Raw genomic sequence first — 72,089 nt, 5'->3', positions numbered from 1 at the left:
GTGAGGTGCCCTGGGGCAATCTTAGCGCCGGGTTTTAATTCGCTGGATGTTTCCAATGCTGGTAGAATCTCTTAACCTTAAAAATGCTGTTTTCTTCAAGGGCTTTGTCCCAGGAAGCTCTGGCTCAAATGGTTTGTCTGCCTTACCAGCTAACTAAATCAGGGACTCCAATGAGGCAGTCTAAGAAAGTATTAGAAGAATGAGTTTTTACACTGAAAATTAAGGTCAACCACAATTTAGTGGCCGTGAGAAATGATGTATGGTCTTAAGAGCCTAATTCTTCATTGCTTTGTACATTTTTGATCCATTTTTCACCCAAACACAAAGAATATAAGAAAGTATAAAATCTGACTTGTTTGCCTTGCGCTTGTGTCAACGATAATGTATTGAAAGCCCAGTGATTTATATTCTGTGTATATGTTTGGGATCTGCCATTCGACTTCTTTCTTTTCTGTTGTACTTTGCAGCTGAAATGTCTTGCTCCGAGCCACGAGGAGCTTTCTACTGTTCATTGCTTTGTGATTGCTGCTGGCTGTTGTTTTGGCTGTTCTTCACTCTTCTTTGTTACTGGAAGTCAAGTTGGATATGTAGACATCAAATCATTTTCCTGCCTTCAGGTAATCTAAGAGCTGCCCCTCTCTGGGTTTTATCCATACTCTTGTAACTGGAGTTGAGTCTGAAGCCTGAAAGGCAAGGATTTTCTCACTGTTTAGGCAATATCAATATCAAGAATTTTTCACTCTGTCTTTGGTGCATGGTATAATCTGAATGTCTGAAGAGCAAACCGCTCCATTCCCATTGCTGTGGTGAAGCTTTTATAAAGAGATATTGTAACATGAGCCTGTGAAGACTGAGAAAGCTGGCACCCTTTGTACTTCTAACATCCCTGCTCTGACATGAGATCCAGTATTAGTCTGTGAGCATCTGACTGCTGGAGGAAAATGTGCAGGCATCCTAAGAGAGTAGATACACCCATCTGAGTTTCAAAGAAATAGAAACTAAATGGGATTGAAACATGTCGAAGTCTTCAGATTCTGTCCTTTTTCAGAGGGCTCATTTCATACGCAGTCCCAAGCATTTCAGCCAACTTCAGCTGTGGAGAGTGTGCTTCTAGGAGCAGCCTCTCCATCCACCTCCCCACACAGCTGTGCTCTGTGCAGCTCCTGGGGCGGGCTGATTTTGAGTCCTCTCTTACCTGCTCTGCAGCGCCATTCAGTGCACTGGGTGGTACTGGGCCCAGGGGAGCTAACAGAGGCAGCAAACAGACTCAGCAGTTTGCGCAGCAGTGTTTGGGCTCTGACTAGAACTTGAGGATCTTGTTGGAAGTTGTGGGCTTCCTGAGGACCCCCGAGGAACTAGCAGGTTTCCTCAAGTATGGTCGTGACACGCCGCACAGCGCGTTCCCCAGCGGCTGTTGGAGTTGCTGTGCCAGAGGCTGGGACCCAGACCGACCCTCTGACAGCAGATGCGGCTCTGCAGGTCTGAGGCTGCAGGGAATGCTTGGGGCCTCTCCGGGAGGCCTGGGCTGGCAGCCAGCTCTCCTGCAGGAGGTGTCCTGCTGCTGATGAGCTGTGTCGTCAGGTAAGGGAGTTACGGGAGGAGGTCAGTAGGCTGCGCAGCATCTGAGAAGATGAGCAAGAGATAGACAGGGTATTCTCGGAGACTGTGCAGCTTCAGGAGCCCCAACCCCCCACAGCAGTGGAGTTGCCAGAGGGCTCTGGGCCGTGTGACACGGTACATCATGACACCGTGGAAGAAGGCTGGAAACTGGTCACTGCTTGTGGGAGGAGAAAGGCTCCTACTCCTCCCGAAGACTTGCAGCTGAAGAACAGGTTTAGTGCCCTCCAGGATGAGGAGGAGATGGGCATGGCTGCAAGGGAAGTACCTGGGACAACAGACCCTGTGCCCTGCCGGAACGCCCGGAAGAAGCGGCGGGTGATTGCTGTGGGGGACTCCCTGCTGCAGGGGACGGAGGCATCTATCTGCCGACCTGACCTCATGTCTAGAGAGGTTTGTGGCCTGCCGGGGGCTCGCGTGAGAGATGTCATGGAAAGACTGCCTAGGCTCGTCCATGCTTCGGACTATTACCCACTGCTGCTCTTCCATGTGGGCGCCAATGACACCAAGGGCAAACTGGAGACCATCAAGCAGGATTTCAGAGCTCTGGGGATGGCAGTCAAGGGTGTGGGAGCCCAGGTCATCTTCTCCTCAATCCTGCCAGTGAGGGGGGTGGATGAGAGGAGGAGGAGACGGACTTCCCAAGTTAACGACTGGCTGCGCCGCTGGTGTTGGCAACAGGGTTTTGGTTTCTACGACCATGGGACCCTGTTTGAAGATCGACAACTGATGGGGAGAGATGGGATCCGCCTCACTAAGCAGGGCATGCGGGTCTTTGCCAACAGGTTGACCAACCTGGTAAGGAGGGCTTTAAACTAGGAAAGACGGGGGAAGGGGAGAGTTATAGTGCCAGGGTAGCTGGCAAAAGACAGCTCAAGTTGGGATGCCTCCAGCAGGTGAATGCAGCCAGGGAAGCGCACATGGGATGTGGCTATGGAGGATCCTCTGGTATCCCTCCTGGGAAACCTGCATGCTCGATCACCTCCCTAAAATGCCTGTACACCAATGCACGCAGCATGGGGAGCAAACAGGAAGAGCTAGAGATGTGTGTGCAGTCACAGGGCCATGATCTCATTGCCATTACAGAGACATGGTGGGATAGCTCACATGACTGGAGTGCTGTCATGGATGGCTATGTGCTTTTTAGGAAAGACAGATCAGGAAAGCGAGGTGGTGGAGTTGCTCTTTATGTGAGAGAGCAACTGGAATGTACTGAGCTGTGCCTAGGGGTGGATGAAGAGCGAGTCGAGAGCTTCTGGGTAAGGATTAAAGGGCAGGCTAGCATGGGTGACACTGTTGTGGGTGTTTACTACAGGCCACCTGATCAGGAAGAGGAAGTCGATGAGGCCTTCTACAGACAGCTGGAAGTAGCCTCACGATCCCAGGCCCTGGTTCTCATGGGGGACTTCAACCACCCCGATATCTGCTGGAAAGACAACACAGCTAGGCACAAACAGTCCCGGAGGTTCCTGCAGAGCATTGGTGACAACTTCTTGACACAGGTGGTGGAGGAGCCAACAAGGAGAGGTGTGCTGCTGGACCTCGTACTAACAAACAAAGAAGGACTGGTGGAAGATGTGAAGGTCAGGGGAAGCCTTGGCTGCAGTGACCACGAGATGGTGGAGTTCAGGATCCTGCGAGGAGGAGGCAGGGCACTAAGTAGGATCGCAACCCTGGACTTCAGGAGAGCAAACTTTGTCCTCTTCAGGGACCTACTTGGAGGAATCCCATGGGTGAGGGCCCTAGAGGGAAGGGGTGTTCAAGAGAGCTGGTTAATATTCAAACATCACTTCCTCCAGGCTCAAGAGCGGTGCATCCCTATGAGTAGGAAGTCAAGCAAAGGAGGCAGGAGACCTGCATGGATGAGCAAGGAGCTCCTGGCAAAACTCAACCAGAAGAAGGAAGTCTACAGAAAGTGGAAAGGGGCACAGGCCACTTGGGAGGAATATAGGAACATTGTCAGAGTATGCAGGGATGTGATGAGGAAGGCTAAGGCCCGTTTGGAATTAAATCTGGCAAGAGATGTCAAGGACAGCAAGAAGGGCTTCTTCAAATACATCAGCAGCAAGAGGAAGACTAGGGAAAATGTGGGGCCCTTTGCTGAATGGGGTGGGTGCCCTGGTGACAAAGGATGCAGAGAAGGCAGAGTTACTGAATGCCGCCTTTGCTTCAGTCTTTACTGCTCAGGCCAGCCCTCAGGAACCCCAGACCCTGGAGGCAAGAGAGAAAGTCTGGAGAAAGGAAGACTTTCCCTTGGTGGAGGAGGATCGGATTAGAGATCATTTAAGCAAACTTGACACCCACAAATCCATGGGCCCCAATGGGATGCACCTACGAGTGCTGAGGGAGCTGGCGGATGTCATTGCGAAGCCACTCTCCATCATCTTTGAAAGGTCATGGAGAACAGGAGAAGTGCCTGAAGACTGGAAGAAAGCCAATGTCACCCCAGTCTTCAAAAAGGGCAAGAAGGAGGACCCAGGGAACTACAGGCCAGTCCGCCTCACCTGCATCCCTGGAAAGGTGATGGAGCAGCTCAACCTGGAGGCCATCTCCAAGCATGTGGAGGACAAGAAGGTGATCAGGAGTAGTCAGCATGGCTTCACCAAGGGGAAATCATGCCTAACCAATCTGATAGCCTTCTGTGATGGAATGACTGTCTGGGTAGATGAGGGGAGAGCAGTGGATGTTGTCTACCTTGACTTCAGCAAGGCTTTTGACACTGTCTCCCATAACATCCTCATAGACAAGCTCAGGAAGTGTGGGTTAGATGAGTGGACAGTGAGGTGGATTGAGAACTGGCTGAATGGCAGAGCTCAGAGAGTTGTGATCAGTGGCGCAGAGTCTAGTTGGAGGCCTGTAGCTAGCGGTGTCCCCCAGGGGTCAGTACTGGGTCCAGTCTTGTTCAACTTCTTCATCCATGACCTGGATGAAGGCACAGAGTGCACCCTCAGCAAGTTTGCCGACAATACAAAACTGGGAGGAGTGGCTGATACACCAGAGGGCTGTGCTGCCATTCAGAGGGACCTGGCCAGGCTGGAGAGGTGGGCAGAGAGGAACCTCATGAAGTCCAACAAAGGCAAGTGCAGAGTCCTGCACCTCGGGAGGAATAACCCCATGCAGCAGTACAGGTTGGGGGTTGACCTGCTGGAAAGCAGCTCTGCGGAGAAGGACCTGGGAGTGCTGGTGGACACCAAGTTAAGCATGAGGCAGCAATGTGCCCTTGTGGCCAAGAAGGCCAATGGTATCCTGGGGTGCATCAGGAAGAGTGCTGCCAGCAGGTCGAGGGAGGTGATCCTCCCCCTCTACTCAGCCCTGGGGAGGCCACGTCTGGAGTACTGCGTCCAGTTCTGGGCTCCCCAGTACAAGAGGGATGTGGCACTACTGGAGCAAGTCCAGCGAAGGGCTACAAAGATGATTAGGGGACTGGAGCATCTCTCTTATGAGGAAAGACAGAGAGCTGGGCCTGTTTAGCCTGAAGAAGAGAAGACTGAGAGGAGATCTTATCAATGTGTATAAGTATTTGAAGGGAGGGTGTCGAGAGGATGGGACCAGACTCTTTTCAGTGGCGCCTAGTGACAGGACGCGAGGCAATGGGCACAAACTGAAACACAGACACTTCCATCTGAACATGAGGAAAAACTTTTTCACTGTGAAGGTGACAGAGCACTGGCACAGGTTGCCCAGAGAGGTGGTGGAGTCTCCTTCTCTGGAGATATTCAAAACACGCCTGGATGCAATCCTGTGCAATGTGCTCTAGGTGACCCTGCTTGAGCAGGGGGGTTGGACTAGATGATCTCCAGAGGTCCCTTCCAACCTCAGCCATTCTGTGAGTCTGTGAAAATAAGTGCTGCAGGATGGTGCAGGTGTCATGAGGAAGGAGATAACGGCCAAGCCGGGAAGGGTGGCTCAGAGATGTATGCAGCAAGTATGCAGTGGGAGGAGATGCTCCCAGCTACTGCCATTCCCATATCTCTCCTTGCTGTTTGATAAGGAGGTGAGGGCCTAACCCTGTATTTATTATTATGAGGGCATTTCCACCTTCTTGACTGGAAGTTCTCACCTGAGAAAAAGGCTGAAAAATGAGCTCCTAACTTCAAAGGTTTTGCTAGGCTTTCCATCCCACACGTGTATTCTTCCATCATGCTTATTTGGGTCATCGTCTTCCTACTTGTTCAATCACAGATGCTCACAAGAGTGTTAGGTAGGTTATTCCCCGCCCCTTGTTATCATTTCATAAATGTCTAATTTCACCTCTTCTTGGTATTATAATGCAGGAAAATCCCTCCTTCTTTGTTGGTAGAAGCACAATAAAGCCTGTTTATCATCTTCAAGAGGAGTCACCAACTCTCAGTAATTTATAATACCAAAAACATTCTTGCAACTGGCAAAATTTGTGATAACACAGCACGAGAGAAGCTGTTCTGTAATTCTTTTGAGAAAATAGTGCAAAAGGAGATTTCTATAGTTGTGCTTACACTTTTTTAACTACACAATTCTCTTAGCTACATTAAAAAATCTTTTTCCCAAACTTGGGAGTAATCCTTTGGATATTACTAATAGGTTATTAATATTGTTGCTGTCACAAAGCTATCTGCACAGATGAGGATATTTTTTAATGAACTTGAAAAAACAGATGTTTTTTAAAAATGTGAGGGCATGAAATGTGGGAAATAGGAGTGGACCAAATTTATTGGTCTTTGAAGAGACTTTTAACATTATCAATTAAAGACAGTTGTCGGTCTCTTTTCAGGAGTGAAGTCTCTTCAGCAAATGAGTGTTTAATAATCCTCATTCTCTCATTTCTGTAAACATTTCAGTCTGATATTAAATATGACTTGTTCAGATGTCTCTCTGATACAAGGTGTGTGTGTGTCAGTGTTTGGACAGAGAATAATTGGATTCATATCTCTGTTATGCTTTCAAATTGCTGGGTCAGATTTGGGTCTCTGGCTATAAATTCTTCAGTTCTAGTCTAAGTCAAAGGAATGTGACAGATTTAATACCTTGAATAACTTATTAACTGCAACGATGCATAAACCAGTGGCGCTTTTAGAAATAGAAGTCTATACTGCTTCTGTTTCCCAAAGAAAAAGAATTAAAATATATATATATTTTTTGTTTCTTGAAGTTCTTGTAAACATTTTTCTTGATTAACTGCCTTAATCCATGAAGAACTTGAAACTGATGTGCCCATAAATAGGCTCTTCTGTTACTTTTTTATTGCAGTAATAATTTTTATTGGAATTAATTTTCCTCTCAAACTTAGTACTCAATTTATAAAGGAGGAATGTATACATACACACATGGCATTAAAGCATCACTAGTTATAAACAGAAAGTACCTGTTCCTACCATGAACTGTTTATGAAAGACTAATATAGAATTACGGGCTGTGTGCAAAGAAATCAAGAAGAATTGGGGGAGTAAGGAAATTTGCCAGCCTGTGCATGTGCTAAGCTGAAAAATAGATACAGTGACCCATTGACTTTATCAGACTGAAAATACTCGGGTTTGTTTCTCCTACAGACTGGTTAGTTATCGTGTGCTTGGTACTTTCCGTATCAGCCTGCTTTACTCCTGTTGTTGTAAGGACCCATGGTTTGGCCCTCTGAGGGAATCTATGGTTCCTACATATAATTTTGCCACTGGTATAACTATCCCCTCTCAGACTTTGGGTGCATTGCTTAGGGATATTTTTTTTCTAACCCTCGTAACTGGCATTGCTTATGAGCCCCAATTACCCTTTCGTCTTTAGTTAACAGATTATAGTTGTTAGTAATTATTAAGGACTTAGATGAAGGAAGTCAGCTATGCTTGATGACATATTTTGAGTTTCAGGTATTGTGTTAGGGAATTTTCACTTGAATGTTCCTGTTTAGAAATGCAAAGGCTCACTGGGCTACTCTGCACATCTGTATTTGCAGGGAGGTCTGTGGGGAGCGGTGATATTGTTTTATTACATACGCTGATGCAACCAGAAAAAAAATAGAGCCGCTTTCCTGTACATAAACCAGATCTGGGAATTCTGATACATGAAACAGTCATATCTCTACAGAGTTTGTATTTGTTTAATGTAAGCTAAAAAACAACTGCCATACATCTCTTTTCACATCATGATATCCTCAGAAGTTGGCTAGAACATTGTATATAGCATTACTGCCAGATATCTGTGTTCCTTTTGCAGCTGTTTGCATGAATAACTTCAGATACATGCCAATTTTATGATTTTTAAGCAAATTTTATATTTTTTTTAACCAGGATAGTGTTATCTCCTTGTCAAAATGGCGGAACTGGTCTCCTAAGTTACTGCAAGAGAAATGATGTAGAGTATGGACTTGAACCTGGGGCTCCTATGTCCCAGAATAACAGCATAGTTTCAGAATTGTGTCTCTCATTTTGACTGTAAAATTTATCCTAAATCTGAGAAAATTATGTTATTGTAAAAAGTTCACATCTCAATATCTGCCTTTAGAAAAAGCTGTTACTGAAATGTTGCCAATTAGCCCTAACCAGACTACAGAATATAGTATATATCATAGAGCAACTCTAGAAGAAGTAGATTTTAATGAGGGTTATATCCTTTCTACAACTGCAGTGTTTTGGGAAAACTTCCTACTAGATTAGAGCTGAGAGTATTTATAAAGCTGTCATGAAAGCCTATGAGAAGCAGTCCACTTTACCTGAAAAGGACACTCGTGCTTATTAAATAACATAATAATCACAAGACATGATGACAATGCATTGCCCTTTTAGGAGTGCTCTCGTGAGAATCTTCATCCTTCCCATTCAGAAGCCATGTGTAATAATATTAAATATTTTGCTTGAGGTAATCAATACCAGAAAGTCTAACAGCTCTTAGCCACTAGGCAGCTAAACACTAGTGATAAGGTCAAATGACTAGGAAATACTATTTTATATTTTTATGATCACGGTTACAGGTTTCTAACTTTTAAATCTTGTTTTATGCAATATTATACAAAGTAATTTAATATGTATATGACATCATCAGGGTGAAGTGTTTGGACTAAGATGAAAAATTATAGGAAATTTTGCAGTTGAGACTGCTATGCTATTTTTAATTCATCACCTTGTGTCTAGTTACAGCTGAGACCTTGGAGCAGTGGGGAACATTCTGTATCTGTAAATCACTACCAGTCATGCATGCACTTATGTCCTCACTCTTATTTTATTATGAGAATCACTTTCTGCTGTTTTAAGAAGCCTGGGTGTTTCTGACAGTTTATGAGTAGTTATTTTTATACCAAATGAAGTACTCTAATATGGCATTGCCATCAGAGATTTTTTTCTCTTTCACACATTCAGCACAGGACACCATTTATTAATGGAATTAATAGTGTCCTACCATGGACAGCCAGTACAACAGCTGGAAGTACGCAGGAAGGTGGAACTAACTGCAAAGGGGCAGTTAATTAGTAGTGTTAGAATATTTTGCACAACCAAAAACTCTAGCGGCTGTAGGATGCATGGACTGGAGTCCATAAGGAATGGAGGAAGTCTGTCAGTGAGTTGATTTGGCTGTAAAGCCGTGGTCCACAAAATGCAGGAGTGAGAATCATCAGCACGAAAGAAAAGAGAACATACACTTCAGAAAATGGCTACTAAGATCCTCCAATTGCTCCTTTATACTATGTACAAAGCTACTGGGGGGAATGTGATGTTTTGAAAGTTGTCTTGTTTTAAAATAGTGGGAAATTTTCCAATTATTTGGGAGGTATGGCCAACTGAATTGAAATTAATTCAGTAAGTATCGAGGTTCCAAATTTTGTCTTTTAGAAAAAAGTAGCAAAAACCAAACCATATCTTGGAAAATGTTGAAATGGGCTTTCGTTTCATACTTTTTTTGATGTATTGAAGGTAGTTTTCATGATGTCATCCAGATAGTTTAAATAAACTGTTTGTATGTAAGATTAACAAGCTGCAGTGGTAGCAGGGTCTATGTGGGATTATATTAGAATTAATTTGATCAATTACTTTTAGTTCCAGAGGTCTCTCGATGAGACAGAAGCCAGCATATGCAGCTTGGCAGATGAAGAATCAGTGCAGTCAACACATGCCGTGAAGGTAATGAACATTCTTTCAAACTTCATTTTTCATTCTGAGGGGAGAGGACAACTAAGCCCAGACACTGCCGCTCAGAGCAGCCAAAATGATAACTATAAATAATTGTAATAGAGAGCCCGATGTTTAAATGCAATTGAGAAGAATAAAATAAGTATTTTGCCATTAAAATAATGTTGTTAAACCTGGAATTTTTATTATGATTAGCCCGGGAGCACATGGAAATTCCTTTACTTTGAGGTGTAGATTCTGAATTAAAAGACTGCTGAGCCTTTTCTTTTGATAAACTGCCTGACGCTGTGATAAATAACATTTAGTCAAATCAGGGGAAATCTCTACAAAGACATTTTTCAGTTCCACAGGTGAACTGAAATTCAGGAGGGTCAGTCGTGCTGGCCAGGTCTCATAGAAGACGATGAGAGGCACAGCTGTAAAAGGCAGTAGTGGGATCAGTGCTGTCGGCCGCACGTATTCTTCTGTACAGAAAACTCCTGGTGACTCGTTAGGAGTTTTTAGCTGTGTTAGAGCTGTAAAATAGGATCATTTGAAACATTCAGCAACAACAGCATCAAACTGCCTGTAGTCTATTTTGTGAATCTATTTCATGCTAATTAGAGAAATTCGTTACTGGCTTGCAATTTGTTAGAATCCAAGAATGCCTAAAATGAGATCTGAGTTTTACGAAAACTGTGACAACAAATGTAAAAATGTAGTCTGTCAACCAACAGCAGTATACATATGCACTCTCTCTATTTTCTATCAACTGTTTTTTCTTTTCCTGGCTTTCACCGATAAATTCTCTATATGAGCAAGCCAGATTTGCTTAAGACAGGTCACCCACAGGGGAATACCAAACAGTTTGATTATTTTTAGTGATTATAATAATGTCACCCTTCTAAGACAAGACCATTACACATTTAAATGTCTAAATATAGATTTAGGGTGTTATCCTTTATCTATATGCGAAGTTGCTATAAATTTTCATTTAATTGTAGGTCCACAATTTCACATTAAGTCCAAATAATAAGGTAGCTTGTATGTCTTAAAAATGAGAAACTGCAGGATTGGTGTTTCACATTATGTAAGATTAAGACAGAAGCTAATACAGTTTAAAAATTCATCTTGGTTATAAATCTGATGTATGAATTGGAAAAGAGAATAATCTTTGTGACCACTTCAAGGCAAATTTTAAAATTTAAGGTTATTTTTAAGGTTAATATTATTAAGGTTAATAATCATCATAATAATGGTTATTATTACCATTTAAAGGCCAGGCAAAATTGAAGCAAATGATCCCTACTCAAAATATTGTTGGTCAGAATTGCTCAGAAATTTAATTTCTTTGCTCCAAAAAATCTGTGATGGCAGGGCTTGCAACTTGATAATTTTCGTACCACAGATATTTAAATTAATTGCAAGCCATGCAGTCCTGATTTTAAAATTTTGAGGGTCACAGTCCCAAAGTGTTTTAGTTCTACCTGCACAGAAGCAAATTTCAATCAGAACTAAATTGTGATGCCCAGAGTCCCTGTTTCTCACACTTTGTGCTACAGTCTGCTCATTTGTATGCAGCTATTAGCAAGTGATTTGCTCCACACTCCTACCTTGGCCTTTACTCAGTCATGTAGCCATTGCACTTCGTTGCTTTGGAGAGAGATCACCTAACTTTTCTCTGGGCAGAAATCCTGCAGTTCACCTGACACGTTGATTATCGTCCTTTGGGTTTTGACCTGCTCTGTTAGAGTAAAGATGGCCTTGTTAGGGGGTGTATGTCTTCTTCCTCCACATCTCCCACTGTTTTTTCAGTAGCTCAGATAAATGCTCTTTCGGCCTCGTCCTCTTGCTGCTCCTCAAAGAAGCAGCAAGCTGTATGTAGCTCAAGTACGTTCGGCAGCGGGTGGCCATCAGGTATACAGCAAAGCAGGTCATTAAGATTCGCAGTCCACAGGGAGAACCGGCAGCTTGGCGTTGTGTGATCAACACCAGCACTTCATTACAAGCTTCTCGGGTGTCATAGGTGTTGCTGCCTTTCAAGTGGCAGCAACCCACTGCAATCAGTTTTGATAACATTATTTCCCCACCAAAAATTTGGCTATTGCAGATGCCATCAGATGTGGACAATAGGCAGTTTTAAATGTTTTCAGTGTTCAGGTACTGCTTGGCACCATTCAGAGAGATAACCTTCACCGTGACTTTTCCTAGATAGGGAACTACATCCTCATCCTGTGTCTGCGGCATTACTGGCTGTCAGGACATGCTCCTTTAGGCTGTTTTATCTGGCTACGTAAGAATTCACATCTGAAGAAATGTTTATTGACTTCAGTGAGGTTTAGAGTGAGGTTTAGAGTTTGTAAGCCTGGGAACACTCAAGAAAATTAATTCAAATTAGCTGAAGGTGTGAATTTAAAGGTTTGATTGCTTGAACTGCATTATGTGCACATTCTCATTCAAAATTAAAGTGGCCTTAATTCGTTTTAACTAAATTTACTTCCAAAGTAAATTAATACATTCTAAATGAGAGTCAGCTACACAGAAATTTAATGTGGTTTAGCCAATCCATTTTAAAAATTAATTCAGATTGATTTTCCTGCATGTTCTAGACAAGCCCATCAGCTCTTAAATCAGCTCTGAAATTAGAATGTGAAATCCTATTTCATTTAGGTGTATAGTTTAAAACGTTACTCACTAGATCCTCTAAGTATTATTCTGCATCCCTGCAGCCTGTGCATTATGCCTAGAGATATTTTTATGTACCAAAATATTATTGTTTTCATTTGAAGGGTTTCTACATTACAATTCCTTGGTCATACGGGATTCCTACAAGAAAGCCACTCAATCTCTCTGGACCTTAGATCAACAATTATTGGGTGTTTATAATGTTTTCATGTCAGGCTTTGAGAGCTGTTGTGACTCTTTAGAAGGAAGGGGAATTAACACCTTCTTATTATATCGTAAAACAGTGCAGAACAGTACTCAGCATACTCAGCACCATTGCTATTTATACATAAAAGAAGGCAAACTGGATTGACTTAGATAAGTTATGCTAAAGTTAATACCGCAAAGTCAAAACCATACATCAAAAATGTCTCCATAAATTAAAAAAAAAAAAAAAAAAAGGCTGTGGACTACAGTGAGTAGCACCAAAAAGTCACATTAACTGATAGGCTGCTCTCAGGATGTCCCACTCTTACCTAAAATGGCTCTTGTAAAAGCAGAATGAAATGTAGCAAGAGATGACTGCAGATGAGCCTTGATACCAACCTTGCCTATTAATGCTGAGGTAGTTAATGATATTTTTCTTAGAGTGTGGCATCCTGTAGTGTATTTTATCTATTTATCAGACTCATAGCAGGAAAGGAATTATTATTTTTTAACAAAGCTGAAGCATGCTTTGTTCATCTGGAGAGAACTGTTAGTATATCTTGAGTTTACCATTAGTTCAGACAGCCCCATTGGTTGATTGACTGATAGACAGATAGAAGAACAATATAAAGTATATGTATATCCTGTAAAGATAAGTTAGTGGAAGACTTATGAAGTGCCTCAGTGAGTTAGTATAACAAATTTTACTGAAAGTCAATAAAGATTTGTGCTCCTAACTCCCATGGTGGTTTTGATGAGAAGGTAAAGGTATGTCTGCCTAGGAAAGTGTAATTGTCCCACATGCTAGTATACCCCTTCTGATTTAATCAAGGGTCCCTAGAGGGTTTGTTTGCTGATAGTCAGCGCACACTGAGACTGTGCTGCCGCATTGACTGTTACTGTTATCAGTACTTGCTCTAGGAGGCTGGCACGGATAAACTATCATGTGTTACAGTCCTACCTTCGTTTTGTTGTACAGGTGAACCTGAAGAAGACAAAGTCTCTTTGAAAAAGAGATTTCTATCTAATCAGGCCCCCCAAAAGTTTTTTGGGGGGCTGATTTAGGTTAATATGTAGGAATGTTAGGGGTAGGAAGGACTTCAGGATTTTTAAAGTTTAACTTAAAAACTGTGGCCGAGATTGTCTCTTCTTCTGGTCTTTTGTTCATATGAATACTTGATTTCACTTGCAACTGGAATAATTAAATACATAGATTAGGTTTACAAGTGTGCATTTACTTATGCATAAGATTTTGAGGATTTTAACATCTGATCTTAATGCCTGATCTTTTTCCTTTAGATCGGTTGGTATTTCAAAAGCCCAAGGGTAATAAATCCTCTGAAATCAAATATATAAACACCTAGCAAAGTGTCATGTGTTTAGATCTGAAGTAATCTAAATGTTTTCATTCAGCCCAGTGTAATCTAGGAGTCATACAAAAATTTAAGCTTTCAGTGTGTGCACATGCTGTATTCAGAAATCAAAGTCAATTGTTGTGGTTTCAGCACTGCATTTTCATACTTAATTGTGGCTGTTTATGGAAGAGATGTTCAATCTTTAAGGTATTTTCTACCAGCCCTTACAAAATGACAGATGTGCTCATCATTTGTAAGATAGGAATAGAAAAAATGACATTATCTATGAAAAAGAATGCATAGATGATATCTCTGTTATTCACATTCATATCATACTTTGCACCCTAACCCAAAGCAGGACCCTCGTGGCATATATGCCATTTCCGGAGTTCAATCTTATGTAAATATGATGAGAAGAATTTGATACACAATAATCTCCAATGAACAAACAAACAAAAAACTTTAATTAACTGTGCCGCAAATTGATTACCTTTTGTATTTGATAGAGGCTATTTAATATTCCTCTCTGAACATACAAAGACTTCTCTAGGACTGCTGAAGCAGAATAATGACAGGGAACATTGTACAAGTCGAGCACACTCACTGAGATCTTTAAACTGCACGACTGATTCCATGACATAGCAGGTTTGTTTAAAGTACTGCTAGTTCCTTGGTCTACTAAGGATATGGCTATATGAGCAGTTAGTGTGGTCTGCAGATGGTACAAATATATTTGCAAGCCTCATATTTAACATAGATCTGTATGCGTTTAAGCTGTAGTTAAGCCTCAGTAAAGCTGTCCAAAAAAAGGATAAAAATTAGAGCTCCAGTTGTGAAACCAAACCTGCAGTTCTCACTGCAAGAGTGCAAAGGGCTCGGGGCTGGCGGACCTCCGGCTCCCGGTACAGAGCTGCTGGGCTGCAGGCTCTTGTTGGCAGCTGATAGGTGGCAAAAAAGGCTTCCTATGCTCTCCCTGAACACTCTCTTACTGTGCTAGTGCTTCTACCCTGTTACAGTGCAAGGGTATGAATTTAAACCACGAATGCAGATGTATCAGATTAACAGATCCTGTGGGACTGAGCGCATTAGGTTGCAGCTGCACAGCTAGCGCTATCTTCAAGGGAATGGAGTGAATGGCATCTCCGCTGCTGTAATGCCGTGGAGTAAAATTACCTTACGTGACGTGTGAAACCTAACTACAGAACAAGTCATTAGTAATGACAAAATTAAGAAGGAAGAACCTGTTCCCATTAGAATCTTTGTAAAAAATAGATACTGAACTTTAAACTTTTTAGATTTTGCTACTTGACCTGTTACAACAAAGGAAATGGAGACTTGTAAAGCCCTCCTATCCCTGCCATCCACAAATAAAATGCAGGTCTGATTACCATTCTTATTCAAAGTGAGTTGATAAGCAGGATTAGGCTTGTCGAACCCCAGTTGTAATGCAAACAGTCACCTGCTCTATCTGTAACACCTAAAGCATTGCGTGTTTCAATTTCTGACTTGTGTTTTACAAATTTTTAATCATGTATATGTTTTGGGGAAACTCCGTGAAACAAGCAGTATTTTCCAGATCACTGTTCCCATAAGCATCTGTGAGGCATTTACATGCCATCACCCTGGAGAGCTCTTTAATAGCACCTGTAGATGGTCTTTCTCACAGCTTCCTGGCTTTTGGTCTCCCGCAGATTCTCCTGCTTCCTCATGGGTTTCCATCACACTTCTCTGCTGCAGCTGCTCTCAGCCGCTGACAGGAGCAGCCTGGGAAACCTCTACTCTTAACTTCAATAGCACATTTCATTTTGAAACTCCTAGGTGACAGGCAGGTAATTTTTCCTGATGTGTCTGCTTGCTCCTCAACATGCTCTTTCCTGCTGACTCTCCCTCCTCTAGGCCATGCGAATACATCCCACATTCTTCTCCAGTATGGCAAAAGTTTCAAAAGGACAAGGATATTTCTAGACTCTGTACAAAACCCACTCTCCCTAAGGACCTTTTATTAAAGGGTCCCTCTCCAGTCAGGTTTCATGACAGAGGGGTCTGGTTTCCTTCCTTTACTTAACAACAGAAATGTAAGTAAGTGTAGTGTGATAAATTCTTCTTACCGAGTAGGATTAACAGCATCTATAAAATTTCCTGACCGGGTTTTAAGTTAATATTACAAATCCTAAAGTTGGCAGCAAATTAGACTTAATTATTCCTTTATTATTTTTAAAGGTTAGAAGGAATCATTATAACAGTGTAGTACAGCAGTCTCTCGGAGAGTAGATTCTGTAACAAGCACATATCTTCTATTTGAGTTACAGCAATTCTTCCAGAAAGCTATCTGATAGTGCCTTGGGTCCCCAGTCATGTATAACAAGAGTCACAGGTCTTTTGGTGCTGGATGAGTACATACACTGAAAACCATCATCTACTACCCTTAGACATTTATACTTTAAGGCAAGAAACAATAGGTAATTGAAACATATGAATGGGAAAGTCTAATGAAATGGTACAGTAAAACTGGTGGATGTGATTTGACAGCAACATAAAAAAAATTTTTTTATGAAGGTCCTGGAGGCATCAAAAAATTCTCTGAATGGTGTCAAGGGCCAGTGTTGTAGTATATGTAATTCCTGGCTAGGAAATGGTAAAGGGTCAGTTCTGAGGAAGAGCAGACTTTTTTAAACCTGAGGCTTTATTTAAGCTAATGTAGCTGCAGCCACTAGCTTCCCTTTTGTCAGGAAACCTGATTTATTCTCTACATACCTTAAATCTTTCACACACACATATGGACACACATTCTTAAACACTGAGAACCAAAACGTCCCTGTATTGATACTGAGTATGATTCAAAACTCATTGAATGTATCCATATAAACAAGCACCGGGCTGTTAGAACATTATGAAATCATCATTAAATAAAAATTCCCAATCGTTTTCATTCATATATACACAGAAATTTTTAAATAAAATAGTTCAACTGAATCAAATTAGAATTTTATCTGACCATTGAAAGAGATGAGGGTAGTTTTAAAGATAGTCCTGTGCCAGATGTGTGTATTCTGGCCTCTCAGGCTTCAGTGTTGAAGTTGATATGAAAGAATACTTCAGTGATTTCTCCACAATAGTGGCAGAAATACAATTTTATTTTATTCTTCTTAAAAATACATAAATTGATTTTGTTCAAACATCCAGGAAAGATTGACCTTTCATTAGAGAAAAGCATATTCCAGCCTAAATGGTGAGAATTTGATAGTGTTACAGGGGAAAATACCCTTCCAAATGATGGCTGTTAGGGAGTTTATCCATCTCAGAAGAACTGATCCAAGCTGTTTGCAGGCTGAGGAATAAGGATTTGCATCCATTACATATAGCACAGGTTTTGAAGATTTCCTTTGCCATTTGCTTTTGAAAAGCCTAAAAAAAAGTAGTCTAGCTGTGCCAGTGTTTCAATGTAGCAAACAGTTTTGGCTACAGTCCAGAGAAGTCTAATTACAGCTCGCTGCAAGCAGACAAATGGATGTATCTGTGGTCTCAGTTTGCAGTGCAGGCACACACATGCACGTCGAAGTGCATGATGAATGACGATGAATCCATGATCCCCTTCTATATTCCCTTTTCAAAACATAGGGTTTGATATCTGTTCAAAGTACAAAAGAGGAGATAAACAAGCATCAGTCATTTTTAACAAGAGAAGTTCAGCAAAGGCAAGCAAATGCAAAATCTGTCTTCAGTTTATGCTACCTATAAAAGAAACAAATTCAAATGTTGAGCCTTCCAGGGAAAACAATGAGAAAAAAAAATCCTTAAATATTAAAAAAATAACCTTGACAGACTCATTTTGGAGTGGGGAGAAACCGATACAGGAGACAATCACCTTGCTGCCTGCTATACAAACAGAACCAGACAAAATAGCCTGTTAGTTCCTCAAACCAGCTCTCTGCGGGCTGGAGAGGGAACTCCTGTTGATATCAGAATGATCCTTGTGCATGTCGAGGGGGAAACAGCCTCTGTCCGGTTCCCTTCCCATTCGGAGACACATTCCAGATGTGGCTGGGTAAGGCTCGGTTTATTCTGCACTCAGTAGCAGTCAGTGCATCCAAACTGAAGTCTTTTGACAGGTAGGAGGATACCATGGCACAAAGCCATAGTGCCAGTGCTGAAGAGAGAGAGGAGAAGCCCTGCCAAAATATACTCCCTAAAAGCTAGCTGTTTACTGTAATCACACATCATTTATTGAATATGAAAGGCAGTCTGATATGAGCCGGGTGCAACGACCTTGCAATTTATTTCACTTTTCTTTGTCAGAGACAAGACACATCTGGGTCAAACTGAGGTTCTTATCCACTCTCTGACCAATATATGCTTTTTTCCCCACACATACACACTAGTGTTTTTTCTTTTTACGCAGACCAATTAGGAGAAATTCTTCTTCAGAAGTTAACAGCTCAGATATTGTGCAGGTGTTTACACTGACCCATCTCAATTGCTCCCTGCAAAATCTGTCCAGAACATAATCCAGTATCTCGGTGCTTTCCAGACACCACAGGGGCCCTGCCTTGGTGACCTTGCCTGCGCTGGTGCATAGCGGCAGGGGTGACCGCCAGGACTCCTCCCACAGCACTTGGAAATAGCACTTGTCCTTGCATGGCGCATCCTGGCACTTCACAGCATGGACAGCCAGAAAAATAATTTTGAGGTTTTGTCAAATGCCAGTTTGGGGAAATCTTATGGTATCACTGTGAGTTTCTCATTATTAGAATGAATAATCCATATTAAATTTATCTGTGCAATTGCAGATCTTAGGGAAGGTTACTTGACTGGTTCATGTTTTCATGGCAGGCAACATTACCGAGTTTAAGACATTTGTATAGAGTAAGATGGAACATGCATAAAAATACTAATCTTGTAAAGCAGCTCCCTGTTTTAGATTTTCCCCAGTGTCTGAGCTCTTCTCTTATCGGCAGGCTTCTTATGTTTAAATAATTAGTTTGTTTTGTTGATGTTATTGAATTTGAAGGCTTGAATGACTTAAATCAGAGAGCTTAAAAGGGATGCATTCACCTCCTCTCACTGCACCCAAATACCCTTTCAGTCTTCTCACAGCACTTGAAAAGTGCTTTACTCCCTAAAAACTTGTCTGGCTTCATTTACCTGTAGACAACCGGGATAAGTATATTATTGACACATAAACAGATAACAGGACATGGCCCACTGTTGGCGGTTGACCATTTAATGACATAACAAATGTGCTGCTTTCATGCCAAGTGCCATCAAAACAACCATATGCACTGCTTGATTCTAACCCATAGTGTAGGTTACATAGATAGGAGAATTGAGGGATCTATTCTTATGGAATCTATATGCTACAGGCAGTAAACATATTTACTGAAAAAGCTTACCTGCAGAAAGTAAGTAACTCTTAATATGCATGGCAGCCTTAACTTAGAATCAGAGAGCACTTTATATATATTCATTAGTCAGGCCCTGCAGTACTGTGGCAAGTATCCCTTAGTTACAGATATACTGTAAATCTTTTGCCTAGTTCTGCTAGTTAATATTCAGAGAGTGCTCATTATTATTCTCTTAGGAAAGCACCATATTATTTCATTTTGCCTGAACAGATCTTCCCCATTCGTTAGTGTACTCTTTTCTCTTTGTGTTTTACAGGGCATTAATATGGTTTACATTTGTTTGCTTTGTCTCTTGATCTGAGGCCGCAAAATTTGATAGTGCAGAATGCACTCCAATCCTTTGCCCTCATAAATGAAATGGAAGTACAATATTCAGCTCTGCAGTGCTTTTACAAACCAAGGAGTAAGTAAAGGATTTAGGATTCTCTCTCATAAAAGAAGTTTAGAGGAAGTAGTAACAGTCAAGGTTAAAGCCACATAATGCAAAGGCAGATAACATAACGAAGAAGTCATGTATGCTCCCAAACTTATTAACCTTTATTCCTAGGCACTTGGGATGCTGTTAAACAATAAAAAGCAGCAGCAGATTCTGTCACCTTATGATGGTCTTACAAGAACAAATGGACACAAGCTTCAATATCTGTAGCATCAACCAGGCACTTCTGAATTCCCTAGCAAGTTGGGATCCAAGTGATTTTAGAAAGGGTTCTCCCAGATTTCATATGACAGATGTAGCAGAATACAGTCTGCAGGTCCCCCCTGAGTCTCTTCTGTGTATCCTAACATTTAAAGCCATGCAGACAGATGTCATGTGCAGAGCTGGACAAATAATCCCGAACTGATGATAAATGTGGCTGAGGAAAATCAGCTCATGGAAGCCAAATCTTACGTTAGTTTTGGACTTTGTTGAATTTATTTATTTTTTTACACAATAATAACCTCACTAGTTGCTCTGGGAATTATAGTGTAAGGTTTTTCTTCATAGCCTTTGGGCCATTATTTAATGAATTCTTGGAGATCATCACTATTTGTATAACATAAAGTATATCAAGTTTATCTACTTTCCCATGATGTCCAGTGGGAGGGTGAGGCACTCATTCTCCTAACTGAAATTTTTAATTCTGACATCTAAGAACTAAATCCTGAGTCATGAGTACTGCTGGTGTAGATGTCCTGACTATACTCCATGTCAGCTCAGAATCACAGTGGTTCTTAGAGAAAAGCTCTTGTATTTCTAGCAGCTCTGTGATGGGCTAGCTCATTGCCTTCATCATTGAAGCCTTAGATGCCTGTATTTCTCCACTTCATCTCTCTCTTATCACTTACGTTAGTACATTTTTGGGGATGGATGTTGTGGAGACAACATAAAGCTGCTAAGAATCCTTTCCTAGCATCATTTGGCTAACAGCTCCAGAATAGATCCATCTCCCAGGATTAACGGGAGCCTCTGTGCTTGAAGATAATTCCTGTGAATTTTTAAAATCAGGAAAATAGAAAAGATTTTGGTTACTTTCAGTCTGTCTTCTTCAAATACCTCCACGCTTTCTTGCTTGTAACTACTGGAGTCCTCTGACTGCAGCTCACTTTTCTTGCCGACAGAAAACAAAGATTCCTCATGAGCCCTGAGACTCTTCGGAGATTTCCAGGACTTCTCACTGAAATGGATGGTTGTCACCCAGACAGTTGCTCAGGTCAGGTCAACATAAATCTTACCTTTATACAAGTAAACAGTATGTTGGAAGTTACTATACATGCACTAAGCTCTCTCTTCTTCCCTATATTCAAGGGAATTGTTTCTCTGCTGTCAGACATTCAGAAACACAAAATGCTTCTCAATTAGTTTAGTTCTTTTTTCTTGCAATTAGAGAGTATAAAATTAAACAAAAAGGCCAAAGCCTAATGATTCACATTATAAATGACTGACATTCCTCCATTGCACACATACATTTTCTTCTTTTTTTTGTTTTAGATCATGGTTTATAAACTGGATTTTTACAATCCAGTTGCTAGCCTTAGAGATTCATTCCAGACCAGCAGTAAAGAATGACAGGTCATTTGGAGCACAGGTTGTCATCGGCTCTTCCAGCTGGTCCCTAACATGACAGTGGCACTAACTGCAGAACAGAGCAGATGTAGCTGTAGTTACTGCAAGAGAGTGAGAGAGAGGAAAATCTCATAATGGAGGCTGGAAAGTGATTACAAAAAGATCAGCAAGATTTTACTCACATTACTTAAATAAAACTTTTGCATATCTAAACAGTTTTGGTAACATACAAGTAGCCTGTAGTATGATCATGGAGGTTAGAGAAATGGGATTCTATTCTCCGGCCAGTTTTCCATTTTATAGCCCAAATTATTTCCTGCTTTTTGATTTACATTGAGTGTGTGAGCACCTTCAAGAACCTTATGGCAGATTTTTAACTGGGAGGTTCTTTCAGACAGATCAGCTTCCCATAAGAAGTACCCAGATGGGAAGTAAGGTGCCACTTTTGGCTTGGCTTTCAGTCCTGCTGCTGAAGTTGGGTCTGTGCTGAAGGAACAGAGAAGGGAACCTCTTGTCCAGCAGGGACAACAAGCAGCTGTCAGCGAACCAAGAGTGGGAAAGAGCTTCTTGGATGCATTATAAAGTAATCAGCCTTCTTACGTGACATGTCCAGAGTACAGCATGAATGCAATCAGTGTTGGGAAAAATGGACTGGGGAGATCTTGAGATGACTATCAACAATTACTGGTATCATTTCTGTGCCCATTACATTTCCGTTTTCTTCAGTGGCAAGATCTGGTGTTGCTGGATCTATAGCAAGTCATTGCATCCAGTTTGCACCATCATCTGTGAAGATAACAGTGGAAATAAGGGCAAAGGAAAGAGAGAAGCTAGAAAACAACGATGTTGGAAAAATAAGCTTGAAAATAGCATAAGGAGGAAAGGGAAAACAAAAAACTAGTTAACAGAGCAAAAAGTTGGAAAGCAGATAAGGAAGTTCACCATATTGTCCCAGGTTCTTTTTTAGACATACTATTTTTTTCTATTCTGAAAAGCCCGTCTCAGATGGTTCCGAAAGTCAGAATAAAAAGAAAAAAACTATATGTTCTAAAAATGGAATCTGTGTATTTTGTTTGATAGGAAACAAATCGGTTTAAGGCGGTGGAATGGACTACAAATTTCTTGAGGTCCTTTCCAACTCTGTCTCCTACGATTCTATGATAAGGCAGAAAGTTATCACAGGCAGGTGCGTAACTGACAAAAATAACTGATCTGTTGAACAAATGTAAGACGTAAGATCATTTTTTAAAGAATTCTTAAGAAAATACTGTATACAGGATTTATATTGTGACAGAATGATCTAAGTGATTTTGGTTTTAGGATTACTATCTTGCTTCATGTGAATTGAAACACTTGTTTGTGTTGGATGCTTCCCTTTTAAAAATTCCCCTGTGGCTTCTTTTTCAGATATAAATAAAGTTGAAAAAATATGTGAACTGTGGATGAAGGAGGAAAAACAACAGATCCAGACTCCCTGGTACCATTCAGTGGTAGCAGATGCCAAACATAACAAATAAGTTACACAGCAAGCTTTAAGCACTAATCACCTTTTTCAAGAAAACTGTGAGGTAAAAAAAAAGAGCACTGAATTCTCTGCCCTCTCGATAAGTACTTTTGAAAAATCTATAAAACCTGGGTATCTCAAATACAATGAGGGAATCTAATGCTTGTTCTTGCATTTATGGCCAGTCTAAAACTGAACAACAGGGGTTAGCCTACAGGAGCTGCAAAGATCCAGAGGTAACAGATCCCATCCAGAAATCTAGAAGAAATAAAGTGCCCTAACCTTCTCCCTTTTCTGACTAAGACCACGTATACCCAGACCATTCTTAAAACACATTGCCCAGACCACTGTCTAAAGTGTCTCATTAAAGAGATGATCCCCAGGTAGCATTCAGCTCTGCAAGCATTAGAAAGTTTTCTTATTGTTCATACCAAATCTTCTCACATGCGAACTAAGCCTTTTACTTCTTGTCCTATATATGGGGAAATGAAGAATGGTTGACTATCACCCTCTTTACAACTTTTTACATCTTAAGAAACCAGTATGATGTCCCCCCTTGTTTTCTCAGCTTTTCCTCACAGATCATGTTATCCAATCTCTTATCTTTCATGTTGCTCTCCTTTTGAAGTCTTTTTAGTTTGTCTACATCTTCCTTAGTGTGCTGCAGACACAGTATTCTTGATCTGAGGTGTGAGCATTGAACTGAATAAAAAAAACCCTGTCTCATATCTTATATAAAATGCTTCTGTTAATATATCCCAGAATGAGAATTACTTGTTTTGCACATAATCCCCTCAGTTTGTGGTCTGCTCTTCACTCTCAATTTTCTAATATGGTTTTATTGCCTCACCAGTTAGTCCTTTTTTTGTGCTTGTGCATTTGATATTTGCTTACTGAATGTGATACTTGTTTTTATTAAATTTCATTTGTTCATTTCAGGGAATTCTCAAATTCATTAAAATAATTTTAGAAATTCAGTCCTCTTTCAGCTCTTCCCACTTATTCTCATCCGTAAGTTTGGTTCGGTTTCATCAACCAAATCATGAATTGAAGTGCTGAGCAGGGCAGCACCCCAAACAGATACTGTGGTGTCAGCTTACAGTGTCTTTTCAGTTTGGCTGTGAAGCATGGACTATTCATTTTGAATATGGCTTTTTGACTCCCCGTTGTGGTAGGTGGGTGAGACAACAACCTGCAATCACTTTCCGTCAGGTTCAGATGGCTTCTCTGGGAAGCAAATGTGTCTTTGAAGACAGGTATTATGATATTTACTCACAGCTATCAAGTGGAATTTTTTTCTAAATAGAAAGAACTATTTAGCATTGCCAGCCAGTGATGTGTAAAGGATTTCATTCAGCAGATTACCATTTTTCAGTACTTCTAGCCACATTGTATTGCTTTGCTCTTTCTTGTGTTCCTCATCCTCTTGGATTGACCATGTGTGAAATGTTTTTTATCTGGCTATGTGGTGCACAATTTTATGGTGCTTTTCTGGTGTACATTTCCATGGTTTTGTGACTGAATTTGATATCCATCTTATATTGGAGTGTGAAGACAGGCTCCAGTGACATTACCTTCCATACAGTAAGTTTTGTCACACAAAATCTAGTTCTTTACTAATGTAGCTACTTAATCAACCCAGAAAAATAATGATAGTCATTGGATGGTCTAGGCTTCAAGCTATCCACTGGAGGGAATTTACCTAGCTCCAAATGTAACACAAAATATTCTGCAATCTCAAAAGAAAAATAATGACCATTTCAGACTATAAAATTAAAAAAAAAGTCTGAGATTGCATCTACAGAATATGCAGACATGAGCAGCAACCCTGAAGTAAGTTGTGGGTAGTATCTGTTTCCAAGAGTAGTTTAAACACCTATATTTGAAGAGGAAGTGTCTTTATTTACTGACTTCATAAAGTAACTTGCTGTGTATGCCAGCTTTGACATAAATGTCTTGGAAAATAAAATCTAATTTTTTTTTTTGTTTGAGGAAGAAAAAATACAAAATCCTTTGACTGAGACTGATGAATTTTTCCAGAAGTAACATGCCCATCTAAAATAATAGGTTCCATGCCAACATACTGATTTAGCAAAGGAAGAAAAGAGAAAAATATTCTTGGCAACAGCTTATAGCTGTTATAGGAGAACAAAAAGCTCGCTGGTCCAAAACAGTGTTTGCTTCACTTTTTTTATACTTCTGGTTAAATAGCAGTATGGGAATTTCCTAAGGCTGATGGTTTATGTTCATGACTTTTTAAGAGAAGTGGCTCCTAAATAATATTTGCTCTCCAACCCAGAAAACCCACAATGCATTCCCATCATACTGAAGTCATCATTACAAAGTCCATTTGAATTCATTTGGATATTCTAATGGCTGGAACTAATAAACAGTACAATGTCAGCATTTAAGGTTTTCATCCATCAAAACCTCGGGGAAGACTTTCATTTCTGAAGTTTTAAAAGGCTTAAGTCAAAATATTTAAGTCCCTCAAAAAACCTGAAAGAATTTATCCCATGTAATAGTCAAAGCAGTTACACTAGCAATGATCTTGACCCAGTGTGTGTAAACCAGCACCTGGATGCAGCAGCCTTTATCAGAGAGGACAGCAAACATCGGCCCCGCAGGTTCAGGCTGCCTAAATGCCTGCACAAAGCATTGGTGCCAGTTTTTTGATACTTCCTTGACTGAGACAAATACAGAAGCCAGCCTGGTGCGTGGGCTGGTTTGGCGATGGTAAATCCTGGGGTGCATGACAGAGTCAAGAAGTGACTAAACAGTAGCTGGCCAGGGGAGATATTCCTCCTAATGCGTTGCCGTACCTCCCTCAAAAGAGCAGCAGCCGCGGCCTGGGCGCATGTGGGCTGCCCCTATGTGGCTACACACCTCACTCGGTCGCTGCCTGTGCTGTGCTCCATCCTTCCCCTTTTCAGTGCAGCAGCACTGACATTTGGGGAGTGGAGGGGAAGAGGTGAGCTTTCCTCTGCTCAAAATAGCATGACTGAGGCAGCTGCTCAGCCCCAAGTGTATTCTTTCAGTGCAAGCAGCAGGCACCTTCTCAGCAGGTACCAGTTGCTAGTGCAGCAGGGTTCACTTGTAGAAAGTCACTGGAGTGTCTTAAATATTTAACTTAGTTTAACTATGGGTGATACAAAATCATACAAATGCCTAATAAGCCTTTTTTATGTTTTCAGCTATCACGTCTACATTCAGATTCTTATACTGGCCCAAATTTATAATTTAATTTTCATATATCAAAAAGTACTGCAACTGAACAACAGTGTAATTGCTGGGTTTGACAAATGAAATATTCTCTAAATGTGAATATTAATTCTTAACTATTGTTCCAAAAACATCATGGTTTTCTTCACCAGTCCTCACATGTGCTATTCATTATTTATTTGGCATGTAATATCTATTTAAGATTTTTAGTCATATGTTTCTGTCACCAAGCATGTGGGAGTTCCTTTCAGAGCACTTTAGAAAAAAATCAGCCAAGCTAGTTCAGACTTTAAACAGCTGGATTTTGCCTGGACTGGCAAAATCACTTCTAACCGCTCACTCTGGCTGGTCTGTTGGACCTCTTGTAAGAAGGGGCAATACCGCAAGTGACAATTTCCACCAGCACCACAGTCAGATGCTCTGTGACAAGCAGTCGGCTGCTACGAACAGCCAGGGGAAGAGCTGGGAAAAAAGCTGGGAAAAAAAGCAGCTTGTAAACACCTCACAGATCTGAAAATCTTTTGAAAATGATTGTTTCCAAATAACACATATTTTGTAGAAACTGGATTGATTTACAAACAGAAAGGGGGCTATGTTTGGTGGAGAAATTATTCAGAATAATTCGAACAGCTCAAATAATATCTGGAAATAATTAATCCCATAGGCTGGTTATGTTAGTTGTTTTGGATAAACAGTTTGTCAGCTATTAATGGTCTATATTCTTATCATTGGACAGGGAGTAAAAAGGTATTCTTCCTTCTTCCATTTTCATCTGTAGAACTGTAAACAAGGAGGAGGAACTGAGATACCAGTCCACTATCATTTTATTAATGTATCAATTTACTAGCAGCCACAGGAGGAGAACTTGGTGACCTCAAGGAAAAACAAAATATTTTTGTTACATGTTAAGCAATTTGCTTTCCAAACTTTTGACTGATCTTTTGTATTCTATCTCCCCCCACTCCCATTCCCTATGCATTGTTTTACAGAGGCTATTGCTGTGTGGAACTACGTATTTTGTGCAGTTTGGAAGATATACAAAGCTAAGAAAAGATACCTTGGGTCCATGAAGATATCTACTCGAGGTGCCAAGGTAAAAGCCTAGTTGCTGCAGGTTTTCCATACTGTCAGTAGAAAAAGATATGGGGGATAAGCGGGACTGATCACTCCAAGAGGTGATTCTGGAGTAAATCTGAATTGCTCTCTGAAGGGGGATATCTCTTTACACCAACTAAATAGGGAACATAGAGTGATGATGCTTATGTTATAGGCAATTTAACAATATGCCTAAAATTAGGTAAGATAAATCTCTCTATAATTTGTCATTATCTGAAAGGGAAAATCTGCCTAGGATATAAGCTCACTATTTATGGTAGCACTGGGGTTTTTAAGGAGGACCGGTTAAGTGAAGTTAAGAAAATAACACCATGTGCCACACTGGAACACTCATACAGAATTTTATTAGTGTCATTTGAATTTCAGATTAAATTCATTCTGAAAAGGATCAGTGATTCTACTAAAAAACATACTGGCAGAACCATATTGTTAACTATACTGTTAAAGTGAGGCGTTTGAAGCCCTATTTTTTGCATATACAACACTAGGTTAATCAAAGCAAAGAAATATATTGTGGGATACAACATATGCTGGACAAACAGGATTAGAAAAGTGCATTCACTTTTCTGTAACTAAATTTCTAGCTCATGCAGGTCAAGCACTTAAAAAATTCCTTCCAAGACATGAAGTGAAGCACAACAATGTGTTTATGAAGCTCCCATCTCTTCATCAGTGGATTCCTCATTATCCTAGACCCGCATGTTACTTTAAGGACTTCCCTTAGCTCTTGAAGCTGTTTTCTTACTGAGAAATTTGAAAATGTGATTATTAATTTATTTAGACAATATGTTAATTGCTTTTTCAATGCTCTCGAGAGATGCTTCTTTTTTACTTTCCATGTGTTTAGCATCTGTTATCACTTGAAGCACAAACTTGGAGGAAATAGCTTTTCCAAGCCCAAACTTACTCCTCCACAGGATAAATTTAGCTGGAGCACATTGAAATAAAATTTTCAAAGAAGGACAATGTTGTGAAAACAGATTTTGACTTAGCATGTCTGAAAATAACTTAGAAAATCAAATATATGTGTTAGATGCTCTAGTGGCCATAGTGGCAGCTTCTCCCTTTGCACTGCTGTTTAGTGGATATTTCCAAGCCTTCCTGTTACTTATTGGGAAATTTGTAATCAACATTATATTGATAAACTAATTGTTGTAACAGCCAGAGACAGTGCTATTTGGTGGAAATCAATTATGTTAGAAGCTTTTCATTTTTCCTACTTATCTTTTGCCTGATCTGGCTATAATGTAGACAGATGCCCCAAGTCAGTTTACAGCAAAATTGTAAATGATGCAAATTACAGCTGCATTTGGGCTGTGAAACTTTGAAATAAAGCAAATACTGCTTCATGCATACTCAGTGTGCAATTTTCAGTGAGAAATTGCTTTCACATGCCCTTATCTTACATGCTCACAAAGTGGGAAAAAAATCTCAATGTATTAAAGTTTATGCTCTGAAAAAATGACTGGAAACATTTGCAACAATTTTTTCTGGCTCCTAGCTCTCTTAATCCATGCAAATGCAAACATTTTGAGAGATATTTTTAAATTAGAGTGTGTTTTTTGTTTTGTTTAATTTTAGGGTTCTGTTTTTTTTAAAAAACAGCAACAGTATGTGAGCCAGTGTGTCTGGAGGGGAGGGAAGTCTTTTTTTCTCAGACTAATTTTGGATTGAGTATTATTAATAGTGTTTGGAGTCAGATTAATTCTGCAGTCACTTTATAATGTTTATGATGATAAATATCTTAATCTGCCAACAAGCCAACATTTAGGCCTTGATTCATCAAAAACATACATTTAGGATTAAGGCTCAAGAGGGTTTACAGTTTAGTTGAATGAAGAGTAAGTTATTTTCCATATGTGAGAACCTTAAAAATAATAATGGTAAAAGCCTGAAGGTAGAGAAAATGGCAGCATAGAAGAAAATGAGCGACATGCAGCAAAAATAGATGTAAACACCCCTCCAGCTGAGGGTTTACAGTTTTACAGTTTACAGTTTATGCATATGCTTTGCTGAATGGGATTTTCTCACCTAACTGTAGTTGTTCAAAAGTTAATCATTTATCTATGCATTTGTATTAGCATCCTCTCTAGGCAGCAGAAATAGTCACTCATGGGGTAATTTGTTCTAGCACAGAAGTTTAAGACAGACCAGCTTCTAGAGGAATCATCTTTTCCTTTGATTCCCTCTTTCTGTTGCCTATAAACTGAGCTGAATAGCTTAGACTAGATTCCTGTGTGTAGGACAGCATAAGTTAAATGAGCTAAATTGTAACACAAATATATATGAAAATGCTAACTGAGAACTGAAATGCAGGGCTTTGGAGCTGTATGTCGGATGTATGCATTCTTAAAATGTCAACAATAGTGTCAGAGAATAGATTTCTGTTTTCTTAGTCTTTGCTTTTAAATCAAAGCAAATTACTTCAAGTCTCCCATAGCTAGCTCAGAGGGGAAGTATTTTAAAGCACTGAATATCTATATAGGAGCAGGTGCAACATCTCTTCCTTCTGCATATGCATATTTCTAGCAGAGAAACCGCTGGAAGCCATAAATATCACCCTCCACCAGCTCTTCGGAAACCCTTTTGGCAACAGCCGTAGCAGTAGCTTCAAAGCCTTTTCACTCACGAGAACATATTAAATACATCATCTCTAGCATCTGAATGAACACGAGTAACAAACTCTGCTCCTTATCTATCCCAAAGAACTAGCTGCAATTTCACCCTTGCTTTTTACAAACATTCATAAATGGATTAATTAGTCAGCAATATAGTTTAGTGTTTTAATAATGTGGAGCTTCTTTTAGAAAAATCCAGGGGGAGTAAGACCTGGTTTTGTTTCTATGGTAACAACTGAAAACTCTCAGCCACCTTAGGATATGGCAAGGCCACCACCACTGGGATCCCACAGCAGGGGAAGAGGCTGCTGTACGCATGTATCACAGCCTGCGTTTTGTGCCAAGTAAGCAGGAAAATAAACTTCCTCCAAAGGCTTGTGACTTGGCAGAACAACACAGTGCTGCCAAGGCTCATGTTCATGGTAATGGGCTGGAGGGGTGTTTACATCTATTTTTGCTGCATGTCGCTCATTTTCTTCTATGCTGCCATTTTGTCTACCTTCAGGCTTTTGCCATTATTATTTTTAAGGTTCTCACATATGGAAAATAACTTACTCTTCATTCAAATTCCTTCTTTTATTCCTTTCTTATATTGTATTCCTTCTTCAAAGCTTTTAAACTGAGATTTGCTCCAGAAGTGTATCTCTTGGAAAGAGGAAAGACAATAAAACCGTCTTCATCTACCAAGTGATAATGCAAACAACACTATTTTGAGCTCTCATCTTACTAAGTGCTATGCTAGTTGGAAATCGTATTGCTAGCTGAAAAATGTACACTGAGAGGCAGCTCTGATTACATGATTTTTTTAATGAAGTGTGTGCTTTCAGCAGGTGATTATTTTTTCTCCTAAGAACAGACACTTGAAAATGGATTTTTTTCCCTGAAACTGTTTTCATTAGGGTTCTACCCTAATGTTCTCACTAGATTAAATTTTCCATGGAGAAATGAGATACAAGTAAATGGTAACATTATATTCTCCCCTGGTGCAGAAGTGATGGTAAGTGTTAGGAGGCATTTCTGAGCAATTCCTGCATTGCCTGGTAGACTGATGCAGTACCAGAAACTAGCTATAGAAAAAGAGAATCGCCTCTAACCCCAACTCCCAGTTGAGGACAAGAAAATGGTAAGAGACTCCACAGCTGAGGAAACTTGGAATCCATTAAGGAAAAATCAGATAATAGCTAGGTGAAACCTAACCTCTGAATAGAAGGATTTTCAAATGGTAACTTTTGATGTTTCACACAGAGATGGGAGTGGCATAGACTGCACATTTATTCTTTCCTACCACTCTGTGACAAAGCTTCTGCCTCCTTCTCCTCACTGTTCTGTTTTTTTAGGGACCTTTGTACCATCTGGTTTTGGATGAAAGAATGAAGATAATTCAATAGATCAATATAAACAGATAGCTATATAAAAGGTGACAAAAAATATGCACTAAAATGGACTGCCATTAATTAGACTGAACACTTCTACTAGTTCTACCTCTTTAATGAAAGTCCTAACAATTTAAAGAACAGTCAAAATCATATATGAAATGTGTTAAAATTGATTATTAATTTGCTACAAATGTTCATTCCTCACAAGGGACCAACTGCAGACCCTACATGTTTTCTTTACATTTTCTGAAAGTAGGAAAGCAGGTTGAGACAGCTGTATATTATATAAATGTATGAAACAGGCTCAGTCATAGACCATTGGCTTGTGGTCACACAATCCAAAGTTTTTAGTGGGCTGTAGCTGAACCGGTAACTACATGCTAACTAATAACTAGTCAGCAATTAGGCAGCAGTAACATGCTCTCCAGAAGTAATGTATCTCCAACAGTGGCCTTGAGCAGATGCTTGGAGAAGGGTAAAGGGTTCAGGCAAGTACGTGTAATGCTTCTCCCGAATACTGTCCCACCTCCAAGCATCCTGGGATGTTTTAGCTGCATGGCTTCTTCCTGTGTAGTAGCCCTCAATGGATTTTTCTTCTATGAACTTGTCTAGACTTCCTTTGGGCCTATATAAACTTTCAGTATCCATGACGCTCTTTGGCAAGGAATGCCTCAACTCTACTACTTGTATGAAGAACAACATCTTTTTATTTGCTTTCAGCATGTCTCCGTACTAGCTTTATGTCATGCCCCCTTTTCTTGCATCAGGAGAGGCAGTAACCAATGAATGGGTGAATGAAGCCCTAGAGCAAGTTTGGGTATCTAAGAGGTTGCTGTACGTTTTCACCAAGTTGCAAGTATCAGATTTAGATTTAAGGCTAGTAGTGCCAAAAGGAAAAGAAATCTCTGCTGGAAGGCATTCTCACTTTTGTAAAGTATAGTCAGTGGAGAGGCAGTCATGGCAGCAGATAAATGCATATCACAGTAACCAACGTTTTTTGCTCAGTTCTCCACTGCCATTAGTGTATATTAAGATAGAAAAAAACTTACTATTCTTCTACATCATTTCACTGTTTAAAAAGTAAAAAAATTCCCAGCTAATGCTCCTAGAGCTTTGCATTTTAATATACTGCAACATTAAATGAAGTGGGGAACAGAAATTCCCATTGCACTAATTGATTAAGGGCAGTACCTGACTACTGCAAAGGTGAATGAAACATAGAACCTGTGAAAGATTAGCTGTCTCTCACGTATATAAAAAAAAGTGTTAGACTCTAATAAATGAAAAACACTGACCACTCACTGGCAAAGAATAAAATAGAGGTTCCAGAACAAATTATTTTTGTGTAAAATATGCAATTAGATACTCAGATACTTTTAGGGAAAGATGGCATATGTTTCATAGAACAGTGATCATGACCTGAAGTGTAACGTTCATCTGGCTGACTGGATGAGTGCGTGCATGTGTCAAATACACAGATTTTGTAAATATTTGTGTTTTGTAATTTTTCTTAGAAAGGCTGACTCACCGCAGAGCTTTACTGCTGTATGCAAGTATAGGCACTACGCAATAGCATATTACAGTATTCCTTTTTTAGTATTTTCTAAATGGGAAAGATCAAATCTTTAAAATTCATCTGCTCTAATTCTAAGCATTCTAGTCGTGGTTGTTGCCTCGCTGCACTTGGCTATTTTCTTGCCGTATTTCTTAGTAAGGAAACATTCCTTCAATATTCCTTAAATATTTACTTTTTATGACATTTTCAAAAGCAAGCTAGTAAAATATTGTATCATAATCTAACATAGAGCAGGTACAAAACTGGTTAGAAAACAAACTCCAAGACTATTTATCAGTGATTACCATTTAAATGGAAGGATGTACTGAATGGAAGTTGACAGCGGTCTATCCTAGGTCTGATAAGATTTAATATTCTCATTAATGATGGAACGGGGAGAATGCATGTTATATTTGCAAGTGATACCAAACAGCTGTAGCATAGCAGAAGAATTCAAAATGGTCATAACAGATTGGAGCAAGTGTCTGAAAAAAGAAAGATAAAATTCAGTAAGGAACATGTGTGATTTTACTCTAAAGTCTGAGTAAGCCATGGCTGCCCTTGGTAAAACCTTGGTAAAAAGGGTGCCCTTCCCCACAGGTACAAAATGAGGTCAGTATCAGTTCTGAAGATGATCATAAGCTAATCATGAGTCCCAATGGTGCCTTACTGCTCCAAAGTCATATGGGGATGTAAAAATATGAGGACAGCAATGGAGGTTAGGCATTAGGAAAACACTTCCTGATGGCAGATAGAAAAAGCACTAAAAACAGATTGCCTGGAGAGGTGGTGGGGTCTTTATCATTGGAGGTGCTTAAGAGAAGGCTTGACAAACATTTAGCAGCAATGGGACTAGATGACCTCCTGTGGTCTTCTCTAGATCTAAACTACAGGGACCAACTTCAAACTTGTACAACTCCTTATCACTCCACAGTCTTTGAGTTTCTTTCAGTTTTATTGATATTTCAGTTGGCTAAAAAGGCTACAAAGAGATGCGATATTCCAGCAGCTATTATACTGGTACAATGCGAAGGTGAAAGCAGGGAAGTTTTTCATATGTAAGCAGTTGTACAGGTCTGATACATTTGATGATGAAACCTTGATTCAAGTTGCTTAGAACTTTGTCAGCTTTACTTTGCACCTAAACCATATTTTGCCCATGTCCAAAAAAATTCTTATGACTATTTGAATGCTTCAGCACCTCTATGGCCTGAACTAGGGAACTGAAACATAACCTCGATACTGCTGTTTTGTTCTTTTTGTTGGTCCTGTGCAAAGCTATTTGAAAGTGACACGATTATAATCCTCGGTGAAATCTTTCTGCGTGATAAAAGGAGTTTTTTTAGTGCATAACAACTCCCAAGAGTGTTTATGCAGAACACATTTTTGCCTTCCATATCTCCTCTGAGTGGCTGGACAGAGCCTGCAGCTGCTCTAGGCAGGAGCAGGAGAGGTACAGCGTATATTTGCTACTGTTGATGCTATTGGCTTGGAAGAAGTACTGGCTGTAGGTCCAAACTGGAAAGCACCTTTCTTTTGAGGGTTCTCAGTTTCTCTCCAGGCCCGTCAAGAAGTATGGGACCTGCTAAGGGCTGACAAAATGAGGGGAGGGCGAGAATAGAGAAATAAAGGAAGAAAAGTCTTGAAGTGTGGGTAAGGCTGATACTGTTGTACTGAGGCTGGCTGCTTAGGTGAAGAGAATGCTCAAATGTTAGGTATTCTAGAAAAAGCCAAATTTTAGCTACCTCAGGCTGGGCACCCAAATTAGTAACTACCTCTGGTTTTAATCACTCAGCCTCTGCTCACTGCCTGTAAAATGGGCCAACATACTCCCACAGGAATATTCTGAAGATAAATTCATTAGTGCCTGGGAAATTCTTAGATTCTGTAGTGATGAGCATCAGAGAAAAGCTTGTGAGGAAATGAATCATTTTGTCTTCAAAGCAGGACTGGAACAGCATACAGTAAATAAAGTACGGAGCTAAATGTTGTATAATAAGAAAAAAAAGGCAATAGCTGTTCAATCAATGCTCCTTGGGAAAAAGGCTCCTGTAGAAAAGTTAATATGTAACCATGTAATTAAAGCAGGTACACTCTGTATACACAAAGAGTTGAATAAAGTTGCATGGATAAATTTGGTGTTGGCATTTCCTAGTGTTTTAGTCCTTGACTTTGCAAGCTTAATATTCTTTTCACGTAGTATTACAGAGGTGGATGTACTGGGTGCAAAGGAAGGGGTGGCGGCAGTTTCCATTAGCATATGTGGTAGCTTTGTCTCCTCTCCTTTAGATCCTGACTTTGTAATATACGGTAGAGTTGACATGTATTACATTTTTGTTGTGTGGTACACACACTAACACCCACAGTGATAGGGATGAGGCTTTATTTTTTGGGGTTTTTTTGCAATAACACGTCACAATCTCATATGTAATTGGTTTTCCAATCATCCTAAGTTTTCTTTCAGAATTTATGGTTTCCCAGTTTTTTTCCTCTGATTGCTTTTCTCTGTTTCGGATTATTTTTCCATCCAGATTTTACTAATCCACGCTTTTCCAAATTGACTCCCAGTTTGTTAAAAATCCAGGTCTTTTAGTTACCTTTCTACTAATTCCTTATCTTTTTTGTCATAAAAATGTCCATAATGGATTTCAGTGGCACCAGAGTATGGCCACAGATCTCAAAAGCACTTGAAAAGTAAGTTAAAAATAAACTATAAATATAATTCTGCTTTGAAATCAGAGAAGTTAAACTCCTTACATACTTTTATTAATGAGTGACAAAATAATACTGCAACTGAAATCTTTTCTGCTTTTCACTTCATTCTGCTTCTGTAACGTACTCAATTGCTGTGATAGATGAATACTTCAAGGTATTTCAGAGAGCTGATTAATAGTCTAGCCATATGAACATTAAAGATACAGGTGTGAATCTTGATGAAGCCGGAAAACTAGTCAGCCTCATATTAGCTTGTTATAGCCAGATGAAAACCATTAAACATCTAAGTACTATGCTAAATGAGTACACTTGCCAGACATTTAAATAATATAATATATATTACATGATCTTCCTGATCACAGCAAATGAAATTGTGGGGAAACATTTTAGTGGTTTAATGTTAAAGGGTACAGAATTATTTCTAAAGTGGTTTAATCATTATTTCTAGATAAAATGTGCATGTACCAGTTATTTGAGAAGCTTCCAGAAGCAGAATAGCAAAACAGGAATACCACAAAAAGCTGGAAAGGCAGTAAGGATGCCACCAACAAAAAATGTAGAGGCCAGAGAACTATGCTTCAACATGAAAAATGTTTGTATATTCGGAATAGGTTTTTTTTTCAGTTTCTTTCTTTTTCTTCTTTTTAAATTATAAAAAGAGCTCTGAAAATTATTTAGAAATATAATGAAGAGCAATGGGCTGTGTTTAGGAAGAGAGTAAAAATGTGAGTAGAGTTTAATTCATGTCATTTCTACTATGAACAATCTAATCTTCACTACTATTCCTGTCTTGTGAAGAAGTGTTATTGTAGCAATGTAAGTCTCAAGATAAGTCTTTTATTACAGTATTGGACAACTTTTTCAGACCTGAGGAAATACCCCAAAGCTTCCCTGTTTCTTGTCCATCTACATTTATTAGTCTAAGAAGCTATATTGTCCCTTTTGTTGGAACTTTCAGCATCAGAACTCTTCTTTATGAGGTAACTTGTTATTTGCAATTGGTAATTCAGAGTTCCCAAACTTCAGCACAAATTTAGCTGTCTTAAGTGGCAGATTTGTAAGATCTCACTTAAAGCCATTCTGCTAAGCTCTGGGGCCTGATCCTTCCCCAGGGGGACAGCAGGAGTGAAGGACATGGTCTCTGAAGCAGCCGCCAGCCTCGCCTAGGGGAGAGCTCTCCCTAACAATTTCTTACATCTCAAGCCTCGGCAGTACAGATAAAATTATACATGGCATTTCCACATTTTCAACATAACACGGATTTCTATTTATATCTTTATGACTTTCTCATGATGTGATTGGGAAAAGGCTGAAAGAAAACAATACGTACAACTCTATCCTTTTAGTCTTTTTTAGGCACTGTATGAATACTGGAGAGATGCAGCTCTTGCCCCAAAAGAGATTGCCATCTGTGGAAGACAACTCATTCTTCATATTCCCCATGGGATACTGTTTAGAAATTAACTTTAATACAGCAAATATTAACAAAGTCTTCAAAAAGCACAAGCATGCTGAGTGAATGAAAGCTGTACTTTGACCAAACTGAAACTCAAAAGATACTTTTTAAAACTTTAATATAGTGGAAACAACAGTAACAGTTCAGATCAGGTATAGGTATTTTAGCTCATGCTCACTAGCTGGACAATATTGATATTTGACTTCATCTCTTTTAGATGAGTATTATATATTAAATTTTTGGAAGAATTTAAGAATTTGAGAGGTAAGTCACAAGAAAAAGAAAAGCAATTTAGAAATACTAACTTATGGAGAGGGCCTGCAAATACTTCATTTACACGGGAAATACTATTTTAGTGATTGTGAATATTACAGCACCTGATTAAATGACTATTCTGCAAGAATAGGACATAATACTTTTGCTCCTCAGTCCCTAAGAAAGATCTGATCTTAACCACTGTAATGAATGGAGTCTACTCAGAGAAAAAAAGTTCGTAATTCAAAGACTGATATAAAGTGATTTGAACTTCCATTCAAATTTTCAAAACGCTGAAACGCAGGACATACTTCAAAGGATTGTACTGGTGCGTCGGCCTTGCAGTCGCTTCACCGACTGCTGGCACAAGGAGAGAAGGTGATTTAAACAAGGAGTGGGGGACTGGCGGGGCGAGGAGGGGGCAGAAGGCAGCGCCCCCGTTGTCCCCCGGCGCGGCGGCGGCGCGCCGTGCGGGCTCGGGCGTGTAAACCGCCAGACGGGGAGGGAGCGGCCGCCTGCGCCGCGGCTGCTCGGAGGGACCAGGCTACTCAAGAGACCGAGCGTTGCCCGCGCAGCGGGACTCCGAAAGGGCCAGCCTTCGGGACGCAGACTTCGCCGGGCTCAAACAAAGCCGACCGACCGTTTCCAACCGTTTTATCCCGGCTGCCCCCAACGGTCGGCGGGAGGGGGGCGGGGCGGCGGCACGCGCGCTCACGCTCCCCCGCGCCCCCCATCACCTTGCTGCCCGGCCCCTTCGGTCACGTGCCGGGGCGGGGCGGGGCGGGGCCGTCGCGTCACGTGAGAGCGGGGGGGGCGGTGCTGGCGGCCCCGGCCGGAGGGAAGATGGCGGCGGAGAGGGAGCCTCCGCCGCTGGGGGAGGCGCGGCACGGCGAGCTGGAGGAGCCGGAGGACGGCGAGGACCTCTTCACCAGCACCGTGTCCACCCTCGAGGTGAGCGCCCGGCCCCCGCCGCGGCTCCGGCCCGCTGGCCGCCCCTGCTGCGCCGCGCCCTGCCGCCGCGCCGCCTGTCAGCGCCGTTGCCCCGGCCGTTGCTCCGGCCCCCCGCCGCGGCACCCCCCCCGGCCCTGCCCCCGCCGCGGAGCCCCGCGCCGCCCTCCCGGGGGGGCGCCCGGCCCTGCCGCCGTTCCGCGCCACTCCGCTCCTCCGGGGCCTCCTCTGCGGGCGGTGGCTCCTGGGCCCGCCGCTCCCACCGGAGCGATCCGCCTCCCCCGCCGCCCTCCGGGGCCGCTCGGCCCCGCCAGGGCCGGGCCCTTCCCCCGAAATCCTTCTCCCGACACAGAGACCCGGAAAAGTCTTTCTCCGAGCATCGCTCGCTTCCCTGTCTCAGGTGCCGCTCTTCCCTGTCATCCCAGCCTCTGTGCTGCCGGCGTGAAAAATACTTGTATCTTCCCTCTCAGCAGGACGCCAGTTTCACCAGTCCGTCTCCCCTTAGACGTATCGGGGAGTAATAACTTATTTTCTTTGTTTGGTCCAAGGCTTCATCCCCGTCCAGTTTGCTAAAACTTCTAAAAACTTATTTCTTTCTGAGTCTTTTTCTGTCACAGTTAGTGCAATGCTCAGCTATAATAACATAACATACTGCTGTTGAACAGCTGCTAGGATTTTTTGCCTTTCCAGACTTTTTTTTTATTGTGGGGGAACTGTAGCATCAGTCTTCATGAACAAGTGGTAATTATGGGTAGCTAAAGAGAGGCATTCATGCAAGAGGCTGTGAAACCTGCAGTGATTTGGAGAAATCAGTCTGAAAAATCTAAAAATTTCTACTGAATGAATCTATAAACCACTCCTGCTTTCTGTGTCAGGCATCTAATAAAAAAAAAAAACACTGCAACTGAATGTACTTCCTAGTTCTGGAAATGCTCACGCTCGTTAAAGTGGAAGCTTTTCTTTCTAAGTTGTGGTCATGTTTCACCTATGCCAGTCCCTTATGGAAAAACTTCATTCTCCCTGTACACAGTGATCCATTTGAAAAGATGACTGTTCCTGTTCTCCTTTTCCTGAAGAGTTTCCTGTCCCTGACCTTTACAGTAATAGGATCAGTGCATGTTTCTGTTTTGCTCTGATTGTTGCCTGTCTTTAACAAAAAAAGGTCAGTAAATAAAGAGGCTCTTAAGTGTATTTTAAAGGCACTCGCCTCCTCTGCTATCACTTAGAATTTTTTTTTCTTCTTTTTATAGATACATAATCTGCTCAATGCTAGAAAAAAAAACTGTGGAAAAATACAGTGATGGAATAACAAATGATGTGATTTATGAACCTGCAGTTGACAACTGCTTTAACAGACCTCTGTACATCTCTGTGTGGTGCAGCGTGTATTATTGGAGTCTTGTTTTGTACTCTTAAGAAAAACTGCAGTAAAACATAAGTAATTTCTTTACGATGTGGTCTAGAATTAAAACCTCAAGAGATACGATAGAATTATTGCCTAAACCACAATCTAAATGAAAAATCTTCCTCTTAATGTTTAGAATAGTTACTGAAAACTTTATAACTGGAGAAACTGGCAAAGAAATGCGCTTTCTCTGTATTAAGTGGTTTGGTTGACAGTTCTGTTCTGCTTTGTTTTTGTAGTCGGTACAATTGGAAGAAGGTAGAAAGGGAAAGCCACTTTGTTTAAAGAGAAACTTTGAAGAACTTTTGTCAATAAAGTTTTTCGTGACTTATAATCAATGAGAGTGCTTAGGAAAGAGCATTGCTCTTTTGAATTCTAGCAAATTTGGAAGGAAGAGATCACGAAAATTGAGTTTGAACTTCTCCCTAGCTTGAAGCTAGATTGTTTAACTTAAGGGTACTGTACTTAAGTTCACTTGTTACCTTAGTCCAGAGAAGAATGATTATGTCATAGTGTGGGCCTAATTAAAATTCTATATTTAAGTGTTCTTGTAGTTTATAAATATTCATGAAGTACCTGCTTCTAAATATCAATTGAAGCTCTATTAAAATAAAAACAGACAGGAGTTAGTGCTCTTCATAGCTGATTGTATATGTTAGCTGATAACAGAGAGGAGGGCATGGCACGGCAGAAGACAGCGAGGTCCAAAGCCAGCTTATGTGAAGGTTCTGGTACTTTGAAAGGGTTCCTAACTGTTTTGAACTTGGAGCTGTTCCTTTGCTTTTTGTGTGATTAATTTCTACTCTTGCTTCCCCACCCCCCATTTTTTTCCCTTGCTTTCATTCTCTTTGCACCTCAGAAAAGACATGCTGTTCCTTTCTTACCTATAATTTGGCAAAGCACTGGAAAAGCTGTTAGTCTGCTAATAATTCTTCCAAATAGCTTCAATATTAACAAAGGCTCCCCTCATAAAACAAATGCTAACCCATCTAAGTTTGTTCCAGCAAAACATAGATTTCATGTATATTATGAACAATAAAAATAAATTAAATATTTAAATATGGTTTATAAGGAAGGTCACTGACTTCTGTTGTTCATCTTTGTATATCACAAGAAGAATATTACTTATTTCAAGCTAAATTCTCTGCGTGTGAAGAGAAAGAAGCTGGAGCTTTAGCTTTCTTTGAGCACATATTAGAAGTTAATGTCTTGAATTAAGCCCTCTTAATTCTAGAATGTAAAATGTTAAGATTTGATGTTCTTCCCTGTAACTTCTGGAATTTCTGAGATGCAGTGGGAAGGAGTCTGAGAATGTAAAAGTTGCCAGGGATGGAGACAACTGGACCTTCTTCTTTTGAGAATGTAGTCTTTGAAAACTCATTGCATGGAATAGCTCGTCTGAGCTAGTAGGGTGCTGATTTCCTCTTCAGATACCTACAGTGCGTGTAAGTAGTAGAATGATTCTCAGGTTTTCACTGTGTCAGCTGTATTGGAATGTCTCATGGAGCACCTGCTCCATGTGGTCCCAGAACGATCTTCGGCAGCTGCTGCACTTGCCTTCATAGGTAAGAACAGCCAGACACGGTCAGACAAATAGTCTCTCTAGACTCTAGAGATCTTGTTCCCAACGAAAGTCAACAGTGGATGCCATGTGAAAGTTTTTGCTGGTGGTTATATGTATGTACTGGAACTCACATGGATTACTCTCCAGCAACCAGCACTTTGTAGTTCAAGGGCTTGCTGAGCCGTAGGTAGCATTCTAATATTAATAATCTTCCATGGACTCACGTAATTGCTAAGTTTAAAAAAAATAAATAAATCCAAGATGCAGGCAACAAGAAGTTCTGCAAATTAACTATGTATTATGAGAAGACTCATCTCCTGTTACAGGTTTTTGTCAACAAATTGCTACTTTGCTGTCTATGTCCTCTGCCACTATTAGAAGAGACAGCAAACAACTGTGTGAAAGTCATTTTTTTGTGACATGTATGAAAAAAGCATTTTTTAGATTTTTTTTTGAAAAATAGTACGTGTAGTGTTATTCTCATTTCATCACTTCCTCTCCTTCTTCCTCCTTGCCCAGTCTGTTTCATTCTCTGCTACTTTCTTGCCTGTGTTTTTCTGCCACCTGTTTCCTTACTTATCTGTTGCTTCTGTTGTGCTGCCAGTTACTTCATCTTTCCCTAAATACTTCTTACGAGTTTCATTATTGCATGTCTCACTCTTCTGTAAAGCAGCTGCCTTGTGAACATGTAGCTAAGCTGCCACCTACTTGTTTTCAGTGGTTTTTATACTCTTGATTTTTTTTTTTTCTAATGGAAGAATAGATGGAAGCGCTTGAAAACAATGAGTAAGCAATAGATGTGGTAATTTATCAAGGACTGTCATTTAGGGCAGGGTGTGTATATAATCTCGTTGCAAGTGTAACAGCTTATGTCATTGACCTATAAGATGGCTAAAATATAATCTTGTTTTGTGCACAGAAGGGAAGACATTAGGTAGACTGTTATAGAAGTCCAGATGTCTTTATAGGTATCTAAATGGAATTTAACATGAAAATTGGAAGTTATAAGGGAAGTGTTAATGACTGTATCAGAATTTCTGGGATTAAAACATTAAGTCCTTGAACACTGTATTATAACTTTGCAGAAAACTAAGTCTGTGCCCATGATTAATTGGTGTAATTCTGATGGAAGCATATATCCCTGTCTTCAGCCTTAAATCCAGGCAGTAACGGAAACATGAAGTAATCAGTCCTGTTGAGATTGCTTGTGTCCTCTTACCTTCTGCTGAAAAGGTTGTTGTTCTGCCGTTGAAGCCTTATTCTCTCTGCCCATGCAGTGGTTTGTGGGCCTTTGCACCCTGCTCCAGTCCAAATGAGGCAGGTTAGCTCAGGTAGCTGGAATAGCGTGCTTTTTGTCAGCCTACCGTGTTCTGACTGAAAGAGGCTAGGAGAAGTTCAGACATGTAGTTGAACTGGCCGGGGCAGGGGAGCTGTGCTATTAAGAGAAAGGATGATGTCCAAACAGCTAGGGCTATTATTTCAGCCAACAAAAGGCACGTGACCTTGTTCTTGGACCTTCATAAGTCAAAGCTATTAAACTACTCAGTTATTGCCACCAGCTCTAATGCACAATACAAGAGGAAAAGTGAGCTCTTGTTATTGCCAGTGCAGACTGGGATGGGCCCATAGTCTTCCCATGTGCATTCAGTAACTCATTTTCTAGAAAGCAAGTAGAGCAGGATCCTGTATGTCTTGCATGCGTGAATGTCCTGACCATTGGGTGTCTTGGTTGGATGCTTCCCCTGAGTTACTCTCTGCTCAGGAGTCTCTCGGAAGCTTTGCAAGCCATGTACCTTTCAAGAAATGGACAGGCTTGTGACTTTTTGTGGATCCTTGGAGTCAAATAAGTTTAAATGTTCTGAACAGCCATCCTGCGCATGTAGCTGTTTAGGCCCTGAGGTTGTCTTTCATGGTTGGTCTCTCTCCATTTCTTGCCTGGTACTCAGATTTTCACTGCCTTGTTTCTATTAGGTGCTCTGAGCTGCTCCACTTTCGTAGATGTATTAGCTCTCCTTCACACAGCTAAGGAGCAAAATTGGGCTACTCTTTTTAGCTTGCACATGCAGTAGAATGTAACTGGAATAACTTAATATGTTAATGCCTGTATGGGTGGCCCTTTTGTTGGGTAGGCTGAACAGCACTCTGTTATCCGTTGATCATATAAAATAATCAAAGAATTAGGAGTTATTGACAGCAATTTCTGATATGTTCAGGAGAGTGGCTTCCTGTGTCTTCCTAGTTCACTGAGAACAGCTGTCTGTTTTGAAGATAGACAACTAAACTTTGTTGCAAAGCTCTTAAAGAAGCTGAGGCTGTGTTCAAAGTTACAATAACTGTTCAGGCTATGAATCATTTTTAAGAAGCTTTTTAGATAATTATGCACTCTGATGTGAGCTGTAATTACTTAAAAAAACAAAAAAACTTTTTCCTGCAAAGAAGGTCCCAACTGTATGTGAAGATATTTATCCCCATCTTTCATTTGTCTTGTCTGAGAACGACAGCTGTTAAAAGATACCAAAGTGCCACTGAAAGGTTAGTAGTCCAGGAAATACCTTATTCAGCTGAAAATGCATTTTAAAGGAAAGACATTTTGTCTGTAAATCATCCACAAAACAAAACTTTAATATCCACTGTTCATAATAACAGAACCTGAGGTATATAACAAATATAAATTTATTATATATTTTTATAGTAAGTAACAGATAGACAGGGTATCAGTTTCACTGGAAATCTTCCTGAAAGAGTCACCTCTGGACCTTGTGCCTTGTATACAAGTTAAAGCTTGTTCATGCAGCTATTATTTTTCTTGAGCTTTCTGAGGTGCCCCTAAGGTTGGTTTGTTTGCCTCTTATTTTGTGAGTATTCTCTAGTTTCACTTCATTGGAACAGGTTGTATGAAATACTGTGAAAGTCCCTTGTAACTGATACTCTAGCTAAAGCTGTGAAGCCTAATATCTAATGCAGAAGTCCTCGTTTTCTTGAATAGTGCTGTGGACAGAATCTTTCCCAATTCAGTAATAGGAAATGATCCGTAATCCTACCAACACTTGGTAGCATCTTTCCATATATTGATGTCTTTTCTTGGAAGCCTCTGTTCCTTTCTTCAAAGTGGGAATGTTTTGGTATTGGCCTGTTTAGGTCCTCTGGTTAACTTGTTGATTTAGGCACGTAAACACTGCTTTTATTTATTTATTATGGCATATGTGAATCAGGTTTAAGAGTGCAGGGTGAATCTTGTATTTGGTAGGGTTTCTTTTTTGTGATTAGAAGCCAGGTATAGTCAAAAGCAAGCGTCAATAACCAAGATAGCTACCTTGGATAAAATTGAGGAGATAGACTGGGGGTATAGCTTGAAGATGAGAGTGCTCTCCAAGGGCTGCTCTTCACCATTCATTAATCAAGAGCACAGCCACAGGATAAAACTGAAAGCCATCTGCTGTGTGTAACAAGTGTTTGGGAAGGCTTTTATTCCCTGTGCCTGGCTGTGTTACAGCTGTTTCTCCTGGAGGTGAAGCATGAACTGTATGTCGTCCTCAATCTGTGTTAGCGTGTGGTGTTTGCTATGTACCAACTCACATCTGTCAGGATCTAAGTGGGTTCTTACCAAAGCTGAGCAGCAACAAAACTGATTCTGAATGAATGATCTATAATGTTTTAAGAACTGCTTTTGTTGATAAAACTTTAAACTTCTTGAGATTCACGGGAAGATAAGTTTTCCAATGCCCTGCCGTTTCAGTTGAAGTACAAAATCGTGAATTCAAAACTTTGTGCAGCTCTGTGCAGAAAGATGGACCTTTTTCTACTGGAATATGCTGCTTCCTGAGTTCTCAAATTGCTTTAAGCTGTTGACCTTTACATGTGACACATACTATCTATGCTATCATTTGTAGAAGCATGAAGCATGGTAAGTGGTGTGTTTTGTTTTGTTTTTTAAAATTTCCTATTTCATTTTTTCTAAATTACTTGCAAGTCTTGTGATACAGCTTAAAATCATGCTTCACAGAATGAGCAAATGTAACTTCATTACTTCATTGTACTACTCTTGCTGCAGGATCATTTTGGTGTTGATTTAGTGTAATATGAGAAATATACATCTGATTAGTGGATCCGTAGCTTGTAAGCGTATAAACTCTACTACCTACATGTAGTTCTCCAGTGTTTCTGCTCTGACTTTCTTTGCAGGTTCTAGGGCAAAATCTAACAAGCAGCTCGAGAGGCTACTGCCTTTTGTGGCTTGTAACTTCTTTTTTTTGTTGGTTTCCCAATGTTGTATTTGTTTTTTTCAGAGAATGGCAGTCTTTGGCAAATGCAATGGGGTATAACCTCTTTATCCGCTTGAATGAAGCGTTTCCTTGTTGCAACCATTATCTGGTTTAGGTTTATTGGAATACAGATTTTTCTGGTATTCTTGTATCTGCTTTTAGCTTCCTTGTATCTTCAGCAGGGAAAGACTTAGTTCAACTAACACTTTTACAGGCTGAGAGAGTTTAATTTCATATATCCTGTGAAAAACTGTTTTGTACTGTATCTGATTGTATCTGGCAGCATTGTTACTGCTCACTTGTTTACTTCCTCTGACTGGGATTTCAGGTAACTGAGATGTGGATTGATGCTGAGGCCGTGATCTTGCCTCAAATAGAGCAGCCCTGCTGTGCTTCATGCCAGAAGGTGCACTGTTTTTGGAGAACGCAATATAAGGAAGGCATCCCTCTTAGGGCTGTTTTCTGTGCTATGTTCATGAATATGCAATGAAGAAGCTGGGCAGAATTTTTCAGTGGCTTTTCAGTGTTTTTTTCAGGCTTTTTTTCTCCTGTAGCCCATGGCATTTGTTGAACTGTGGCCTGGAAAACAGCCTCTCTCTTCTGAAATCTGGTTCTAACCTTAAATTATGACAATTTTATGCAAAAACGAAGAAGTCAGTAGTGACTCTCGATTTACAGATGTCCCTTCTAAAGTGCATATGTTTTTGCATAAATATGCTGTTCTTGAAAATTCCGTAGCTAGCTGTCTTGGGTAAAGTTGTGGGAAATGAGTCTTGCAAATTTTGAAGTACTCTGAAATAACCAGAGTTGACACTGATTCAACAAGGATTTGCTTACTGAAGCACTGATTTTCAGTTAGATGCATGCTTATTTTGTGAGTAAGCTGTACTTCAGTACTCTGACTTCAGTATTGCTTTTATCTTCCTGAGTGTCTTCAAGTATTTCTCTTTTCACAGGACAAATTCTAGTCTTCAGTTAATTCAAAGAACTGTATCTGTGGCAAGCCTAGCTTCCATTTTAGTACAGAGTGACCCTTTGTGGCAATAATCCCCAAATTTGAGCTGTTGCAAAGATACTATCCAAGTAACTTTGGGCAGCCTAATTTCTAACTTCCAAATTTCTTGTGGCTGCATGCAGCCTTGGGTTGTTCTTTGAATGAAATTAATTTGTTTTCTTAATCTCTGAAAAACTGGTATGGAACACTTGGAGACTGTTTTTGTACATAGAAAAATTTACTAAACAAAATCTAAATATAAACCTTTCCAAAAGGAGCTTAATAATCAAACTGCACTCAAAAATACTAATAAGCATATTCTAGATATTTCTCTAGCAGTTTTTGTTTCATATTAATTAAACGTGAGGAAGTGGGTAACTTTTTTTCCTCTGACAAAGGAATGAAAAGAGCTGTTGACTGACTAACTCATATCCTTTGTTCATTGTTATCCCACTAGGAGTAGGAAATGGAAATAGCTGACAGGGTTTCCTTTCTGTACATCTCGCTTTGTTTCTTTGCAATGAAAGAATGTTTGTTGCAATAATTCTTATATACTGACAGATGGCAACTGGTTCTATGCTTATTATTTCACTTTTTTCTCTCTCTCTTTTTTTTTTTTCTTTCCCTTTCTCTCAAACAGTCAAGTCCTTCATCTCCAGAGCCGGCAAGTCTTCCTGCAGAAGACCTCAGCACAAACTCTAATGGTCCAAAGCCAGCTGAAATCATGCTAGATGATGATAGAGAAGATCTCTTTGCTGGTAATTGCTCTTTCCTTTTAATGTGTCTGAATAGACTCTTTTCCCTTAGACATTAGGAGGTGTGCTTTTGTGGGGAGGAGGGAGAAAACATTTTATGCTGTCATTTACTTGGTTGTAAGGAAATAGGAAGCAGTACTCTTAAACATGGAAACTTCGATTTTTAAATTTTCACAATTTGGTATTGTAGTAAATCTTAACTGTTGCTTAATCTGCAGGTACACTTTCTGGAAAGTTCATTAAAGGTTTTTCTTTGGGTATTAGGAGTATCACTAGCCCTTGCAAATCATTCTTTATTGGGTTCAGCTATCAGCTAAATTTCTATGATCTGCTGCAGTGTACTGTCAAATTTATGAACTTGAAAATTTGCAAGAGAGGTAACATACCACAAAAAGAAAACAGCTAAGGTTCTCCCTTGCCCAAAGTTGTTCTTCTGCCATTATTAACATGTGTAACTATTGATTGTTTATTATTGTCAAACTGTTTTGAATGTGACCTTTTAACTGTGAACTTGTAAAGCAGAAGACTGCTCATTACTGAAAATAGTGATATGTGACTTCTTTTTAGGGATAGATGAGTTTTGCTTAGATTTCAATAGTAAATTAAAAATTGAGGCACTCCTCAGCAAGTTTGTGTCTTGTCTCAGGAGTAAACGCTTCTATCACACTCATGACAAAACACATTTTTGTAGCAGACCTTTTAGGAGTTATTCTGTCTCACGTACTATGGCACTTTGAGAAGCTTATTTGATAGAAAAGTAAAATTTAATTTTCTTAAGTACTTTAACAGTGATATACAGGATATTTTCTTTTTTTTTTTCCCTGTAGGACTCTATAGCTTTAGTTGTTTGTTTACCAAATACAGGTTTCTTGTGGTATGTACTGTCACCGCACAGTGTAGTATACCTAACACAGTAGAGTTAGCTAGTTAGTAATTTGTTCTGCAGATAGCAATGTAGTATTTCTCATTATGTAATTACCAATATCCAAGTTTGTGTGTGCTGAAAAACATGAAGACAAGTTAAGGCCTTGTTTTCTACTTTATAACATTATTTAAACTGCCCCAGTCCATTTTCCAATTCTGTAGAATGATAATTCAGACTGTATTGCAAGCTGGAGGGTATTTCCATTTATTACAGGGCCTTTTTTATTATAATAAAAAGGTGAGAAACTGGCCTATGAGATCAGTCCCATCATTTCACTAGTGTGAGATTCTGTCTCTAATACTTGACAGTACTGGATGTTTTGGAGAAAGTTGTATGAAACTTTTGATTAGCAGTCAATAAACAGCACTTCTTTCTAATCCTTGATCACTTAGTCACTACTTTGTTGGTTTTCTACAATCTGTTTTTCACAAAATAGTCACAGAATCACAGAACAGCTAGGATTGGCAGGGATCTCTGGAGATCATCTGCTCCAACACCCCTGGTCAAGCAGGGATGGCCAGGGCAGGTTGCCCAGGACCGTGTCCTGTTGGGTTACGAATATCTCCAAGGACGAAGACTTCACAGCTTCTCTGGGCAATTTGTGCCAGCATTCAACCACCTTCATAGTTAAAAAGTGTTTTCTTGTGTTCAAGAGGAATTTCCTGTGTTTCACTTTGTGCCTGTTGCCTCTTGTTCTGTCACTGGCCACCGCTGTGAAGAGTCTGGCCCCATTCTCTTTACACCCTCCCGTCAGATATTTATACACACTGATGAGATATGTATATCAAAAGATGGCTCTAAATGCCTTTTTCCGATACTAACACTTATATTATTACTACTTATTGAGCGAGTCAGTTGACAGTCTGCTTTGAATACAGTCCTAGTCTCATCTTCGTTGATTCCCTGATGTAATCATTTGATACTGAACTTTGTAGCATTTAGTTCTGGGTTGTTTTATGTAGATAGGTGTATATATACATGTGCATTACCTTAGTTTTGAACTTTATCTCATATTTGATTATGACACTTAGAATGTGTTGATCAGTTTATTAACTCTCTGGAACAGTCTTAAGAGAAATAGAGAATAAACAATTCAGTGATAATTCTAGTAGTTTTGTATTTATTACCTGATCTTATGACCCACAAAGATGGGGAGCACTTTAGGAATGATTCTTGCTTGTACTAGTAATTTGTTTATATAGCTTCAATATGTAAAGGCAGCTTTTTGTAGCCATAGAGCCATCTGGAATGGATATTTCAGGAAAGCCAATTCTCCTTTGGCTGGAAAATATTAAATTAAGAAAAAAGGTGCCTAGAATAAATATTGATGGGCTCCAGACAGAAGTAACAAATGTTAGCAGCCAGATTGTTGCGACTGAAATGAATGCTGTGAGAAAACATGCTTCTAGAACAGATTTAATGAGTTTGAGTTTTACTATGAAAGACGTTCTTTTAAAGGCAAGCAGTGTTCAGTTGAAAGCGTGTACTGGAGGTCTAATACAACTGAAAGTGATTTTTAGAAGGTCATTTTATATACAGACTAAGGCTAGTACAATCTCAATGGGAAAAACGGTCCAAGACAACATGCAGAAACATGACATCTTTCACAGTATCCCATTCCAAACAGGAAGTTTGCGTAGTGCAGCGCTATCCTACTGATAAAGTTCTCTTTGTATCACTGTCAGTGTACCTGTTCTCAGAAGCAGAATCAAATTTGTGTTTCCATGCTGTGCACTCACAAGGATAACTTTTTTCCTTAGGACTGTTTTGCTAGACAGTGATGTTCATCCAGCGCTTTCTTGCACGGATTTGCAATGAACAGAAGTGATGCGAGAAGGCTGCATGAGTTCTATTTCCTTGCTTTCAGCATGATTGCGTAAGCCTTGCTTTCTGTGAAAGCAAGACTTGAGTAAAATATCGAGTGCAACTGTATTTTTTTTTCCTTTGGGTTCCCTCCCTGCCCAGCATGTTGAAATTTCAAAGACAGATATCTTTACAAAGCTTGCAGGAACAGTTAACTGGAGGGGAAGACGATGAAGTCCCACACCTTCCTAGCTTGTGTTGCTCCTTCTTATTGAATTATTAGACGCTATAAAATCCGTGTCAAGAAAGTCCTACAAATGGCTCCTGAAAGGAAGGACTCTGACCTTTTGGAAGTGTAAACAAATCTAGCTTTGCAGACCTATTCATAAAAATGTGGTGGTGTTCCTCTCTAGCAAATATAAGTTTGATAAATCTTTTTCATTATTCCATCTAATAATGCAGCCTAATGGAAAAAGGACATGAGGGAGAACAAAGTGGAAGATTTCCTGTACTGTCTTAATGCAACTCAGAATCTGGAGTTTTTTAGGCTTTGCTGCTGTGCTTCTGTGGCAGCTATCAGATAGCATCTGCAATAAAGAGTTTTAGATATTCTTCGCCTTGTCTCTGAATCACAATCTTTGAACAATTAAAACTGAGCTGTAAAGGTGAAAGATGATGGGTTTTCCATCTGTCATTGGAGACCAGTAAACTTTGTTGCCCCATTTATTAGTATTATGGTTCCTGGCTCAGTAAGTGAGGACAGCTGTGTAGCTAAACACATTTAAGCACTTTCTCCTGTAGGATAAAAGTCAGTGTGTTGATTATTTCAGTCAGGAAAAAAGGAAAAAAAAAAAAAAAAGGTTGCTTTTCTTAGCTTGTACAGCTTTTATGTTTGGAGACCATATTGGTCACTGCTCCAAATCAGGTAGTATTAAGAAAATTTTGGAGGCATTTGGCTCTTTGTGGTTAGGAGAATACGATAGGAGCATCCATTCTGATGTTCACTCTTAAAACCTGGCCATCCCTAAATTTCTAATATCAAGACAAGAACAAAATCCTGAATGATTCTTCCAAAATGGTGGCCTGAAGTGCTGTATATAACTGTAGCTGGAGAAATGTGTCATGGATTGCCTGTGCAGAACGTAGCTATAGATTATGAGCCAGGCTGTGAAGTTGCATCAGTGTTCTGTCACCAATTTCAGAAAAATAACAATTCTCCCACTTCTCTAGTCTGGTAAAAGATTACTTTTTACATGCTGTTGTTTTTTCTGCTCTTAAAGGGGTTTGGGAATAGATCCTCTTATGCAGGTATGTAGCTAATATGCCCTGGGCAAAAGTCAACTTTTTTTTTGGTTTGTTCTTTAAAGCTTGAGGTCCTACTCGATTTGTCTTAGGCTTTTATTTCTGGGATTTCGTACAGAAAAGGAGATGCTCATTCTGTGGACCAGACAAAATGCTTACTTGAGGCCCAGCTGAACAGCAAAATTTCTAGCTAATAGTGTCTGTTAGGCCATTGTTGTGTGACATGTCTGATCAGAGCAGTCATGCACAGATGCCTGGCTGCCTTCTACAAGCTGGTTATTCCGTCTGAGGTCTCTTCTGGAAGAAACAAATGCACAAAGGCGTTTGAACCTACAGTTTTGAAGTCAAAAGAAAGCTGTTTAAGTAGCTGACTGTCCTGTCAGCTGACGCCCGTTTAATAACTTAACTGCTATTCTGGACAACGTTGTCCACCTCAGTTTACTTCCAAATTTGTGTGATCATCTTCATAAACCTTCAAAGATAAGAAGCCAGTTTAAGCACTCGAGTGATGCCACAGACCTCTAACACTCTGACATTTACAAGTGTGATCAGTAAAAATAACTTATTCAACTCAAGTGCTGCTGCTTGTGATGAATTGGAAACTTGCACTTTCTGTGATGATGATGATTGGTGAATACTAATGGTGAGATGTAAAGAAACAATAGGCATCTAATGCTGAGATTGAACCACAAGCTTAAGTGCTGAAAGGTGTTGACAGAAACTTGATATAGTTGCCTATGGAATGTTAATTAAGCATAACTAGTCTTCTGCAGCAGGCTGTGAGGTTTTCGTGACCTATTGGAGTTAAGCATTTTGAAAGTGACCTCATATCAAAGCCTGTTTATGGATTGTAAAGTAGATATTAATGTGCTTAAGTCTTATGGCATTAGATTGGTGGGAGTGCCTAGTATGTGCTGATAGCTGCCATCGATGATGTGACTGTTGATCTCGATGCTTTTCTCCTAAAAGTTGCATGGAGCAGTTGCTTCTCTGTGCAAGAGCCTTGTGCTTTTGAGCCTTTTCCAGGAAAGCAGGTGACCTAGATTTCATTTTTCATGTAAATACTAAGAATTTAAACCACAAGTACTTAAATTTTCAAAGGAAAATCTAAACTGAATAACTCAAATGTTTCTGGAAGTACCCTTAGTTTCTACTCTGAAACCTACCTGTTGGTGATGTTAATGCATGTGCAGATACAGGTCTGAAAAGGAAGGATGGTGGGAAAGGTGTGCTACTGTTTTGTCTGATAGCAGTGCTGGTTTGTTACGTTGAATTCACTCTGTTTTCCATTGATCATACTTTTCCAGTAAGGGAATGTTTTGGTTTTTTCAACTGAAAACAAGAAATTTGTGGTCCAAATTGTTTCATGACTTGTATTAAGCCTGTCTAAAATGTGAAGATACTAGAGCAAAGTGCATGTGATTAATGGTTTGTTTCTCAAATGTGTGCTGGCAAATAGCTAGTAACAGAAAAAGGAAGAATTTGAGTAAAATGGCTTTATACCCTTTTCTTTTTTTCCTGTGAAATACTCAATTGTATAACTTCTTATACATCTCTAAATGCTCTTAGGCACCAGTTGAGAGAACTACCTCTTTTCCATGTCCAAATTTTGTGCTTCCAAGATTTTATTCTAGAAGTCTCTTGACAACTATCTCAGCATGTTTTCCCACCTGATCTGAGATTTTCAATCAAACTTCATTGATCTAAGATGCAATATCCTGCCTGTGGCATTTGAGGGTAGGAAGCCATCAATAAGTTTCTTCAAAAAGATTCAGCAATAAAAATAAAGCAGTGTGTACGGTAAGAAAATAAATCTTTTCAACAGAAGTTCTTAGATAATATTTGCTCATATTAAAAGTGAGGAATATAAAAGGTGTTGGCTTTTAAGCTTAGTTTGAAAATGCTATAGAAATCTGTAATCTGAAACTAGGAAGAGCGTCGCAAGCAGGTTGAGGAAGGTAGTTTTTCCCTTCTACTCAGCAATGATGAGACCACATGTGGAGTGCCGTGTCCAGCCCAGTGCCCTGTTCTGGGCTCCTCAGTATGAGAGACACAGAGGCACTGGAGCAAATCCAGTGAAGGGCCATAGAGTTGATGGACTGGAGCATCTCTCATATGAGGAGAGGCTGAGAGAGCTGGGACAGCTCAGCCTGGAGAAGAGAAGGCTCAGGGGAGATCTCGTCAGTGTGTATAAATATCTGATGGGGGAGTAAAGAGGACGTGACCAGACCCTTCTCAGAGGTGGCCTGTGACAGGACAAGAGGCAATGGGCACAAATCGAAGTACAAGAAATTCCATTTAAACTGTAAGAAGAAACTTTTTCACTGTGAGTGTGGTCAAACACTGGCACAGGTTGCTCAGAGAAGCTGTGGAGTCTCTGCCCTGGCAAGTGTTCAAAACTCCACTGGACACAGCCCTGAGCACCCTGCTGTAGTTGACTCCACTTTTAGTGGTGGGGGTTGGACTGGATGATCTCCAGACGTCCCTTCTAAACAAAGTAATGACTGCAAACTTTATCTGCCTCAAGCTAAAATCTGCCTCTGTTTCAAACTAGGTTGAGACATACTGACCTTGATATTTGTTTTTTAATCTGTTTTTTGCTTGATAATGAAGCTCAACTTAAGCACGCAATCTTTTGTGTCCCTGACATAAAGGTGCTTTTGCTTATGAAAAAAATCAAGCATTGACAAAAAGTGTTATAAATAAAAATGGGAAGCAGAATTGACTAGCAGAACATCGCTAAGTAGCAGCAGGGATAAAGCTGAGTGGTTTTGATATATTAATTATGAATGATTGTAATATCATTTTTTGAAGTAATAAATGATTGGATTCAGTTGCTGAAGATGTTATTTCCAGTTCTGCTTTTAAATGACTACTAAGTGGCAGGCTGTTCTGGAGAAGCACACAATGCTGTGGCGGCAAAAATGAGACTTTTTCTCATAGCATAACTAGTCTCACAAATTTTAAAGAAAATCTGATCTTTAAAATTGCCATTTTCTTAACCCTTGCATAAGGATTTGTTATATTCATCGTACGCACCAAGCTTTAAAAAGGTTGAAAGGAAGTTGGCTTGTTTTCTTCGAAAATCGAACTGTTCATATAGACTGGAGGTGCAAGAACAGCATTTTTTTTCAAAATAGTGCAGTAAACTATTTTGGTAGCTTAGTATAACTTGGAGTAGATCCGCTTTATCGTCTGAGGCTTGAACTTGCCTGAAGTACTTGGAACTTGCTACAGGAAGTCTAGTTTGTAACAAGTCTTGTAATCAGTTGTGAAATCAAATTTCATATCAAATGATTGTTTTATGGTCAATATTATCTTTAAAGAGTTAAATTCTTTAAAATGCATGTTTATTGAGAACCACAGCATTAATTACTTAAACTAGAACAGAAATTTCTGTATACCCAAGACGTGTGGTTTGTCAGTCGTCAAAACCAATTAGTTGAGGGAAGCATGCCAGTTATGTAGAGCAGAGATTTACATTCTCTTTAAATATAGATGAACTGTCTACAGTCTGAAGAAGGTATTTAGTCTACTGTAAACTGTTTTAAGCACAAAAGAGATTAAAGAAAATAAAACTAAGTAGTTAGTCTTACTAGTCAGAATGCCTCATTTGCTAATACTTGTATTTTACAGGTTATGTGCTTTTGGTGGAGGGGTACATTTTGGTTATGTAACTTCACTTAAAAGCATACTTCTCTTGGTATGCTCAATTATCAGCCTAGATGACTTAATCAGCTATTGAATGCAAAAACTAAAATTGGCATAGGGCTTGAAAAAGAGCATCTGCATGGTGAAAAAATTTCAGTAGTTTTTGTGATAATCTCATACAGAAATGAATGACTCACTACTGGGACTACTCTAAAAGACTCTACCTGTCGACATATATATATATATATATATATATATATATATATATATATATAAAAAATTAAGTTTGATCTTACTTTGACCCATGATAGAATGGAACCTCAGATGATGCTTGTAGTTTAGCTCCATATTTAGAGTAATTATATGTGAGACAAATGGATGCTATTTAGAGGTGATCTTACTAGACTTGTATATTGTCACTTTTTAATGTGTGTATGTGTGTGGTATCTTTATGAAGCACATTTATCTCTATTGTACAAAAACTTCTTTGTGAACTCCATCTTTATCTAGAAGCCACAGAAGAAGTTTCATTGGACAGCCCAGAGAGGGATCCAATACTCTCTCCAGAACCTACGCCTGCAATCACTCCCGTAACACCGACTACATTAGTAGCTCCGAGAATGGAATCGAAAAGCATAACAGCCCCTGTGATTTTTGATAGATCCAGGGAAGAGGTACTGAGTAAACTTTTAAATTAATGGTTGATTACTGTGGAAATGTCTTGTTGGCTTGTCTATTTTAAAAAACTTGTGTATATTGCGTGAAAAATAGGAAGTTCTGCATGACCAGAGCTCAGGCAAGTATCTGAAAATTCTGTAACTGTTGCTTTCCCCATCCCCAACTGTTCAACTACAGATACCATTAATAACAAGGAATATCTGTCTTTTGATTAGAAGCATATAGAGACATTGCAAATGAACATTTTTGAACCTCAGCATTTGCTGGAATTGGAAGAGTTAAAATGAATATTCCCATAATATAAATACTTACTAAAAATTTGTAGGCCAGGAAGTCCTGAGGAGAGGCTGCCACACTAAAAGTTTTTTCAGGAAGGCTCAAAATTAACACCAGTATTGGAAACTGTTCACTTAAATTAGATGGTGGGCCTGGAAGGTGTGTTTGTTTGGTGGTGTGTGTTTTTTAAATCATTCAGACATACTGACTCTTCTTCCTTCCCCAGTAACCTAGTCCTACCCTTGTACTGATAGATAATATGACTGCACATTAACTTGTTAAATATGGCATACACTTTTTCTAGATTGAAGAGGAAGCAAATGGAGATTTGTTTGATATAGAAATCAATGTGTCAGACCCAGAGAAAGTTGGTAAGTTCATGTTTTGAACCTAGTAAGTCAGATGGTAGACTGTCTTACCTCTTGAAAACTATTCTCGGTTTTTAGAATAATCTCTTATTCAGTTATCTTTTGGCCATTTATAGTATCTAAGTGAAAAGTTACTTAATGTGTATTTTGGAACAAAAGGTGTGTGGAAGGGTTAAAGTAACTTGCTCTAGGATAAGTATTTTAATTTTCTTACAGGGGATGGCATGAATGCTTATATGGCATACAGAGTAACAACAAAGGTAACTAGTGCAACAAATATTTGCAAATAACTTTATATCACAGATGAATAGATGTATTAGTAAGTCATAACTAAAATGACTTCTCTCTTTTTTTCTTTTTTTTTTTAAGACATCCCTTTCCATGTTTCACAAAAACGAATTCTCTGTTAAAAGAAGATTCAGTGATTTTCTTGGGTTGCACAGCAAATTAGCAACAAAGTATATGCATGTTGGTTACATTGTGCCTCCAGCTCCAGAAAAAAGTATTGTAGGTAAGTCTAATAAAGTTGAATGTATGCATGCGATTTAAGTACTGTAATAAAAATGAAATATTTTAATGCTGACTGTGCTTGTAAAATAAATACTATTTTGCATAACTATTATGTACTGCTTATCAGGTGATCCAAACTGTTATTTATACTTCCCGTTCTGTATTCTAAAAAAGTTGCGTTTAAGTTGGAAGGATATGTACTGGCCTCTCCCTAACTCAGAGCAGTGCTGATAATAAGAAGGACATTTGTCTTCATGCATATCCTTCTGTTTCTTATCTATCATTCTTTCTCTACTGTTGCCCCTCAAGAGCCAATTAGTCTATCAAAACAAAGATGTTAAATGAAAGTTTATTTTTAACTTGTGCTGTTATCAGTTGCCTGTAATATGCAGAGCTTCCTACGTGCTGCACATCTCTGATACTTTAGCCTGTTTTCGTGGTTGTCATGAACACTGAAACCCTGAGTTCTTCAGAATTCTAATGCCAAAACTCTTTTTGAATGACCCCTGTCATGGTAAATTCCTTGAAGGGGCAGATCCTTTGTTTGCTCCATAAGCTAAGGAGCAAGCCGGAGGTATTAAGGTGACTTGAAATTGCCAAATTTTTGAGCTCTAAGTAGTAGAGGTTCTTTCAAAACGACCAGGTATTTAAAACAATAAAACCTGTTGAAGTCTTTGGTTACATTTGTGCAGTTTCTTTTGCGGCTTCCTGTGTAAATAACTGATTGGACTTTAGACAGCAATCCTGTTTGATATGTAGGGAAGAGCAGGCCTTAATTCTTTTTTCTCTTGCAGTACTTTAGTCTGTAAAGACTAATCAGAGTAGCAACTTTTCAGATAAGTAGTAAAAGACAGATTGAGTAGTTGTAAGGAGCAGAAAGCTTGAAAAAATTATGCTTTTAATTTTGTGGAAAAGAACTGTGTTTTTCAGTTTTGGGGCGTTTTAAGTTCAAAAAACTCTTTTTTGGGGGGGAAGGAGGGCAGGGAGGGGTCTGCATTTCAGACCTTAAACGCAAACTCAAATGGTGAATTACCTATTGTGGAACAGTAGGATAAGCTGAGTCAGCAGTGAGCTAGAGTTGAATGTTCATCTAAACTGCCTAGCTACTTAGTCACTGCGTTTTGGAAAGTTGTGGTTTTTGTTTTTAAGAAAATATTCCCTGAAGTCATGGATTCATTCCTGTGAAGGAGTAGGGTGCTTGTGTTACAGAAGTTGCCTTTACACTTGCTCTTGAATAGGTTTAAATTAGCAGAGAAGGAAACCTGACATGTTATCTAGAATTAGCTGACAATATCAGAAGTTAGGAATTCCTTCTTCTAGGCCATTTGATGGCATTTTTAGTTTTTTCCCTATGAACTTCTGTTGCCATCAAATATGAAGTATCTTATCTATTAAACTGCAGCATTTCATGCTTTCTGCAGGTTAATATTAATGAACAGTAATACACTAATTCCAAAAGATAAAGGTGTATGAATTAAATCACCTTTGTTTGCATACTTTAATCCTTAAACTTAAGAACATATTAACTTATGGATTTACAGTTACATTACACTGTGTAGTATATGTTTGAAAAATATGCTGATGGGATTATTTCCATCATGTATGGAGATGGAGCTAAGGCTTCACTGAGAGGTAAAGGTCCCTTCTTGTTCTTGAAAGGATACTTTTTGTTCACGGGTTACTGTGTGAAATTTCTAATGTCTGAAGGGGGGTTGGTTGGGAGGGGAACAATTTCGGGAACTGCTGATCTAGCAGGTCACAGAGTGCATGTTCAGATTTTTTAAGACTTTTCTACTCAGAACTTCTAGTTGAAGAAGCGCAGAAGTAATAGAGCAGGAAACCACTACAGGAAGAAATAAGGATGTTTGGGTGGTATCATAACTTACTGCTCCCATGCTTCAGGAAATAACAATCAGTGTTTCACACTCATTTTGGTAGGACTTAGGCTTCTAACCCTGCGAGTTTGGGTCTTTAACATGACAGATAGTGATCTCAGTCTGAGAGTTTCAGAGCTCTTCTGTTGCTGAGTTTATTTCCCATATCATGAGACATCAAGAACAACTGTGTCTCCATTGTCATGGTTCTTTGGCTGCTCCTCTTGGACAGAGGGAGTCACACAGAGCTGAATACACTCTGCAGATTTTCTCTTCCGTTCAGTTTGTAGTTGTTCATATGCTTCAGAATTTTCAGAGCTGGCTAGTTTGCCTCAAATAATAAAAATACCCTTAATTTTAGAAATTAGAAGATACTAGAATAAAAATTTTGGTCATGAGTGTACCAATTGATAGGCTTATAAACTGAGATTTATTATCTTATTCTGTTTTACTAGGGTAACTGTTTTCTTCTGAATAGGAGTGACCAATAAGACACCATCTTTTAGATTGTCTTCATGAAAGCAAATTCAACTACAATTTTTAACATGAATTACAATAGACGTATTACAGGAAGCTGCTTAGTTCATGGGGCTATTCCTGCAAAAGCATACAAGTTGCAGTGTTCATGTTCTTTGTATTCCTCTGTGGTGCTTTTCATTGTAATTTGACTTAAATATGTAAACTTAGGTGAGATTTATCTTGTAATCATATCAGCTATGCTAATGATTTCTTTATGATAATGTAAAATCAATATGATGCAATTTTCTCCAAAGGCATGACCAAGGTTAAAGTAGGCAAGGAAGATTCTTCGTCTACTGAATTTGTAGAAAAAAGAAGAGCAGCGCTAGAAAGGTAATTGTATGTATTTAACTAAAGTTGTTTAGCCTCAAAGTGACTTCTAATGTACTGCATGGACTCTTTAACTGGGGTGTGGGCCAATTGTACTTCGGTGGATTCTGGAAGGCCGTATAGAGCTACCCAACTTTTGTGCAGAAATGGAATAATCCCCATTAAAAATGGGAATTGTTGACTTATGCATAAGGAGAATTATGGCTACATCTTTTCAAACAGCTAACTTCTTGAAATGGAGATTGCAGGGATCCAGTAAGCAGAACTTTGTTCATCAGCTTATTTAGACATTTTGGTTTTAAGCAACTAAGTGACTTCAGCAGTGGATCTGTTTCATATAAAATTGACTGTTACGTAGGGCAAAGGGTGAAGGAGACCTGTAGTCACTTGAAACTAAGAGACGGCCTTCTGATGACTTATGATGCGTTGATGTGACTAGTTGAACTTTGGTGCAAGAGACATCAGATTTCTGTCACCCAGCACTGGCATACAACTAGTATTGTTCTAGTGTCTTTGCTGTGGTAGGGTTCTGTCACTGATATTTGGTTTCATCCACTCCTGTTGACATGGCTAGTAAGGCCCTGGAAAGCAACTAGTAAAAGTTCTATAACTTATGGTCATGTACAGCTGAGTCAAGTATTCAGACCTAATTTTGGTCTGATTTTATAATATGCCTATTGTTGTGATGTGATTACATTATATGAAGACAGTGATTACATCAGATGAAGACAGTGTACCATTTAACAGTTTGTTAGAAAAATTAACAAAACTCAAAGGTTTTAGATTGACAAAGAGCATATCTAACAGATAATGTATGAAGTTATTGAGCTTTTGGAGTTCCAGAAATAATCTTAGTTGAAAAAAATCTCTCTTTGTAATCCCGTTGTTAATATCTTTTGATTACCTAGCTAGTCAGCTGAACATCTGAACTGATATTGACACTCAAAATACCGATAGGTTGTCCTGTCGCTAAAGATTGGTATATAGCTTATGGTTTGCCACTTAACATTGCACCCAGAAGTTACTGAAATAATTGTGTCTCTTGGAGCAAAACTCTGAAACACATCCTGGGTGTACAGCAAGCCTATTGCCGAAGAAGTGGTGCTATGAGATATAAAGACTCAGAATAACAGCCAGGTTTGGAGTAATTGGACTTAACTGAACAGCCATTTCTACACAGCTCCAGATCTCTATGGTAGAGATGACTAGTTTTCCTTTTGGTTCCTCATTTGAAGAATAGAACTAGAATTAGGAAAAGCTAATTGACAAACTTGTGTGTGTGCTTTAAGTGCTGCATTTCATTTTTTTTGTTAAAGTAATAAAGTATACACCACTTCTAGTGGATGCTGAGCACTGTTCTTGTACTGGGGAATGGATTCCTCAGTGCTCTTGACAATGTTGAGAAAGCTTCACAGTGTATTTCATTTGTTTTTTCAGAAGACCATAAAAATCTTATCTTGCAAGGAGCAACTTTTTCATTAGCTAGCTTTTCCTTTCAGAAACAAAAAAGTCACTTGCCTACCCAGATGTTCAAAGACATTTAGAGGTAGTGAGTTTGTTGCTGTTTCATAAAGCTGAGGAAAACATGTTTGTGTGTCCCAGAAAGTCAGATCAAAGGAATCTGGTTCAAAATTGCTCTCCCTTGAGCCCAGAGATGTGGGCTGAGTGGGAAGGGAAGCAGCATACCTTTTTAGTTGAGTTTGCTGAAGTTTATGCCTTAAAACAGGGAACTTAAATACTACAAGTCTTCTGGGTATCCTCAAGCACACCTCTAGCTGTCTCCAGTGAAAATGTTAGTAATCTTTCTTAGAAAAAGTGCTAGTCTCTAGCGGCAAAGTTCGAAAGAAAAATCTCTTTGGCTGCTTGCATTGTCAACTTTAACTTGTACTTACTTGCTACTGAGTGTCAAAACAATCAAGGAAAAGTTGAGTAATTTAATGTGTGAAATAATTTCACTGCAACTCTTAGCTCCTTTAGGAAGAAAAATAAGGATCTGGTGGCCATATCTAATGGAGGATGGAGAAAATATAGTGTTTACAGTATCAAAATGCTCAGGCTTTCAGTTAAGAGTCCCAGTCTGCATCACTCTCTAGGGCAGTTTCCATGTAATTGTGACTGTAATGGGGCAGTTCTGGTACTTTGCAATTTTTGCAAAGCTTTAGTTTTGCTCAAACCTCAGCTGCAAAGCACTGTTGATAGTGTTCTGTCAGTGCATCTTAACTGGCAGTATCGCATACTTTCTCATGCTCCCACGATCTCTTGAGGTATTTAGTTTCTATAAAGCATTCTTGTAAACATTGGACACTCTGTGAATACATAATATTAAAATCAGCTGTGATAAGCTTGCAGCAGTTTTTAGTGGGTGAGTGCTGTAGAAATTTCCCTCTTAAACTCACATTGGTTCAGTCAATAGTTTTGAGACTTTGTTTCTGCTCAGATCTAAAAAGGAAGGAGTTGCATTAATTTAACTTTTGGGTGGATGAGTTCTGTAAAACTAATACAGGTTGAACGCTTAGTCTAGCCAGCAAATAAATAGTTCATACCTAGAACATGATCAACTTACTTCTCCAAGGCTTCCTGTAATGCTAAAACAAGCCAGCCAGAATTAGCTGCAACAAAAAAGCCTGTTCACTGCAGTACAAGAATATTTAAACAAGCTCATCTCTCTTCTATCTTAAATTGATTGTTATTAGAGCAGGAAGATGTCACTGAGGTGTTGAAAGTATCAAATATATATTTTAATACCGTGCAACATAGTTCTGATGGGTCTCACCTTAAGGAGTTTATGATGTAAACAAACTAGGTTAGAAACCATGGCCAGCAACTTGTGGCTATAATGTTGTGGTATGTGGTGCATGGGGTTGCATTATTTTTAGTCAGAAGTTTCTGGTTTTGTGATAGCCTTGCAGGTTTAAGACTTAAGTGACTGTTTACACTGCTTGTTGGTCCTGCCTCATGACTCTATGCAGGACTTGTGTGTTGGGGGAAGGTGACAGAATGCCTAAGTATGATTTGAACACTCAGCAGAGAGGCAAAGGATTGAAGGGGCATGGAGACTGAACTATCCTCTGACCCTTTAGAGGTGACTTTACAAGAGTGTTCAAGCCCCATTAGATAGTGAAGGGAGGTTGCGTGCTGCCTGCATTGTACCCATTCTTTAGATAAAGGACACTTTCCAATGCTGTCAGGCGCATTAAATCTGTTTTGTTATCTAATATTTTAATTTTTAAAATCATAGGTATCTACAACGAACAGTAAAACACCCAACCTTGTTACAGGATCCAGATTTAAGGCAATTCTTGGAAAGTTCTGAGGTATTTAAGTTCTTTTAAGTTCTCCTATTTGTTTTCAGATATGGTAACATACAAAGTAATATGCTCTCTTTGTATTGAGACCTAATCTCCTAAATTCGTATGAAATCAAATTGGATTGTGCCCTTCATGGGACAGAATGGCAGAAGGCTACTTAGGTAATGACCTGCAAAGTCTTTTGCCTCTACTTCTGTTAAATGTTAGATTGGTAGTGACCAAAACTTATTTACTGTTCAGTGACTTCTACTAAGCGAGTTAGTTGGTCTGTCCAGTTCTGAGTGGCCCAGTACCGAGTGAAGCTTGTCATATGCACAGTGAAAATCCATAACTGTTGCTACTAATGGTTAAGTAAGGTCAGGAATAAAGAGAGCTTTTTCCAAGACAGTTTGCCTCCAGGAGTCAAGCTTCAGGTTTATTGGTGGGATAATGTGAACAGGCTTGCAGTGCTGCTGGCCATGCTAGATGTTTTGTGGATAGAGGACTTCAGTCACCAGTGCTATCAATCTGGCACCTTTCACAAACATTAAATATATTGCAAAACAGATTGTCTGTTATGCTTCTATAAAAACATCAGTCATCTTATAAATGTGCATAGCGGATTTGCTGTAATACTGAACTGTCTTTTGGCCAATGTCAATATCTTAGTTTTACTAGTAAGTCACAGAGGCCTTGCTACTGACAAAAGCATCATTGATAGATAACTTAAAGTGGATTTGTCAATGCTGTGGACACACAAAACATCAGATGTGAGGGGTAAATGATTTGACGTAGGGGCCATCTTGTATGGCTTATTTGGACTAACTTTAATAAAGAATAATATCAACTAAATTTAAAGTTTGTTAACTTACCCCAAGGATTTCTAAGTACCTTGCAAATAGACAGTTCTCACAATATTCTGGAGGTAGGTTTTGAAATCTGGCCTATATTTAAAAGTAAAGACATGAATTTTTTTTATGATCCATAGTGTGAATCTTGCATTATATTCACAGAATTTCTGTATCTTAACTTACTGTAAATGTAAGCTTTTCTGTTTCTATAGTGCCAGTTGGTTCTCTGTAACGTATAGGTGGCTAGTTAGGACCTTTGGCTAGTTCGTAATAACTTTTGACAAGTAGGTTGTTTGTTCCATTTAAATGTAAAGGTGTAGAAGAAAAGTAAATAGTCTGTATTTTTAAGTTTTCCTCTGAGAATGTGAAAGTAGTAAATCTGAGAAATTAGATTCCACTATATTGAAACACATAGGGGTAAAGAAAACAGTATATCCTTTTCTTTTCCCCTTGTGCCCAGTTAAACCTCCAGGCTTTTAACCAGTCTGTTTGCCCTTATTTGTCATTCAATTCTAGCTGCCAAGAGCAGTTAACACCCAGGCTCTGAGTGGAGCAGGAATATTGAGGATGGTGAACAAGGCTGCCGACGCTGTCAACAAAATGACAATCAAGATGAATGAATCGGATGCAGTAAGAGCTGATTTTTCGACTTGAATAATGAGATGAATTAATGAGGCGCAACAATTGCATTTTAAAGCTGTAGAACTAGAAAATGGGATATTAATTTGCTTATTGGCTTGGACTCTTAGCTGTATCTGTTGACCACCCTGGCAGTACATGGATAATTTGCTGCTTTAAAACAAGAAATGCTGTTGGTAATCTAATTTGTAATGCTTGACTCTTTCATCTTTTGTCAGTGGTTTGAAGAAAAACAGCAGCAATTTGAAAATCTGGATCAGCAGCTTAGGAAACTTCACGCCAGTGTCGAAGCATTAGTCTGCCACAGAAAAGGTAAATTTATTTTTCTGACTGTGTGAACATAAGTGCTTAGAGCTTTTAAAAAATGTTAATGAAGCGGGAACTTAATAATGTTAGAGGTCTAAAGTAGCAAACAGTTTTACAGCAAACTTTAATGCAAAAAATCTTCTAACTGTACCTTTTGGTTTAAAATACTCTAGCATTTCTGGTGTGTGTGTGTGTATATATGTATTTATATATCCCAAATATCTGTCAATCCTTCTGTTGAACTTGAAAATTACTATATTGATGAGTGTAGAACTTTTTTTCTTGAAGAGTTTTAATATTATAACTAACAAGTGAAACTACAGTAGACATCCATAAATGTATCTGTAGATCTCATGGCAAGAGGCATTTCCTTCTGTAAAAAAAGTGGCTTCACAAATCCATTTAAACATCTTGTGGTTGAGTATTGTTCTGTTAACTGAATTTAAGCCCTTAATCAGGAATTTGCTGGTCTTAAATTCGTCCACATAACAATATTTCATCAAAGATGCAGTTGAGGTAAGCTTTTCTGGAACGATAACTAGTCTTAAAATATCAGCTTTAGATTTCCTTATTTCAGAGTGAGGAAATACCCATAAAATTAATATTTCAATCACCTGTGCAGCTGTTTTGTCAAAGGCTGTTTTCCATCAGGTGATTAAGAAAGAAAAAAATCAAACTTTAATTTGGTAATATATGGAAGACTGTAAATGTGCCTTCTGACACTACTGTTTAATTTTAAAATATGGGGTCATCTTTCAACTCTGCACTTTCAAAAATGTGTGAATGTGTCTTAAGCTGCTTTCTCAAATCTCTCTCAGGAGTTATTCTCTGTAGTAAAAAATCTTTGGACAGATGTTAAGGTTAAAGAGTATTTTAAGAAGTAAGGAACATGGAAAATGAATGTGTTTGATTACTCGGGATTTGATGCTTGCTCTTAGATTTGAAGAAATGGATTTTTGAGAGTTGTATTTAAATTGTGAGAGTTTTATGTATCTGAAGCTTTTTTCTTCTACAAACATTTCTGGTGTTCTGGTGATTCTACAGAGCCAGAACAGTCACTGATAAACTTGTACTTTCAGTCCTTAAGTAAGTTTGATTAATATAATATTTTGTTCAAAGGTCTTTCATAGGTGTTAACTTTGTACAGGATGACTTAAATGGGATTTGATGAGACAATCGTCTAAGTATTCATTAATGAATTATCTCAAAACTTTGGCTTCATAGATGCCAGTCATGCTAGTGTGTTTTTTTAACATGCCTTACGGTACACCTTACATACATGCCTTACATACATTACAGGACACACAGTCTTGTTTAAGATACTTTAGTCAGTAGAATAGTACAATGGAAGCAAATTCCACTCTGGTGTTGATGTTCTCATTGAATACTTCTTGCTGCTTTGCCCTTTCAGCTGCATGGGACAGCTACTCTACAGATCAGTTAAGAGTGTTTTGAACTTGCAGTGTAGGTGGCTTGGCTTTTGTTGTGTGGGCTTGGGTTTTTCTGAACTGGGCAGTTGGATAATACCGAAGTGACAATTTCTTCCATGTCTTTTTCTAGATAGGGTAGGCATCACATAACAGATTCAGCAAATCATTTACTGATATTGGGGGGGTTGGGGTGCACTGTGTTCTCCTAAACATGGTTTCATTGTGATCTCTCTGTGTCATGGCCATGTGCATTATCATCATGAGGTTTGGGAAATGCAGTTGTTGTTGTTGTTGTTGTTGTTGTTTTAATCTGGTGAAGTCAAGTTTGCTGTTGGGCAGAGGTGTTTGCTCAAGAACCGGTTTTAAGTTGATCTGTACTGAAGTGTAACATAAGATATTAACTATGTTATGTTGAATATTACTCCTGTATTTCAGAGCTTTCAGCCAACACAGCTGCCTTTGCTAAAAGTGCTGCCATGTTAGGTAACTCTGAGGACCACACTGCTCTGTCTAGAGCTTTGTCTCAGCTTGCAGAGGTTGAGGAGAAGATAGATCAGTTGCATCAAGAACAAGCTTTTGCCGATTTCTATGTGTTCTCAGAACTGCTTGGTGACTACATTCGTCTCATTGCTGCAGTCAAAGTGAGTACTACTAGGAAAAATGTTAATTTTTGTTTAAGGTCACGCTTTCTCCTTAATTTATAGATTTGGAGTAAATGCATGTTTGTGTGCATTTGCACACTTGATTATGCAATTAAGACTTACTGAGCTTTTGCCTGCCACAATAAAAATGGTTGTGATCAAAAATGGGCATGGATTGACAGGATCCAGACAAAATGCAAATGGTGAATATCCTCTAAGTAGAGCAATGCTAACTGTGTGCAGTATTTAGGGACCCCGTGCTAGTTAGCATGCTGTACTTTTTTCATTCAGGTATGTGATTTTTTTTTTTTCCATAAAATATTTTCAAGAACATAATTTGGTTGTATCAGATAGGTAGCCAGTAGAATCAGTGGGTAAGCCACAAATATCATTTGGGGATCTACATCTCACTAAAGTAGTAAGTTTTGGTATAAATCATGTGGTACAGCATGATTTAGTTTTGACATGGGGAGTGATGTCTTAAGAATTTTATCTGGAAGTATCTTTGAACTTGTCAGGTCGTTCAGGGAAAAAATCTCACACACACACTCACTCACTCTTAATTCTGCTACCTCAGTCCATTGCTAATGAAAATGTATTGCTGGATAGGCATATAGTCTATGAAAAGGTTTGATAGAATCTCCCCTTAGAGAAGCATTTGTGTAACACAGCGCTCTGTAGCGGTTGCTTTGGTAGTGTTGCGATGGGACAAGGAACACAATGAAAATGAAATGGTGTGGGGGGCCCTGAGGTGTCTGCTCTGGAGAGGCTTATTGAATGCTTTCCTTTATTTGTAGGTGGTATTTAGCTATGTAAGTGTGCTGCCAAATTAAATGCAAGACCACTTGTGGTAGGCAAAGTGAAGTTTCTTTGAGTACGCTTGCTGCAGTTTTATCTAGACATATATTTCCTTAATAGGAATGTAGACAGCTCTAACAATTCCAATTGCTTAATAACTTTGTCTATCTTTACAGGGTGTGTTTGATCACCGAATGAAATGCTGGCAGAAATGGCAAGATGCTCAGGTCACCTTACAAAAAAAACGTGAAGCTGAAACAAAGCTCCAGCTTGCCAACAAACCTGATAAATTGCAGCAAGCTAAAGATGAGATAAAAGAGGTAACGCTATCAAACATTTCTGTTATTCTGGAGGTTGGTCTTTTTGCATTGGTTCATTCATTCCACATTAATGCACTACTTTATACAGTTTTTGTTTACAAATCACTTTTTCATTTGCTGTCTTCCATATTTACTGAAATTGTTAAAAGGAATTTATTTAAAATATTAAATGTGCACAGTTGTTATCCATTCTGAGATCTGTAAGGCAGTTGAATTCTGTCTCTACAGAGTCTGGGAGATGGGAGGAAGGGAATATGGGCAAGTTTTATAATGCTTTTAACTGTTACAGATGACTTGGATAGGCAGAGGAGCATCTCTTGGCTTCAAAAACTAAAGTCTGTCTAAAAAGACTAATAGAGAACTGTTCCCGTGTTTTGCTTAATGATGCTGCATTTCTGCCCATATATATATATATATGTATATATGGTATAATTTCAGTAAAAATAAATCTAACATGTTGAAGTGTCATAATTTATACACTTTTTCTATCATGCTTCACTAAGGAAATTGAAGAGGTAGGACAACTTAATTATTTAACATTAATGCATGCATTCTAGTTATGCATCAGTATTCTCTCATTAAATAATGGGAGAACATCATTGCAGACTTCAAGTTATCTTATGCTATTGTTTCATTTGGCTGCCTCATTCATCACTAACCACAAGCTGCTTTGTTCTTTCTGAACTTCAATATATTTTGCATATAGTATTGAAATTACTCATTAATTTGTCTTTCTTTTCCTTAAAAAAAAAAAAAAAAGCCCTTGTTGACTGGTAAAACTCAGTGTCACTCTTGTGTGACCACATTCTTGTTGGTTGGCTCTCTTGATGTCACCCATCCATCCACCATGCAACAAGGGAGCTGAAACTCCCTGGCAAAAATACTTCCTGAATATTTGGAGTTGTAAGAAATACTCGGTGACTGTTTCTCATTCCTAGTGTAAAGAGAATTAATGATGTTTCTGGAGGATTTCTTTTTCTTACTTTATCAGGTGATTAGAGAAGGTTGTTAGTAAGCCCACAATTTGAATATGATGATGATAAGTTATTGCTGCCATTGAAATAGAATTCAGCAACTGGAATATATAATAATAGTCCTTCCAGCAGAGAAATCAAAGTGGAAGCCAGTGCAACTTGAGCTTCATCCATGACTCATTCCTTTTTGCTGCTAAAAGGTAACAGAGTAGTCCTAGAAACACCATACTGAGCAAGGGGAAGATTTCTCTTTTTCAGGAACTATAAGATTGCAGACTATTATGCAGTGATAATTCCTACAGACCCTGATACTTGGACATCATGAAACTGGAGTGTGGGTCCATAGGCCTACAGAGGCTTTAACTGAAATCTAAGACAGCTCTAGTTGCTGTGGTAGGAAGGCACAGGTTATTTCAAAGCAGTCTTAATCTCCCCTTTCCTGGGCTGAGCTTTATATTATCTAGGCTGTGTACCTAACAGTGTTTCCCTGAAACACATCCTGTCATGGCTTATTGCATAGCTTCATAAATGTACATCTGAAGAGACAATAAGGGAACTTTGAATAAATATAAACTAAAAATATAAATATCTAGGTATTTACATGAATGTATGTTCATTGCACATCGCAACAGTAAGATTACAAGGCACCACAGAATGCTCTTGTCAATAAACAGCATCACTGGACTGCTGACAGGAATATACTGTACTGATGTACATTGCTTCCTGGCTGCCTTTTTCTTGGGAAAATAACTGTTACCATATATATCAGCGCTCATGATTCAATATGTTGTGATTAACAGATTCATTTTAGAATGTCTGTTAGCCTGCGTGTGTCTCAGTGTCAGGCATGCCAGAGAACTGATAGTTTTTTTTAATAATATACCTACACAGGTGGCTTAAATTTAACAATATTAGAAAAAGCAGGTGCAAAAAGCAGTCTAGTAGTGATAAGGTAATACAGCTGGTGATGCTTTCTTAATGGTGTAGCTGAATTCCTTTTGCCGTAAACTGAATGTTTGTAAACGTGATCTAGTGTTATGTAGTATTGATATGTTAATGCCATGCTCCCAGTATGGCAAAACTCCACGAGCAGTTTCTCTTCCTCTGAATTTTCCTTCCATGCTGCTCTTACCTGCAATGACTTTTCTACTCCCACTGTCTCTTCAAACAGTCCCCAGTGAGCAAGAAAGCATGTGCTTTCGCTTGTCCCAGCAACATGCAATCTGACTGCATAACCAATAAATGCATCCTTATTAGCTTGTCATCTGCCATCTGCAACAGAAATATGACAAAGATAAGCATATACTTGACCATAAGCAAAGATGAAGGTTTAATCACCTTTCCTGTCAATAGGAAAATACAGGGAACTAACCGCTTTTCTGAAACTCTCTCATTTGATTGTGACAGGTAGTCACAGAAAGCTTACAGGTTTAGCTTCCTCTTATAGCAGTGTTTAAGTAACTTAAAGCTTTAGAAATCTTTTTTCTTTGCTAAAGAATCTTTGAAATACTTTTACTGTGTATTCCTTAATAAAAAACATAAGATATTTTTATAAATGCTATGTAGGCATTGTTGCCTTTGGTGATATCATTGCTCTAACTGATCTGATGACAGAGTCTTCTCTACAAATTCTTGCTTTGAAATTGTTATACTGAGACTTTCCTTCAAGTATGCCTAAGACCAAACAGCTGCTTTTCAGCTCTTGAATGACTATCACTAGTATACCAAAAAAAACCCCACAACAAAACAAACAAAAAAACCACCCACAGGTACTGATAGGTTGAATGGAGAACACAAAGCCTTACCTCTGCATGTCTTTCCTTTGCCAGTGGGAGACAAAAGTTCAACAAGGGGAAAAAGATTTTGAACAGATCTCCAAAACCATTCGCAAGGAGGTGGGAAGATTTGAGGCATGTATAATTGTTCAACTGACAATTTTACTTTAAAATCAACATTCCAAGCAAAATTGCTTATGAGTGTAACCTGCCATAATTAATTTACTTTATTTATTAACAGAGGGAACGAGTGAAAGACTTTAAAACTGTTATTATCAAGTACTTAGAATCATTAGTGCAAACACAACAGCAGGTAAGAGAAACTTTTTTAAATTTTTGTACAAGCTAATACTCCAGTATGTTCCATATTAGGTTAATTTAAAAAGACAGGCTTTAAGTATAGCAGTTCCTAAAACATAGAGAACTGATTCTAGTCTGTACCGGATTACTGAGCATAGTGATTGCCGTCACCTAGCTATTACTGTTCTTACTTGCCTAGCTCTAATTCAGGAGAGCAAAGGAGAGGCTTTCTTGGGGAAGTGTGAGGGAGTAGAGTGTCTTCTGTTCTTCCTCTGAAACTGAATTAATATTTTCATTTGTAAATAGGAGTAAAGTGTATTAAATATGTGTTTAAACTTACTGAAGAGACGTGAATACTCCAGGGTTTTTTAATCAAAAAAAAAAAGTAATGTGCTGAATATTTTACAGCAGTAAAATAACTTTCAGTTAAATGTAAGAATAGCAAACTGAGCTGGCAAACAAATTCTGTATATCTATATCCTGTGACATAGTGCTCAGTATGTAAGAGTAGCTCTGTTACCATGAGCAGATTTGTGCATTTGTTACTTGTATTTTTTTTTCCTTGCATCATGTAATGATGTTAATGGATAATATGAAGCATCTGTGTTCTTACTTTGTCCGGTGGGGACAAGTTCAGCACACAAGGAGGAAGGTGCATGTGTTTTCTTTTCCAACATTCAGCACTTAACAGTGAGGTTTTTTCCTTCTCTCCAAGCTAATAAAATATTGGGAGGCATTCCTACCTGAAGCCAAAGCCATCGCCTAAAAGAAGAATATTCCAAATAACAAGACACTCTGGATGTTTGTCCTGGATAAAAAACTAAATTCCACAGTGAAATCACTTTAAAATCATCCAAATAAACTACTATATATTTTATGAATTAACATGTGGCTCTTTTATATACTACAGCATTTTATTAACAAGCTGCATGTCCTGACCCTCTTTAAAGTGGACTGTGGCATGATGTTCTGCAATACATTGCTGAATTGAACACTATTGTGTCTTAATACTTGCACTAAAATGTGCACTGCAAGGCCAGAAAGCAGATATTTTTGTTCTTTTCAATACAATGTTCTGTAGTATGTTTACCTGATCTTTATGAAACATTTAGTTGCATTGATTAATGTTGACTTACACATTCCTGTACAAAATCATGTTTTTGTGATTACAATAATAAAGGGATGTACCTTGTGAAACATTGAACTCTCTGGTTTGTTTTCTGTAGATGTTTACTGTATTCTTAGAAGTAGCATTTATAACAAATTGAGATTATAACCAAGGCAGAAACACGCCATCTAGTAAAGAATGCCAAAGACAGTGCTAAAGATTCATAAACAAGTATTTGTGGTAAACTATTTTGTTTCTTAAATTTGATTCTCTTTGCTACAGGTATTCTTTTCACCTGAAGTTATCACTGCCTTGGTAAAC

The 72,089-nt window shown here is 39.1% G+C and overlaps 1 protein-coding gene across 4 annotated transcripts; it reads left to right on the top strand.

Annotated features, from left to right (window-relative positions):
• Positions 1 to 37,979: 37,979 nt before the first annotated feature.
• On the top strand, positions 37,980 to 71,857 carry SNX2 (sorting nexin 2). 4 transcript variants are annotated; one of them, XM_067315273.1, is made up of 15 exons: positions 37,980 to 38,126; positions 46,989 to 47,106; positions 55,295 to 55,458; positions 56,043 to 56,109; positions 56,323 to 56,366; positions 56,476 to 56,617; positions 59,264 to 59,342; positions 62,578 to 62,653; positions 63,994 to 64,107; positions 64,335 to 64,428; positions 66,288 to 66,493; positions 67,468 to 67,611; positions 70,415 to 70,495; positions 70,602 to 70,673; positions 71,376 to 71,857. In XM_067315273.1, exons 1-15 carry the CDS (start codon positions 38,019 to 38,021, stop codon positions 71,424 to 71,426), a joined length of 1,560 nt encoding a protein of 519 aa, XP_067171374.1. In that variant the 5' UTR covers positions 37,980 to 38,018; the 3' UTR covers positions 71,427 to 71,857. The 4 variants fall into 4 exon arrangements, with proteins under 4 accessions (XP_067171374.1, XP_067171376.1, XP_067171375.1 ...); XM_067315274.1 differs by lacking the exon at positions 37,980 to 38,126 and adding an exon at positions 44,871 to 44,996; XM_067315275.1 differs by lacking the exon at positions 46,989 to 47,106 and having other exon boundaries at positions 38,064 to 38,126.
• The last annotated feature ends 232 nt before the right edge of the window (positions 71,858 to 72,089 follow it).

This window comes from Apteryx mantelli, chromosome Z (assembly GCF_036417845.1).
Source record: "Apteryx mantelli isolate bAptMan1 chromosome Z, bAptMan1.hap1, whole genome shotgun sequence".
Taxonomy (NCBI): Eukaryota; Metazoa; Chordata; class Aves; order Apterygiformes; family Apterygidae; genus Apteryx; species Apteryx mantelli.
The sequence above is the reverse complement of the archived record's forward strand: the minus strand, read 5'-3'. Positions and strand labels throughout refer to the sequence as shown.

Excerpts from the sequence above, each read along its gene's own strand:
- SNX2 (XM_067315273.1), top strand. The coding sequence starts at position 38,019 with ATGGCGGCGGAGAGGGAGCCTCCGCCGCTGGGGGAGGCGCGGCACGGC. Across the intron at positions 64,108-64,334 it reads AGATGAATGAATCGGATGCA|TGGTTTGAAGAAAAACAGCA; the intron begins GTAAGAGCTGAT and ends ATCTTTTGTCAG. Across the intron at positions 64,429-66,287 it reads ATTAGTCTGCCACAGAAAAG|AGCTTTCAGCCAACACAGCT; the intron begins GTAAATTTATTT and ends CCTGTATTTCAG.